General features: G+C 41.7%; 5 protein-coding genes across 7 annotated transcripts in view; 2 read left to right on the top strand and 3 right to left on the bottom strand.

The window, feature by feature from the left end:
- LOC115824655 (gap junction beta-3 protein-like) overlaps positions 1 to 7,171 on the top strand; it is an 8,147-nt gene extending 976 nt beyond the window's left edge. Inside the window, exon 2 of the mRNA XM_030788411.1 lies at positions 6,885 to 7,171. Coding sequence (XP_030644271.1) covers positions 6,885 to 6,947 — 63 coding nt within the window. The 3' untranslated portion in view covers positions 6,948 to 7,171. The remainder of the gene's footprint in view (positions 1 to 6,884) is intronic.
- tmem54b (transmembrane protein 54b) lies at positions 324 to 7,171 on the top strand. 2 transcript variants are annotated; one of them, XM_030788409.1, is made up of 6 exons: positions 324 to 428; positions 1,671 to 1,870; positions 2,197 to 2,256; positions 3,559 to 3,750; positions 5,263 to 5,412; positions 5,709 to 7,171. In XM_030788409.1, exons 1-6 carry the CDS (start codon positions 416 to 418, stop codon positions 5,937 to 5,939), a joined length of 846 nt encoding a protein of 281 aa, XP_030644269.1. In that variant the 5' UTR covers positions 324 to 415; the 3' UTR covers positions 5,940 to 7,171. The 2 variants fall into 2 exon arrangements, with proteins under 2 accessions (XP_030644269.1, XP_030644270.1); XM_030788410.1 differs by lacking the exon at positions 2,197 to 2,256.
- A 1,286-nt stretch (positions 7,172 to 8,457) lies between these two features.
- Positions 8,458 to 11,583, bottom strand: hpca (hippocalcin). Its single transcript, XM_030788719.1, has 4 exons — positions 11,488 to 11,583; positions 10,437 to 10,718; positions 8,680 to 8,785; positions 8,458 to 8,555 (listed from the first exon to the last, which is right to left on the bottom strand). Exons 1-4 carry the CDS (start codon positions 11,581 to 11,583, stop codon positions 8,458 to 8,460), a joined length of 582 nt encoding a protein of 193 aa, XP_030644579.1.
- A 35,398-nt stretch (positions 11,584 to 46,981) lies between these two features.
- Positions 46,982 to 57,046, bottom strand: nt5c1aa (5'-nucleotidase, cytosolic IAa). The gene is made up of 6 exons (XM_030789415.1): positions 56,906 to 57,046; positions 51,584 to 51,751; positions 51,274 to 51,403; positions 48,831 to 48,953; positions 47,799 to 47,983; positions 46,982 to 47,338 (listed from the first exon to the last, which is right to left on the bottom strand). Exons 1-6 carry the CDS (start codon positions 57,044 to 57,046, stop codon positions 46,982 to 46,984), a joined length of 1,104 nt encoding a protein of 367 aa, XP_030645275.1.
- Positions 57,047 to 62,864: 5,818 nt separating this feature from the next.
- hpcal4 (hippocalcin like 4) lies at positions 62,865 to 64,044 on the bottom strand. 2 transcript variants are annotated; one of them, XM_030789023.1, is made up of 3 exons: positions 63,883 to 64,044; positions 63,331 to 63,546; positions 62,865 to 63,062 (listed from the first exon to the last, which is right to left on the bottom strand). In XM_030789023.1, the coding sequence occupies exons 1-3, from the start codon at positions 64,042 to 64,044 to the stop codon at positions 62,865 to 62,867; spliced, it is 576 nt and encodes a 191-aa protein (XP_030644883.1). The 2 variants fall into 2 exon arrangements, with proteins under 2 accessions (XP_030644883.1, XP_030644884.1); XM_030789024.1 differs by lacking the exon at positions 63,331 to 63,546.
- Between the last annotated feature and the right edge of the window lie 7,581 nt (positions 64,045 to 71,625).

Here is a 71,625-nt window from a genome sequence, read left to right on the forward strand (position 1 = left end):
GTGAAATGTATGTATTTTTTCTACTCAAAATTAAAGACGTGGCTCCACCTTGTGGACTGTTTATTAAGCAAGTAAGCAAATCAATAAATCTCTGTTGGAAAATTAAAGAATTTGGTGATATTCTTGAAGTTAAAAGAGACAAATAATCTTCCTGTTACTATGTTTACATTCTCTCGGCAACTTTTTGCAAGAATTGTTTTGAGAGGCTCGAGCCTAAACCAGCCGTTTGAATTTTTCACAAAATACTCATGTTTCTTTAAATGAAAATTTGGGTGTTGCCCTTTTCTGTGAACAGATGCACCTGCCTAATAGACACCGAGGCAAAAGGTGCGTGTCGAGGGTTAGAAACATGACACAACCCGTATCAGAAGAAGTTTCAAAGTAAGGAGTTTGTAATACAATTTAAGGAGACAAAATGGTTTGTTCGGGTGAGTATGCTGTAAATAGATTTTGCCAAAAGCTCAACGTGATCGGCAAAGTTAACCTATCGCTTCTAACCTGCGAAAGCTAAATTGGAAAACTTTGCCACTATTGTGTAAACGTCTTATGTTGATTAAATGTAACACACGTAAACACACACAGGCAGTGAATACACTAATTGTAAACTGTATGTTGCATTGAAAATGAATCAAAGATGAAATGGACTAATTACCAAGTCTGAATCTGAACTGCAGTTTTGTTAGTTACTTCATTTTCTGTCTCCCAGACACCAGATATACTTTGTGAGACAATGTTGTGGGCTCTTCAGTGTTGATATAATCGTACTGTTCCATATAGCACAGGATCAGATGAAGCTGATTTTTTTTTAAAAGGAAAGCTTTGAAAGTAGTATTACTGTACTTGGCGATGGCGTTTGCTTGGGTCACATTTAAACATATCAGGGATTATTTAGGCGATATTGTCCATATTTTTCCCCCTCAAAACATTTGAAGAGCTCAAGAGGTTGGTGGCCACGTGAAAAAAAAAAAGCATATTTGTTTGTTCAAATACATGGTTAATTTAGAGGATGCCATTTTAAGTTTTCGTGCTCGAGTTACTTAATAGATATGAACTGTTGAGAGGGTCTCTTAATGGACTTTGCAGATAAGTGAAAACAGCGGGGTTCTTTTGAATATGTGCGCGTAATTAAAATTAATTCTGTGAATTTGTCGGCCTATTTCTTTCTTTCTTTTTTCTTTCTTTCTCCTGGGTCTGTGCGTAGCTGTGTATTCGGTAGGCAATGATTAATTGAAATGACATCTTTTTTTTGTTGTTTTAACCCTGGCTCCTGTGAAAGAAATCAATACCTTGGGGACAGAGAGCCTCTACGATTTGAGTTTGAACAGACAATGTGATCACCCATATCAATCTGTTGTACCTCTGCCGATACACTGGTGGTACTGTAGCTGCTTTCACCTATATTTAGCAGCACAGCGGAATCTAATGGAAAACCAAAGTGAAGGATTCCGAAATATTTTAATTTCACAGTAGCGCACAGCTGTTTTGTGATTACAACCCTTGTCAATCACGCGGAAACTTGCACCAGAATGTTTGCGCTTTAGAGAGACCCAGGTCATGGAACAGAGCTGGCAGTTAGGTTGTTTGTTTCATAACTCATTGACATGAAAGCGTAACTTGCCAAAATATGCAAGCTTTAATGGTGTAAACTAAACCAGATTTGTCAAATTCAGGGAACATGTGCTGTACCAGCCTGGAGGAGGCTAAGGCCCTAATGAAGATGGGCTTGAGCATGGTGCTGGTAGGACATGTGAATTTTCTTCTGGGGGCTCTGGTGCATGGAGCAGTATTGCGACACATCAGTCTACATAAACAAGCACGTGCTATGGAATATGCCATCTCCAACGTCATCGCCCTAACTGCCGGCCTTGCGGTAAGAGCAAACATGCCAGGGCTATTGAAGAAATCTTGAACCAAGTGTACCTCTGTAACCACACATCCCTGATGCCTTCATGTCTTTGGATTGACACATTGTGAAGGCCACTGATTTGGGAAGCACGGAGGGTGTCAGTCTGCTGTGGCTCTTTGCTATGATTCCTTGGTGTGTACACTAACAAAGGATATGGATTTACGGATAATATGTTCCACTTTAAGCAATGAAAACAGGAATGGTGACAGCAGTAGTAAAAGAGGTAGCTTCTCGCCATTTCTGTCTCTCCTCTTTTCCTGACCTTTTGTATCCGATGTCTGTTTTGATAGGGGGTTATTGTTGGGATTGTGACCATTGTCCTGTCTAAAAACAAGAGGAACAGAGTACTAGTAAGTGTGCATAGAAATTTTTCGATGTTGTTGTTGTCTTCATTCCTCTCTGTGCACCCTGATGCTATTACATTTCGGTTTTCCTCTTTACATGCCAAGGAAAGTATGTCATGAGTCATCCATTTTTCTTTTCTTCTGAGTGACCATTCAAGATTTTCAGAAGTTTGTCTTTTTTTACAAGTGCCTTGTCATTGTGATATTTGTGAAACTGGTTTAATCTCTGTGGTTTTTTTTTTCTTTTAATTTGTTCAGATACATGTCCTGAATTGTTTGATACTGATTTCCTCTCTTTTTCACACATATGTCCCATCTGTCTTTTGCTCTCTGTCTGTGTTTGTGCTGCCCTGTTTTGTTAGCATATACAACCTCTCTTTCTTCCACACATTTCATCTCGGGTCTTACCATCGTTTACTGTTAAGTCTTGCACACACAGATTGCTTTGAGGTTTTTCAACTCCCCCGTCTAGTGAATAGAATTTGATTACTGGTGTCTCACAGAGCTTAAAACTAACCTGGGCCTGTTGCTTTTTCTGTCTTGTTTACTTTGACATCAGAAAACCAGGTCTTGCTGCTCAGCGAGTTAAAGCTGCTGGCATGTAGAAATGAATGCAAAAGGTTCCACCGGCTCAGGCGTGAATTACAGCTTTTTCCGCCGGGCGCTGATCCTACCCCTCAGGGTTTAGTGGAGTTGTGTTTGGTGCAGTCTCTTGTTACTCGAAGCCTTTTAGGGCATTTTCAAAGTTTGACTCTCATTTAGACTACAGTTTCATTATGTCTAACAACAACAACATTAGCATCAGGAGTTTTTGGAATCTTAGCCTTTTTAAAACTAAATGCTCTTTTCAGTCTTAGTAACCGGCGGTGGAGGACTTATCAACACCTGAGAAAACCTGTGCTTTTTGCCTTGTCCATTTGCTCAATATACTGCTCTCTCACCCCACCCATAATTTCAGGTTAGGTTAGTGTTTCTCACATTTGAAGATGATTCATTAGTTTCTAGGCACTGATTTGGTGTGTAGACTTTTTTTTTTAAACCACTCTAAACACAAACACTTTTTCTTTGACACTGCTACAGTACATATATTCTTCATATATATATATATGTGTGTGTGTGTGTGTGTGTGTGTGTATATATATATATATATATATATATATATATATATATATATTTTTTTTTTTTTTTTTGATTAAAGTTGTCTCCCTCTTGTGGTCAAAAGCCTCTCTCTGTCCCTTTGAGAGTGTGTTAATGTCACCAACCCAGAGTCAAATGTTTGAGTAAAAAGGCTGTTTGCATTTTGTTCAGACATGGACGCTGTTTGCGTTCAGCGGGGTGACCAGTCTCCTTGCTGCAGCCTCTGCTGTTGGACTAACCGTCTCCCTCGTGAGAACGATTGCCAATGGTGGCCGAAGTCTCCTTACTCACTGTCGGTTTCCTGACGCCGTGGGATACTCCAGCATCACCAACGAGTGCCCTTTTGACCCCACGCGCATATATGTGAGTGACTGAGGCACGGAGGAGAATGTGTTCTTTAAATATGTATTGGAGAAATACCTTACGTTTTGCGTGATTAAATATATCTTGGAGATATTTCCATTAGTAACTGACAAGTATATGGTCATATTCTATCACTTCAGGAAGCTATGAGCTGTACTTTTTAAATGCTTTTTTGTGTGTGTTTTGGTGATGAACTGATTTCACTTAAACACTTTTCAGACAAAGAATCCAAAAATGTATATGTATCACAGTTTCTTGAGGCGCTGTTATTCAAATCTTTAAGCTGTCTCTTGATGTCTGTCACTCCAAATTTTAATTACGTGACTTAATTATTAAGCTGTAGTCTTTGGGGGGGGTGGTATGTAAGGGCTTGGACTCCAGTGACAGCATAAGTTTAATGATGATGATAATGTATAGGGAGGGTGCTAAGGTTATCAGTGATTAGGAGGAAGGTGAGTTTGACTGTGGAGTCATACTGGAGCCAGATGCTGGTGTAACTGTCAGACAGGGGCTCCTTGGCCCTGGAGTCGGGTAGTGACAGAATGACTGATCTTAAGAAATGATTGCCTCTGTCGTAACTTAACCACTGGGGAAGGACAGCATGTCCCTGCCTTTCCAGAGCCGTCGAATAAAATGCCTTGGTATGGCTTTGATTTTCAGTTATGTTCCACGAGGGAACGGCAACGTGTAGTTACAACTTTTCCAATTAATCTTCTCATCACCGATAATTGAAAAGAACTGCTTGCAGGGACTCGTAATGGCTGTTTATTTAGGCTTATCTTTGTCATGTAGTTGGTAGCCATTCACTGGAACTGTTGTTTCACTGCTCTCGTTTTTATCGCTAATCACTTGGCATGTTTTATTTTGTTTTGTTTTTCGCACTTTAAACTCAATGTGCATGAGTAATTCAACCCTAATATTTTATGCCTCCTCCTCCTCCTCTTCCTTCTCTTCCTCCGCAGGACCCTGGCAGAAATACTGATATTGAAGGCAAATTGATGATTATGTAACCGCGTATTATGCATCTCTTTCCTTGGGATTTCATCATGTCTGTCAGACAGAGCTCATGTTCTCCTTCACGCAAAAAACATCAGACTGCACCATGGAGAGAGAATAAACGGGCTACTCTCTCACCTCTCGTTTCTCATAAAAGACCGTTTTATTATTATCCCAGTGAATGCAGTGGGGAAATATCCTCCCCCCCCCCCCCGCCATTCTCTATGAGAACAGGCTGTCTCTTAGTAACCTCTGTTAGTGGTCCCTTTTGATTACTCTTAAATAGCTGCTTGTAACTGCTCTGAAACTCGACTGCTGAAAACACAATAGGTCAGCCGTGGTTGGGGGGGGCTCAGTCATTTTTCGCAAATTGTTTCAGAGAAACTAGAGGATACATGGGCAAAGAGGTCGTTACCCGAGTACTTGAGCGGTTCTCCGTCTCTTTCTTAGGAACACGCACACAGACACACAGCGGCATGCCCAACTGATGAGTGAGTCTTCCCTCTCTGTCCTCAGAGTACTACTATTATCCTATGGGTTCCACTGATAGTGATGAGTGTGGTGGAGACTGTGTTTTCCGGGCGCTGTTTTGACGTCTGCATCTTATTTCTTGGCCTGCCATGCTGTTGCCACGCGAAACACAGACCAGAAGGCCGCGGCATACCGGTAAGGGCCCTACCAATCCAACATACGGCTGAAAAAAAAAAAAAAAAGGTAATATCAAAGACGCTAACAGTAGGATAAAATCGAACTGACCACATTGGAATGGTTATGCACTTATAGGTCTATGGGTGAATGAGAGACCAGTGTGCTGATTTTGATGACTCATATGCAGTGTTCTATCTATACATGTGTTCGTGATGGGGGGGGGAGAGCGAGAGAGGGTACAGTGTGTCCTGCAGCATAAGCGGTGAGTCATTCGACTGCAATGTGTGACGGAGCATCTGTGTGTTGTCTTTCAGGTGAAGACCACGCAAGCCTCTGGGGCACCCGCCCTCCCTCGCTACGCCCCTCCACCGCGACATCAGCAAGGACGCAATGAGAAGAGGCCCCCCGAGCGACCTCCGGAGCAGCACGAACTGCTCCGTACCTCCAAACCCCACCATTCCCATCGCTCCGCCCGCTCCGCCCAGGTCCAGCAGTCTCCCCCGTTCAACCGCGCCTCCCTAAATCGATCCAGTTTCTGGATCTGAAAGCCCTGCCCCAGGACCTCAGTGTATGTGGGTTATACTGACCTGGAGGTTATTTTATCTTGAAACTGCTCATACTTGAATGTAAATGCGAACAATTGAAACTTGTACAGTTTACCATTTACGTGCGGCTCTCAGGTGTTTATGTACCTACGTGTGGCACACCGATGTGTTTTAAATGTCTGATGTTTTCTCTGTCCGAGGCCTTGAGGGTCACATGAAGCTGCCTGTTTTCATAGTTTTAATTTTTAACAGTTGTGAGTCGTGGACGTGCGTGTGGGCCAGAGGTGTTCATATGGATTAAGGGTGCTTAAGCGTAATATTTACGAAACCTGGAAGGCAGTGGAGCATGACTTCAATTGGCAGGGTTAAGGACTAAAGTGACAATGCAATAAATGACTGCAGAGTACGCAAGGATTACATATAGCTTTATATAAATAATGTGGTATTTATTTTCTCCCCCATAAATAAATGAAACCCTTCAGCTGAACCTTTTTTTTTTTACCTTTCCCTCATTTTAATGTTCTGTAACATATTTGCCACATTAGTATTCTGAGTAATGCCTTCCTCAGCTGTGTACAAGCGGAGCCACCTATCCAACGGAAAATTACCTTCCGAAGTGATTTCGTCACACAGACACTGAGCAGGACCGACAGGTTACTGCCTTGACAGTGCTGTTTTTCAAACTGTTATGCAAGTATGAGGGATGGGGTGGGGGGGGGTGGGAAAGAAAACAAAGACCAGAATGCACTGTTTCAAACACATAGGTATATTTGCCATCAGGTTTCAGTGAAAGGGGACAATCATGACATCCTCGCATGAGGTCTTCATGCAACATAAAAGTAGTGCGGTTGTCAAGGGTGCCGTGTCAGATATGGTCCCTCAGTACAAACGTGGAAGTAATGAGGTGCAGCTCGCTTCAGATGTGGGACTTTTGTTAAGATGGAGACGAAAGCTCCCTCGCAGTACACAAAAAAGGCAGGAGAAGCTACACTGGGATGCTTTAAGTGAAGCAGAGCAGAGTGTGAAGTCTTTTCTCTTCTTTTTCTTCTTCTTCTGTCACGAATACCACAAAAGAAGATCAAAGCAGTGAAAATTTCTGCACTCCCTCATTCAAGAGTGTAAAGAAGCCCTTGGTGTTGGCTCGCAGAGTGATACCTCTCTTTTGGATGAAAGAAGAGATTTGACTTTGATAAAGATACTCACATTGATGAATTAAACTAATAAAAAAAGTACATTCTTTTTTGTGTGTGTATGATGTTGGATGAAGTGCTTGGAACTACAAACAGAAATTTTCAGGCTGCCTTGATGTATGTTTGGTTTGATTATCAAATGGTTCAGTACACTGATGCAACTATATCATGCTTAATATTGGGGGTCAGAAATTTACTAAAACCTACAAACATACTGTTTTTTGTTTTTTTTTAACAACACAAAGTCAGAATACTGTAAAGTTAGCACACCCACACAAAACATGCACACAAACTCTTACTCTCTCATACGCACATGCACACACATACAAATACACGCAGTACCTCAAAATGATATGTGCTACATTTGTCTCTGATCCAAAACTCGGTGGAATGTTTCCCCTGATTCACATATTTGCTTTGCAAAACCTTGCACTCAAAACATTCTGCCAAGGAGATATATATGTATATATATATGTAGGACTGGTCCCAAGTCTCTCTCATATTTCTACTCAGCAGTAAACAAAATCATTATCCATGATAAAATAACACCACAACAAATTGCAAAAATAAATAAAGAACAGGCGGAAAAAAATATATATATACAATAACAACGAAAATGAAATCAACAAATGAACGACAGGAACTTCGGGCACTCTCTTTCAGAGAAAGATCATCGGCGCCATTAGCAGAAAAATTTCAACTTTCAGTTCTTCCCAGTCCACTCTGTCTAGAAGAGGCTACAGATTCGGATATTGACGAGAGCTACATAATACTGCCTTCAAATGCAAGTCGTGTGAAAAGACACGTATAATTGCCTTTTTGATTCAGTAATATTAATCTGCGTGTGATATATATATTTACACATGTAATTATGGATATAAAAAGTGGTAAGAGATCTGTACGTTCTGAAAGGAAAAAAAAAAAAAAGAAAAAGATTGGGTTTGGGGAGGGGACGCAGGGAAGGGCCAGGCAGGGTGGGGTGGGGTGGGGCAGGGGTGCGCATGCACAATTTCCAGAAAAAAAACCAAAACGTTCGCTTCCAAATCTCTGGACTCAGGAAAAGTGTTGGCTGCTTCACGTTTTTGAACCGAAAAGCTCGACTGACCTCCGTGGAGAGACAGACAGAATGATTTGCAGCAGACAAAACAATGTCTTGGCAGGTGTTTTCTTTGTTCTTCAAATGTATCGCGTGTCCTTCCTTTTTTTCTTGATAGATTCAAAGTAAAAGTATTCAGCATTTTCTTCTTCCTTAAAACCTTCCATCTGGAACACAGACAAGAATGAAAGACGAGAACCTTCATGCACTGAGCGCCTGTTTCTGGAGGGACTCAAAACTGCGAGGCACTGCTGGGGTCACACTGCAGTAGCCTCACGATGGAGGGGTCGCTTTTGGCACCTTTGATGAACTCTTCCAGGGAGAGCTTGCCTGCGTGAGGAAAACGAGAAAAGGAAGCACTGGAAAAACCCACGAAAACGGCAGAATAACAACAACCAAAAAAAAAAAAAAAAGAAGAGAAAAGAAAGAAAAGACAGACTGCACAAAGTCTTACCGTCATTGTTCAAGTCCATTTGTCTGAAGATCTTATCTGTTCTCTTCTCAGGTGTGGACTCATCCTCTGGCATTTTCATTACTGATGAAACCATCTTATAAATAGCCTGAGAAAAAAACATGATAAAGAAAGGAAAAAGAGAGCTTGATGTTCTCATTTAGGGAAAAGCTGCTAACCCTCCAATACACCGGATGAAATATCAGATTGCTTAATTGACTTTTACTGAGACTCAACACATGGCAGATGCTGCTCGCTGAATTATTGTCACTGTTCTAACACTGGAAGAGATTAACTGTATATGTGTACTGTTTTATATGAGGTAAGTTCATAAAAAGAATTTGGATGTGTTGGGTGTATCGTATTGGTGGTAAAGCAATTGACAGCTCCTCTTTCTAAGGGCTTTGGTCATGTAGAGACATACAATGGCCTGGCAATCCCAGAGTGCCACTGAACCGTAACCTCAATGGCCCGCAGATAATCCCACCGTTCTGCACACTCAGGGATAAATCCCAGTTAAATTTAACTCGCTAATCCGAGAGCAGGAGAGAGAGAGAGAGGGAGAGAGAGAGAGAGAGAGAGAGAGAGAGACCAAGCTCACAGTCTCTCACCATCCCCCCATTTCATCTCCACCGATATCCCCACGGCACTGCTGGTTAGAGCGTCTTACATGCGGTGGAGAACTGCCTAGCCTTGCTCCAGCAGACTGGTCCCCGCTGAGCACGCTAAGGACATGGTAATGATGATCCACCCCCCGGAGCGCGGCAGAAGCATCTGGGCAGTTCTAAAGTTATACAACTGTGCTGACTTTAACCACCAGGGGACAGTGTTTTCTCCCCTTTTTTTGTTCAAGAATAAAGCCTGAGTGAGATAAACTCATGATGCCTTGAGGCAACTGGTCTAGAGTCAGTTTTTAAGGTGAATTATTAGGATAAAGGTTTAGGTTGAACTTTAGAGAGCAGGTCCTAGACAGGCTATGTATTTACAGGCTCTTTGAAGAGAATGGCATTAGCAGTAGTTAACTGAGGTGGTAGTGTTTAGGGACTAATTGGCCAACACTTCATAGTGCATGCGTTCCACTAAAAACCATTTTCATTCAGCGTGTTGGTTGAGAGTGACATGTATGAATGGCAAACTTGCGCATAAACATTTCTTGGATACAATCGATTTCTAATCATTTTGAATCTCATGAAATTCAATAAAGAACTGGATGTGTGCATGATGTATAAGGACTCAATTTAGAAAGTTCATATTTCATCTTACTTGCTTTAATCACAGACCATATGGCTCCAGGTCGAGCAACATAACCAAACCAGACTCGCCAATCTAATTTACCTAACGATGTAATGATATAATGGCTACCTCAGGGTCTTAACATACACTATTGTGTGTGTGTGTGTGTGTGTGTGTGTGTATGTGTGTGTGTGTGTGTGTGTGTGTGTGTGTGTGTGTGCTTGTGTGTGTGTGTGTGTGTGTGTGTGCGTGAGACTGCATACCCAGAGAGATGTACCATATGTTAAGCTTATGCAGATGTTTTCTGAACCACAATGAATTCTGAGAATTAGTTCGAATTGTCACCACACACTCGCATTTATAGTTAAGTGACAAAGATTTCTAAGACAGAAAATACAGTTGAGCTGTTGTAACACATATCTGAGATCTTTCCGGTGGACCGATTAAACCCATCAACACAACAACCTAAAAAGATGACACAGAGTGTTATGTAGTTCTTGGATACATAATACTGTATGTTCTCTGACCTGTACAATCTCCAGCATTTCCTCACGGCTGATGTAACCGTTACCGTCCAGGTCATACATGCTGAACGCCCACTTAAGCTTCTGCTCCAGCTTCCCACGTGATGTCACGCTAAGCGCAATGATGAACTCCCGGAAGTCGATGGTGCCGTCGTTGTTGGTGTCGAAAGTGCGAAAGACGTGCTCGGCAAACTTTGAGGCATCACCATACGGGAAGAAGTTAGCATAGATCTTCTTGAACTCTTCCACATTAAGATGTCCACTAGGGCAGTCTTTAAGGAACCCCTTTGAGGAAGAGAAGAAAATTACATTACTGTTGAAGTGGGTTTTAGTGGCATCAATATATAAAGCCAAGCATAACTGAATGGAAACATTTTAGAAACCCTAAATGTCTGTTATGTGAACGTTGGAGGATTAAGTAAGAGTATTACACCACAACAAGAAGACATAATAATCCCTTGAAATCTCTTACAAAAAAAAAAAAAATGTAGCTTTGCCTGCCAAGTGTTCATCACACTGCAGTAGTTCTGATTCCTGACCTGTAGTAATGAGGTTGTGGGGTTAAAATTAAGGTCAGAATCGAGAAGCTGAGCCCTCCTGAAGCAGCGTGACTCACAAGGCTTATATTTCAATATCTGAGACTAATCCATTCATATAGCTTTGTGTTTGGTGCAGTCGTCTGTGTCCCTCCTCAGGGGTATCACAGCTAACGCCAGAGCCATGGATACGGATCCTCTTACTCCAGATCTTTTCCCATGATCACTTCTAGCAGAGATATAAGTGCAGCAAACTATATCTGGCTACCACCCCAGGGGGGGTGGGGGGTTACTGTTTTGTAATTCAGTATGCTTTGGGTCCTGGCGCATCTATAAATGCCATCATATGACGGGAAGGCCGTACTTGTTCTCAGCTAAAGTTAGAGTTCTTTTTTTTTTTTTTTTTTTTTGTGGTTGCGGTATAATCAGGAGTTTGTGAAAGGACACTGTGAAATACGCTCAGGCTGCGAAAATGATTCGTCATGTCCTCCGCAAGAGAAAAAGGGGTGTGGACTCACCTTGTACCACTCCTGCAGCTCGTGGTCAGAGAACTCCGTGTTCTCCCTCAGGTCCTGAAGCATCTCAGGCCTCAGTTTACTGTTCTGCTTTCCCATGTCGATGAGTGTCTGCGTTCGCCGCGTCAACACCGAGGCCCCGGTTAACACCTGCTGCGGAAGATTAAAAGAGTCAGTTACAATTTATACTCTCTTTTTGAAAACACAAAAGCAAATCACCGACAGACTTTAACTCCAATCTGCTAAGAGGACTGTTTGAAATCTTTTTTTTTTTTTTTAGATAACTTCCGGCATCTTTTTTTCGAAAGGCATGAAACCAATTACAGACCAAAATCAAATGAATTGTATTAGTATTAAAAGTCCTATTTTAACAGCTTGGCCAAAGACCTTGAGAGGACTTCATAAAAAAGAGGCTTGATTAAAATTTATGTAAATAAATGCAAGGTAACTCATAAAAGTTAAAAAGTCCTCAGTGAAAGGTACGCCGATTTGTAAAAACAAGCCAACGCTACATCAACTTTCAGTACAAATTAATCACTCCTGATAAAAAGCAAAAAACAAACCAACCAAACAGCTTGCGTTTTTTGCACATTCTGCTTTGAAAGAAAAAACATGAGTTAGAAGCCAAGTACTTGATATAATTAATTAACTGTTGCCCACACCGCCTCTGAGATGGACAGTAATCCAAGCAGCACAACAGAAAAAAAAGTTTTAGATGTGGCTCAGTACACACACACACACACACACGCACACACACTCAGAGCTCTGGAACCTTCTGCCATGCTTTCTCTCTCCATTTTTCTTGTCGACAGATGACGGATGTGAACAATGGAATAAGCCTGGTTTGAATTTGAGCTAAATTACCTTACATAACTGAGTGGAACCAAAAATAAAGTACATGTATCAAAGCTAACGACAGTATCAGCTTCAGGTATGGTCACTTCTTATGATTACGTAGCCATGCTGTTAGCCCTTCCGATTTGAGTTTACGAAATCCTGTCGTTAAAGGGTTTTTATTATTAAAATGTTCCTCTCGAAAATATTAACCTCGCCCAAAAGGACAGGCCAGGAGGAAACATCATTAAGAGTCCATCTGGACTTGCACTTATACAACTGACACAACTCTTAGCTCATTTATGAATTAACATATGTGCTCTCTCCCATCAATGCATCTCAGGTTTGATGTGCGCTCTCTCTCCCGTGTACGGAATTAAAGCTATCACTTTAATGCTTTAACTCTGTCTTTGATTCAGATCCAGTGCTACGCTCTCCTCACTTTCTCCTAGGGCCGGAGCGAGCGAGGCCAAAACCAACACTTAAAAGCAACAGATCTCTGGACTAAGTCATTCAGGGCCCAGGCTGTTGTGATTGATTTAAGACAGGGATCAGAGCTAAGCTAACAGAGGGAGAGGATGAGAGGGGAAAAAAAAAAAAAAAAGACTGCAACAGCAAATGAAGAACAGAGTCGGCTCACGCTGGCAAGGGGCCCGGCAGTAGTGTTAGAGTGTGTGAGATCTGGCCCGCTTAACAGCCGTGCTGGCATCTTGTTTTTCTTTTCTTTTCTCTCGTTTTTTATTCCTTTTTTTTCTTTGCTCCATCTGATATGTTTTGCCATTTTGACCATCACTCCTACGTGACGTATCATTTTATCCAATTTGCACCATATGGTAAAGTAACTTTAAACTTGGTGATGATGGTAAATGTAAGATATGAGTACCCAGCAACCCCCAAGGGGGGGGGGGGCGGTGTCTGTTATCATCAGAAAAGAGGTTATCAAACTGTCTCTGATCTACGACTGAGACACAGACCCAGCTGTTTTTAGAGCACAGCACTTGTCTTTAATGGATGAGGCTTGGTGTGGAGTGATGTCACCGTTACCAAATTGGATTCATTTCAACAATCAGGATTCTGCTAGAGATTTTCCTAACTATACTAAACCTGTCTGAGACGAGATATAAGCAGAGACACACACTGGGCCCTAATTATCCCCTAAGTGTAGCTTTAAGCCAGCTTTCTCTCTGACTATGAATTTAATTAGACTTATAAAGAGCTGAGTATCTGAGTAAAAAGGCAAGAAGCAAGGAAGGAAATGGTGATGAATTAGATTTTCTCCACAAAGAATTATTCATCCTTTACTCACTGATGCTTCACTTTGTGTCGCAAGAAAAATGCTCTCAGGTTTAAAAAAGCCGGCATACGACAACGCAACAAATTCTGCTTAAGAACGAACCATCTCTTTCTGACAGGATACAGGGTCTACAACCGCTAAAACCATCCTTGAAGATGATTTAAAGCAAGGGAGCAGGAGGGAAAATGGAAAATGTCATGTCAGTCTCTGCGCGAACATCTTTCTTTTCTTCGTTCTCCCGCTCTCGGTCCAGACGCTCGCTGCTCCTCCGCACGTTCGCTCGACGTGAGGAATAATCCATACTTTGCTCGATGTTGTCAGAATGTTTTGCCTCGTCAAAATCCGGGACAAGCTTCCCACTCTGTCCCCAAGACAGCTGTTCCACTCTTTTCTGTGGGTCAGCAACATCTGGCCTGCTAATCCAGCCATGGAAGAGTAGATGGATGGAAGGATGGCGGGGCAGGGGGGTGGGGGTGGGGGTGGGGATGGGGGGTGAAGTGAGGAGGGAGGGTGTAGGGAGGAGGGGGCAGGCTTACGCTCTTGGGGTGGGGGTGGGGGAAAGATGCAGTCTTGTGTGGGAAAAACACACAAAATGCCTGGGGACCCTGGCCTGACAAGCTGTGATATGAGAAGCTCATTAGGCCTGTGCCTGCATAAGGGCCAAGAACAAGTACCCTACACTACACAGCATGAGTGTGTGTATATATATGTACATATATGTATAATATATGCTGATAGCGGGAAGGGAGAGAGGAAACTGAGACGGTGAGAAATGGAGAGGAATAGAGATGAAAATATATTTTGCATTGAGAGTATCTCCTTCCAGGATCTAAAAAAAAGAAGACAGGAATCGATTTTTTTTTTTCTTTTTGGCTCCTGAATTTTTATGGCTGCATGTCTCATCCATTTTTTTTTTTTTTTTGTGAAACAGGAGTAATCAGAAGCAATCTGACACCACATAGCATCCCACTTTTGATCTCTCTCTCTCTCTCTCTCTCTCTCCCTTTTCACTCTATCCCTTTCTTTTTTTATTTTCCCTCCTCTTTCAATCTCTCAGAATTCTACCTTAATTATCCTAGCTTTACATCCTCTCTTTCTCTTTTTCTCTCTGCTCTGTTGCTCTTTCTTTGTGTCTCTCGTTTTATTGCCACTTGTCTTTTCTTTCCCCTCGGGATGAAGAAAAAACATCCTCCCTCCTTACCCCCAATGTTCTCTTCTGTTTTCAAAAGCAGCATTTCAAGAACATTTGATCCCTTAGTAGCCAAAGGCACAAAACAGTCTGCTGACTGCATCCAAGTAAGAACTCAGTTCAAGGCAGAAAAAAGCAGATCACTATCAAATACCCCACTGACATTTCAGCCCTGTTACAATAACATCTGACAACGCCACAGCTGCAGGCAGATCTATTCCATACCCTCAAATCCCACGGAGCATGCGCTCCTCAAAACATTAGCATAATGTTAAAATGCCTTCCCCAAACGTTAGCGTAACGTTGAAGTTGACTTGAGCACTCCCTAAAGCATTGCTCTAATGTTTGAGGCCGCTGTAGCACTGCGCCATGCTGTTTGGATCACTTCATAGCTGGCAGGTATGGTTTTTAATGAAGACAGCATGGGTCGAGCCCCGACCCAAATCAATGAACAGTCTATTTAATACACTCCACGAAAAAGGGTAGTGTAGGAGAAAGGAGGGGCAGGAGATGATAGAATAATACCAGAAAGACAGAGGAAGAGGAGAGAAAGGGAGGGAGGGAGGGAGAGAGAGAGGGGGAGAGAAGGAGAGGGAGAGAGAAAGAGAGAGAGATGAACGCTAATGAAGGAGGTAAAAATAAGAATGAGGCTGTGTCCTCAGTGGGAGAAGTCCCTCCAGCCCGGGCGAGAATAAAAGCTCCCGTTGCAGCCTTTATTTGATCACGCTTTCCAACAGGGACCGCTGCCAATCCTAGCCGTCCGTCCGTCGACAGCGGGAAGGCTTGGGAATGGAGGTGTGTTAACGTACATGTGTGATAATGCGTCTGAGTACAGGAAAATGTGGAGCTGTTTTTGTGGAGAAATGGGGGCTGACCCATTCAGTCATGAAAAGCCCCAGTCTAATTACAGCAGGATCAAAATGATGGGCTATAGGAATGAAGGGACATTATGGAACGAGAGAGAGAGAGAGAGAGAGAGAGAGAGAGAAATGTGCCAACAGTGACAGATGGACGAAAGTGCAGCTGTTTATAAGAGCAGCAAATACATCAGTCATAGAGCACTGTTATCTGGTCAGCGTGGTGTAACTCTCAAAGGCCACAGGCCCTCACTGGGCACTCTATTCACAACCCAGTGAGCCCAGTTCATAGGTGAATTTATCATTATGAATGATGGAGGTGAAGGTTACTGAGCCCCGTGCTACATGTGAGCCTGATAATCAGACTCAGCCCTCACAAGAAACTGAATGACCTCTGTGATGCACAGCCTGTGTGTGTGTGTACGTGCGTGTGTGTGTGTGTGTATGCGTGCGGGTGTGGGTCGGCTGTAAGCTGGTAGGAGATTTGCAGATGGTGCTGTGAATGTGTGATTGCTTGTCAGCCAGTAATCACTTGGGAGAATATTTCCAGGGCCTGGCTGTTGGCAAGGCTTTCTTCATTCTTCTATCATAAACATAAAATCTCAACCATAAATTAGAAATGGCATATGAGTCTGGAAATTCTGCGTCGTGGGCTAGAGCCTAAGGTCGTCAGAGAACAGTCTGCACTTATTAGAGCAACAAAAGAGTTGCACAATCGAGTTTCTTTTTGCTTTTCACCATTTACCTGCCCTTTGTGTAGAAATAGATTTTTAAACCTTTTAGCTGACTTAGTTGACCATAAAGCTAGCTAAGATGGACTAGAATAGAAATAACTGTAGGAAACAGTTGTGACTTTGGTCTAGGACTAACAATTTCATTTATTTTTTTGTTTGTTTGTTTATAGCCCAGACAGGGCCAGTACCAGAGTGTTTGAAGAAAACGGTACAATGGGGTCAGCCCCGAGCATGTCTCCTTTGAGGAACCTGGGCTTTTAAAGGCACGTCTATTTCTTATGTGGGTCACACAGACAGGGAACGATGTGGCCTCCATTCACACTGGCAACGCACTGGCAACGCACTGGCAATGCAGCAAGTAAGTGAACAACAGTGAACCTTCAAAGAACAGTTTTAACGACCCCGATGTTTCGATGAATATGCATTCATTAGGCATCATTAGGCAATGGTACAGCCTTAATGCTACGTGCTCTAGTACGTGCTCCGACAACGTTAACGTTTGGCTCTGATACGAGCATAATCAGATACATCGGCAATGCATGTCCATTAACTTGAAGGGGAAGAAAGATTCATCCACTGTGTTCAGACAGGAGAGACAGAATAACTAATTACTTAGCGCTCAAACTCACAGTTTTATCATTGTGTAGAATGCCAAGTGATTTCACACTGGGTTTGATTTATGTGAGAAAATGATCAAAGACAAATCCCTGCATACTGCATATAGGTCCGTGCGAATAAACAAAAAAAAAAATCTCAACAACCAATAACAGAGGTTTTTTTTTTCTCTCTTCTTTTTTTTTTCCTTTCAGCACACCTGTTATGCCTCAGGGATGAAACTTAGAAAGACTCGGAAAAACAGAACAAAGTTTTCGCTTAAATGTTTAATGCATACAATTTCAAAGAAGTTAAGGACACACAGGAGCGCTGCCGAAATTCTGTCCATGAAAAATTCATTGTTAGGGACCAATCAAAGTCCCCTCCTCCGGGTTAGTAATAGTAATTCTGGGGATAACAACAGTATTTCTTTTGAAACTTGCATAGCTATGCTGACATAAGTTTATTGTTTTCCTGTCTCTTTCCTGATACGCTAATTTGGGTGAGACGGTTTATTGCTGTGTTTCTTGTGTTGAGGCTGCCGCCGCCAACTCCCTGTCTCATTCATCAGTCGTGCACACGCGCCAAGACATAATATATCTGACAAAGTTCAGCAGAGCCACTTCCAGACAACTTCATAAAGCTAGCACATCCACAGAGTCAAAATACACAAAGCAGTAGTCAAAGAACCCTTAACTAAGAGAGAGAGAGAGAGAGAGAGAGAGAGAACGAGAGCTCAAAGGAATACTACTGAGAGAGAGAAAGAGAGAGAGAGAGAGAGAAAGAGAGAAAGAGAAAGAGAAGAGAGACCTCAAAGTAATTCTACTGAGTGAGAGTGAGAGAGAGAGGGAGAGAGAGAGAGAGAGAGTGCACAGTGACACAACAAAAGTAAAAGAAACATCGTCTGTCTGTTTATTTGACTGACTCTCTTTTGGGCACAAAAAAAGACTGCTTCGGAGTGAACTACGTAAAAATACATGAAATTTTAATACATTATCTTGAAATATTGAAATAGTGCAAAACACATGTCTTTCATTTTAGAGAGAGAGACAGGGCATGATGCATTAAAAAAACAAAACAAAACAATTTCAGCCTTTCACGGACAGAGTAAAAGGGTGAAAAGAACAGGCAGAAATGTGTTGGAGAGGGAGGCAGACAGAGAGTGTTAGATCTGGGCCTGAGCTTGTAGCCTCTTGTTCTGTCTTCCAGCCTGTGCCAAATGGAAGTTGTCTAGTCTCTCATGCGTCTGGCCTTTAATGTTGAGTTCACCATTCAACAATGCCAGTAAAACGATGAAAATCTATACTAATTCACATATAAGAAATAACGTATTCTACTTAACCCACACAACTTATCTCAGCCATCAGCCAGAAAAAAATGGACTTATTTCTCAATGACAGAGCACAGATATTAAGTATGCATATTTCACATACTAAAGGGAAAGTTATCATATCATATAACTATCGTATAACTGCAGCATAAAGTGTACTGCTCTACAGAAAATCCCTTTTCTCATTTCTTTAAATCTTTGTAAGAGCTGAGATGTGCAGAGCTGTAATCTCACCTGTAACATTGATTTTTTTTTTAATAACAATACGACACAGACTCTATAGCACTTGGATAATCTTCCTGTTGTACAAGCACAGATTAAATTTGTCCCTCTCCTTTTTTCTCCATGAACACACTGCTTACACACACACACACACACACACAAAGCTTTGACGTCAGTTCTGAGAGAGAAAAATGACAATCGTTTAACAATTTTTAAACCCCACACTCCCTTTATGATGCAACATATATAAACCAAAAAGAAAAAAAAAATGGTTTACATTACAATATACCTGTCACAGTTCAAATGCCTCTTCTCCCCTGTGCCTGTTTTTCTTTAGGCTGTCACTGATCTTTGAAAAGTGCCCTATGCTTCCATATTCACCTAACTACCACTCTAAAACTCCCTGGGTATCTGTGCCCGAGATCTCTCTGCCAGCCTCCTGCCTATGCTGGCACCGCTCCAGTGCTCCAGCAGGAGACGCAAACAGATCCATCATGTCGTGGAGCTGTGGAGCCTCTGCTGCTCCCAACGACCATCATCTACAGCCTCTCCTCAAATTAAATGTGGAGGTCATTAATCAGCACGGGAGAGGTGGTATGTTCTGGATAGAACTACCTTTTATTCACTGAGATGACCATGTTAAAATGGATATTAGAGATAACTTGAAAAAGAACGTGGTTTCCACGGCAAAGAACATGTGGTGCAAACCATCTTAACCCTCTTATAAACAATTCAACGTTAAAAAACACTACGAGTAAAATGAGTCATATCTAAACCACTCCATCAAATGCACATCTCAAACAAATCTGTTTGACTATTTACGACAGTTAAGACTTCAACTGAATGCGTAACGTGCATGAGGGGTCATCTTCAAGAGATAATCATAAAGCAATTCATTCATCTATCAGAGTCTCACTTCAGTCCACAAATCAGCACCTCTTTCACAACCAGGGGGAGGGTTACAGAACATCGTGTCTTAATACTCCTGCCTGGTGGGCTTGGGGAGGCAGATAAGCGTGTAACGGCATACAGGCGAGTCTGATCTTATTAGTGAAACAGCTGATTGTGGCTGGGAACAGTCTGCATTCACAATTATCAGGCAATCAATACTGCAATAAGGGTAACCTTTAGCTTTAAGCGGTGTTTGTAATGCCAACCCAATGTTACTTCGAGTGTAAAAGAGGCATGGTGACGTTTTAAAAAACAAAAGGAAGGGTTGCTAAGCGCCGAGAGAGACATGCATAGTCACGTCATCAGACTCGTTTAATGTTCCTGAAGTGTTTATGCCCATGACAGTACATCAGTCATGTGCATTATGATGGCTGTTACGTCACATTATGGCATGTTGGTCATATCTGTCCTTACATCTAAATCACAGATGTCTCTCTGCTTTGCCCTGGGCCCTGAGCAAGGTAATTTAACCCCCAGACTGCACCACGGCTATCTGTGCTCTGCTGTACACAGTAATATCTGTAGGTCGCCCTAATTATCACGCCTGGTCCTGAAGGTAATTATTCTCATTGCACCTCTGACTGGTGGGGCCGACGTGGTATTCAGGTCAAGGTGAATCGACCCCTGGGCTTTCTCCTGATGGAGGAAGGGAGGAGATGGTGGAAAGACAAGCGCTGTAACCGGATGGCATTGCCAGGGGTTGAAAAATCAATATTGACTGCCGTGTTGCGCCAGCAGCAGGTGGATGAGCCAATCTCACCTGCCCCATTACAAGACACTCACAAATACCGATCTTCGCACATCTGAGACACACAGATGTTTCATTGATTCGGCAAGAACACAGGGACAGCGTTCCGTCAAGCTGCTCAGCCTTCTGCTGGAGAAGCCAGTTTTAAGTGAGTAGTGTAGCTGATTCTCACAGAGGCTTCCCTATTCACCGGAGGACTGGGAAACTTCTCCATATTTGCTTTTGGTCACACTTCATCGTATTGTTCAATACTTCTGTAGTTTCCTTAGTCTCTCAAAATCCTCTCTGTTATCTCTCCTTTGTGAATGTGATAGCACTGTGTGTGTGTGTGTGTGTGTGTAGATGAATGGTTGTGTGTGAAAGCTTCATATAAAACCAAAATTGTCTCTGTGTGGTGAGGAATGGCGGTAATGCTTTTCCGAATGGCAGTGAAAATGAGACAGGGCAGAGTACAAAAGCAGAGGAGATGTAATAGTCTGCTAGTCTTCCAAAACACTTACATAAGGGAAATTTGCCTCAGTCCCTGTGTTGTGGTTTTTCTTTTTTTTTCTTCGCATAAAATCATATTTCTTGTCCTACTTCAGTTGTTATACGTGATGTGATAACTGGATATTTTCCAGGTTTTGCAAATAAACAGACAGCATTTATCAAGCTACTGTGGCCTCCTGAAGCAAAACCAACAGACATCTTGAGGCAAAAGCTTCCCTGCCGTGAGAATATTAAAACATACAGTTTTCCCAAATAAGGCTGAACCATCCAGTCTAGTGTAGAGGACTTGGGAAAGTGTGTGAAGACTGGAGTCAAGAAAACATGCTGAAGAACTTGGAGAATGTATGCTATTTGATACATTATGCACCCCCACTATCCCATTTCCTGTCTCGATGAGGGCAGCGCTAAAAATATACATCGCACGTCGTCAGGATGCAAATCGCTCTCTCAGCAAGATTTTCACCCTTTCCTTCACCTGCTATCATGTGGCACAAAAGCAGGAAGCCGACCCCGCGGCACCGAAACCTTGGATCAAATGTGCAATACTATACGTTTGCTTTGATCGAGTCCTTCACAATGGACCTAAGATGCTGAGATGCTTGTCCTTCTCTTCCTCTTTCCCTGCATGTACCACTATTTCTGTTTGGCCAACTTTGTCTTGTCCTCTTTTGCTTAACAGCCAATCGTGCGCTACTTAAGGAACAGGCTGTCGATACGAGTCAATGCATTAACTTGAGGATATTTGTATGTAATCGCAGGACAATGAGGTCTCAGTACAGAAGTAAAATGAACTAAGTGTATTAACATAAGCATCTATTCATCTTCAGTACGCTGCCCACATACCTATTGTGACGGTTAACAAACATTTAGCGTGTGTTTAATATTCCCTATGGGAATAGAGTCTATTCCAGAAGCTAAATAGTTATTAAAACATTTTTAAGCCCAATTAGCTGTTCTAATGGGCTACAGCTGTGTATGGTGTAACTGCTGTGATCAACAGTTCTGTTTCTGATTGGACTTCATCAGTCTGGAAGAGCAATATCAACTTGTACGAATCCCAGGGGTGCCGTTAATTAATAACATCTCCAAATGGAGAAAAGATCTTGAACTGATTTTTGTTCTAAGAATCCACATCAGCCACTTCTTGGAATGCCTCATGAATCATCCTTATCTCCCAGCTAGTCACCATTAACACAACCCCAATGAGGAGATCCAAGTGAGGCATCTCATTTTAAAATGTGCCTCATGTTTGCTCTACTCTTCCTCTCTCCATTCGTCTCTTCTCCTCTGTTTTGTTATCCCTTCCAGCTGTTAAATCAGCCCTGATCCTCAATATCCTAATTCTGCTCAGCCATTAAAGGCTCAGTTAATTTACAAAGCCACAGAAAGGCCATGCGTGAGATGCCAAGCAGATGAACAAATTCACTCCCTAGAACCCACCACTCCCTTCAAATCAAAGTCAGGACCTCACAATGTAAAACAGAAGCACTGTGGTTATGTCCTGGGACTGATGTCACAGAGAAACAGGGCATGACACATTCAAGGGTATGAGAGCATCACAGCACTGAGGTACAGAGACGACATTCTGAACTGACATTGACAATATGGACCTGTAAGATGGGGCAGAAGTGTGAGATAGGGACAATGAAAAAAAAGAGTATCAAACAAGGTTTCTTGTTTGCCCCCCACAGCATCTAACTGAGTCGAAGCCTGACAATCGATGCATCACGCTATGGTATAGCATTTTATGCAGCCATTCATTTGTTTGCAAGACCAAACACCACACTGCTACTGAATATCTGATCTGTGCAAATCACAACACTGTTCTTGGTTATGTGAAAACAGACACACACAAACACACACAGACACACACACACATACACACACACACACACACACACACAGATGCACAAACTCGTAGCATAAAGCACAAACACACAAATACGAGCTTGAACGGTGCAGAGACGCACTCACAGAGGAAGCTCATTAGAGTGTACCACAGTGCGGGCAGTGGGAGTAATTGGACGCCCTTTCAGCTGCCTAATGGAAGGCATAGGGGCGAGGCTGAGGTCCAGGACTCTTTGGAGAGGGCTCTCATTGGGTGGTAAAGGCCACATCCTCCCCTGAGCACATTCTCGGACACACAATCAAATCATATCATGGTATCGTAATCAGCACTAAGGAGGCTACAACAGTCGGGTGAGTAGGTTGAGCCACAGAACTCTGACTCCTGATTACTTGAAAAGGGATTCTAAATGCAGGGAGCTATGGTACAGGCCAGAAGTCTCTCTTATTGCACAGTGCTTTAAACCGGATGATACTATATGCAGACCATCATAAAATCAGACCATATTTCCTTTTGTGTTTTGTGTCAAGTGTCTAATTTGGAAATTCACTGGAGGAATAGATAGTATCTAATTAATTTTTATTAGTGAACACGCGGAAATTGCTTGTCACATTATTCAGTCAAAGATTGTGATATAACAGGTTGTAATTAGAAAAACTGTTTGCTCAGTAGCTGTGAGCTCTTTCTGGGAATCTCTTTAGGAATTCTAATATGTTTCCTAGGGATGCTAAAATCTTCAATGTAAACCATGAAGAAGCTCAAAACAGCATGAGTCACTTTTGAATTTTTCTGAGTGTGCTTCCCACTGGCACCATAAGTGTCTTGGATACTCCATGGAGTTTATCTTGGCTCCAATCTGAAACTCCAAAATACAATTTATCACTAAATGCAAGCTAAAATGCAAGCCTCACACGACGTACAGAACAGAGCAGAACAAACGCAAGTCTATTTAAATAGACACAGTCCTGGTCAAACAAGTGTCTAGGTGATTTTTAGAATGATTTGTTGTTGAACATTAGCTTACATATGAAACGAACCCCCCCCCCCCCCCCCCCCCCCCCACCTCAGATGGAGTCATTTCATAAGCACCAATCCATCACTACATCACTACAATAACAACATTAGCTCCCATTCCAGCTCAGATTAGTTCTCCTGACTCCAGTCTCTAACCTGAACTCTACTGAAAGAAACCTCTTGGCTGACCCTTAGCCAGCGGCAAGGAGCATAATGTGCCTACGCCCCAGGATTCAAACGAGCTGAGTGATAATTAATGAGGCTGCTAATGGAAGCGTTTTGGATTGGACTGTTTTGTATCAAAGAAAATTCCCCATGCAGAGATTCATGCCTATGGAAGCAAAGCATCATATTTCCCAAGAGCTGATCCAGTCATTTGAAATGGTTTCATTAATGGGATGCCTAGTCTTGTACACTGCCCCTCAGTTATTGTCATGTCCCTTTTATCCGGCATCGACGCTGACGTAAAGTGACATTTGAGGAAATCATTTGTATACGTTCAACACAGGCAACGATTATAACCGCTCGACCATGGAGCATCCCCGTACTCTTCATCTATAAATGCATGTGGTCGAATGTAATCCTCAAATTGCGCATACACACACAAATACAAATATACATACACACACACACACATACATACATACACACCCACAAACACAAAAATTGAATGCAGCCATCTCAGACTCATGCGTGAGTGTCAACCACACCCTTGACCTCATGTACAACTGTAACCCCACCCCCCTCCCTCCCTCCCTCCTCCAACCCGGTTAGGCTCTTTTCTCAGAATGGTGTGTGTCCTAAAGGGATTCAGTGTCAACACAAGCCTGCTTACACTGAGACCGTTACTGCTGGATCCTCAGCTGTACCCTCTCTCTTTATCTCCTTACATAACAACCCGGTTTTCACCAACACCAGTATCCAGCAAAAACAGAAAGGTAGTGCTTCCGAGATACACATGCCACATAAATTACAGTCACCCCCTTGCCCACGAGCATGGTTTTCTTCTTGAGAAGAAACGCATGCCATCTTGACAGTGTTACCACATAATGAACAGTGAGTGCTTCTACATCCTCACTTTGTCACTGGGTACACAGTATTTCTGCCACTATAAATATAAGATCTATCAGTGATGCTCTCAGCTGGTACTGTAATCTTGTGGAATGAAAACCAATGTCAATATGTTGTGTGCTGTTAACAAACAAACAATTAAATATTAATTCAGCACATTAAACTAACTGTTGTTATGAGCTCGAGCGAATCGAATCAACTCACAGTGATTACTGGTAAACTCATATGTCTATCTTAATCTTAAAGTGAAGTATACGGGAATGATTATGTGTGCGATCAGAAAGACTTTTCATTCTGGAATAACTGGCACAATGATTGGTTTATTCGTTATCCCTGTCAGTTGTCTACCCGCTCTCTTTTTAACAACGTGTGTAAGAGCAGCCAAGAGACGCAAAATGTGCTGCCGTTTGTCGATAGTGACGGCACAGTAAACTGAGACTCTCAGCTGTATCAGTCTGTTTACTTGACATTCATTATTTCATTTTAGAAAAATATTGGTATATGTGTCGAAGCAATTTTAAAGTATTTAACAAACGTGCATAATACGAAATAAAACTAACTAGAAGGAATAAATAAGGACTCGTGTTTTGAAATGATGCGGTCGTGACACGAGCAAGTGAAGCCAGTTTCATTACTGGAGATAAATTCACTCAGCTGAATCAAGCAAATTATTTGAAACGCGATAACGACAGGGCTGTTTGTTTTCACCTCTTCTGCCACACTGAAATAGACAAAATGCTTCTGATCCTTCCTATGGACCTTGATATAGAGACAACATCAGCACGCATTGCATCGCAACACAGAGTTCCAGGAAGCACATTGTGCGCATCTATCGACTGTAGCTCCGTACCATCTAAAGCGACATTCATTCTGTTTCACTTCTGGAAATCACATCTATTGTGAGGTGGTCTTCATTCATAAAACTGATCGCTGGCTCCTGTTATCAGGTAAAATATTTGGTGTGTGACAGTCCGACGACAAAGTGGCTATTGTATGGTAGTCATCTTATTACATGCAAAATGGCACACGACATCCCAACATACACTGAAAGTAAAACACGACATATTTTCATTTGCGAGTCATAATTTTCTGTTAATTCAGTATTTTCCCCTTCGTTTAAATGGTCAATACTTTACTATTCGGGAAGCGGTTCTTTGTTAGCTATAGAGAGGAGACAATGCCATATTAAAACCCCATCTGAGCAACGTGGACTGAAACCTCAACTGTATAACCTTAACGTCGTAATTAAGAATTAAATGACTATCTAAATATTTTAACCAAAGGTAAGATGTTATTTTAGGATCATTCATTCTTACCGTAAGCAAAAAATCGGACTTAGCCTCGTTTTGTGGATTTGCAAAGGGAGAGCTTAAGATGCGGGCTTTGCGCCTCCTCTTGAGATCCTTCTACACTGACTAGTGCTGCCGTGTTCTGCAAACCATGTTACCGTCAGATGCCCCGCGAGAGAACGAGCCGCGGCGTGTCTTTCCACGGTGCTCTGAGCAGCGGTGTAGTGAGCCGTTCCTGACAAACGGATTTAAAGGAGGGGAGGGTGTTGGTGGAATTACGTGGTGCAATTTTAATTAGATGTCACAACGCCGATTGGCATCTCCGTCTATGTGTTAGATTCCCATTCCAACGGTCAGTTCCCTCCGTTCCAACACAGACTTAGCCTAAGTATTTCAGGTTGCTATGGATGCTGATGCGTTTGTAGCACACGGATAATGACCGACATATGTTTAATGAAATTCTCCACAACGTTTCCATTTTCATTAAGATGTTTGAAAACAGATCGTTTGTTCACAATGACTTCAAAAAAGGACCTCCTAAAATTCTACGATAAACTAATGTGAAACATTTAAAGTAAAATAAAGGCAGAGGCATTTTCTCATCACTTCAAAAGGCAGATTTAAGTTGAATTCAAAGGCTTAGAATGGAGTGAGCAATATCTCACACAAAAAAAACCTTTACTAAATTAAACTGAATGATTTTGGGGCCAAGACATAGAATCCACAAAGTGTTACTGTGATAGTGACTCTGTGCCAGTGGTACTTCACATATTGTGACACTTCACATAAACAGGAGACATAGCACACTCTAAAGCTGAGGAATTTTGGACTGGGAAACAGCAAGTAATGTATATAACAGTTCGTGAGTGATGCTACCTGAATGTAGCTCTCATATCAACGAACTCCAGGACTGCAGGATCAGGTTGTTTGGTCAAGAATGAGTCAAAGTATTAGTCATACTGCAGCTTGACTTAATATTACAACAGTGTAATTTTAGTGTACAACTTGTAAAAAAAAAAAAGAAAAAAAAGTGCAGCACGATTACAGAATATAACGGTCTGAGTCCAGGACAGTGTGCTTTGAACGCGCTTGATTCTGGACGATGCATCGATTCTCCTTGATGCATTATGGCTCTATACTTTTTTTCCATTCAGAGTGTTTCAGCACCAATCTTCCACTCTATTTTGAAGTAATGAGGCAGTGGTGAAAACCTCAAATGCCCTTACCGAGTCAGAAAGAGAAGCATAGTACATGAGTATGAAATGGAATGTATGACTCAGCATAGAACTGGGAATAAGTTCTTGTATGGAATGCTATGGAATGGAATGGATGCTGCACTGATAAAGCAGTTAGGTAGAGGGAACAGCAGTATCAGAAATGAAAATAATGAACCTGGGAGGATACTCTGATTCTCTGTGCCTCCTCTTTTAGGGAAGGATGCAAGAACAGCGTCAGTGTAATTGTCTGTTAAACACTTACATAATGATGAAGCCAGGAAAGGCCAGCAAATCCACCAGATTGGTTTTCTTCTCCTCTGTGGTTATCTTCGCTCGTGGAGGCCCATTACGGTGGCAGAAATAGAGGTATTAAATTTCACTCCTCTTATTAGTCAACAGTTTATAGGGACGACATGTTCAAGTTTCAAATTTCTGCTAGACAGAATTTCCATTGAAATTTTGGTACAATTCACCTACCACAACAAAGCCTTTCCCTCGATCAAGTACCTTAAATCTCTTGTAGAAATACACACAGCCTTCAGGCCTCTTGGAGACAACAGTGATTGGTGGTCTAACTATTTTTAAGGATTTTGTTTTAGGAAACGTCAGTCAGAGATTTAAGCGATGAACGGAGTCACGGTGCTCTGTCACAGGGTCTGACAAAAGCCGCACGGGGAAAGCACGACCGCAATTAGCCACTCTCTGTGTGCAAAACAACTAGAAACTTCCGACTATAAGTTAGTGACTTTGTGACTTTGCTCACTTCTCAGAATATATCCACTGGGACGGTCTAGGGGAAAACATTTCAAACTGAGCTTAGTTTAATCTCTCCGCTGGTGGAGTAACCACAGCTCCTTACATCATGTTAGGACCCAGCCGAGTCTCTGGAGGCTTCATGGTGCTCGGGAAAGCGTGGCTAAGAACTTTTCCCGCAGGAGAAATCACAAAGGACTGGACACGACGTGAAGAAAAGCCTAGAAGTTGGAACCTGAGGCTGTCTCAAGCAAAGGAGCAAATGTGTGTGAATGTGTGTGTGTGTGTGTGTGTGTCTGCCATGCTTGACTTCAAGAGATGGCAGAGCAACTGGGAGTTAGGAGATGACTAGTGAGAAAGATCCAAGTCCTCTGACTCAGCTGTTACTGATTCCATTAGCTGTCTATGAATCTCCATCTCGTCTCCCCGCTCGTGGCTGGCTGACTGACTTTCTCTGCTGTGTGAACAGTAGGCTGATGTGATTGAATTACTCCCCTCCTCCTCATCAGATTCCATCTCTTCGTCCTCTCTCTCGACGGACAGCGAGTGCTTTTTTTTTTTTTTTTCTATCCCAGGCAGGGTTCAAGCGCTGGGGTTGCACTTTCTAACATGTTACATAATGTGTGTGTTTGTGTCTTGGATTCCCCTCTCACCTCTGTGGGTATCTCTGTCACTTTGACTTCACAGCAAAGTGAACGCAAGAGCCTAAGAGCGTTCATCTTTTTCACATAGGGATATACTGCTATACTTAAAATAATCTCTCAGATTATATAAAAAAAAAATGACAGCACATATATAAAAAAATGACAGTGTACAGAATAAGCATGAGGAAATATGTTTCCCCCAAAACAGAGGGTATACAATCTGGTCCAATCCCCAGACTTTCTGTACCCCAGAAATTTCGGCTGAATTGGGAGGTGATTGACTAAAATGCCGTAGCATGGTCTTCAGATTACAGACAGTCAAAACAAAAGTGTTTGAAGGGCTAAGTGCTTAGTCCATTGTTTTGTGTCTGGTTGCCCCAGTGATACCTTTGAGCCCGAAGCCACTTTCACCTGGGCTGCTGGCTTTCACAGTGACGGCTAATCCTTACGCAGCTGATGTCACCTGTGCTCAGTTAGGGGATTAGTGGACTGAGCTATTTCTGGGCAAACAGGACATGCTGCCCCATAATCCTGCTTGGAGCTTTGACCATCTCCATGATGGCGGGCGGCGAGGACGGACAGACAGGTCTTGGCCTGTTGCCTCTTTGAACGGGCGGGGGTTGGGGGGGGGGGGGGTGGTGGTGGTGATTGGTTTAATGGGCTTTTTACAGTCATAGTGCTTTGACTGGGTGCACAAACACCTCGGAGTAATCGCTTTTAAACTTGTAAGGAGGAGATGTTCTCACTTAAGACCAAGACCACTGAAGATTACAACCGGGTCAGAGGAGTGATTGAATGAGCCAACTGATGAATGGTAGAGTAATTTCAATTCCGACATGGAGAATTTATGAATTTATTTTTGTCTTTTTACACAAAAATACCAATTACTACTATCACACAGCTCTAACACATTTCTTTTATCCGGCTTTAACAATTTAACATCATTTTTTATTTTTTCAATCTTACTGGAACCATCGCAAACCGCAGAGCCGCTCTTAGCTTGGCCCTACCTCAGTAATGACAGACATCTCTTTGAATCTAACACGCGTGATAAAAGCAGGTCATCACAGTAGGGGTTATTAGGTCATGTCATTCACGCTGCCTGCTTGCTCTCCAGGAGTGCGTAGGGAGCTTCAAATGATGTTACTACCCTGTACAAATACTTCCTGCTACTGTCACTTGTTACTGGTCGCTAAGCTTTAGCAGAATAAATACTATTGTCTGTGACACTACCCTTTTCTCATTACACTGACCTTGACTCTGCTTGGTCTGACTGTAGCTCATTTCAGGGCATGCTGTGTAGTGGAAAGCTCACTGGCACCAGGCGCTCTGATATCTAACGCCCTTGAGTGAAAGTCAATTTTGAAGATGCGACCACGTTCGGAGGAAGCTAATACAATTATGAAATTGGCAGTGGCGGGTAAGTTCAAAAGGACAAGCTGACAGTCTATAGGAAGAGGACAGGGACGAGGAAACACCTTGATAAATAAACAGACCCATTTAAAGGACTGTAGAGTGAGCGTCGAAAGCACCCAGAGGAAAAGTGCCAGTCAGAAAAGCAGCTCAAAGCAGCAAATCAATTCTTCTGAGGGTACTTTAAACACAATATGATCTAAGATAGCAGGAGTCTCAGTCAGGGTTCTTTAGAGAACAGGTTGTTCAAGCCTCTGGCTGTCAAATCTCTCTCTCTCTCTCTCCACTGAAGCTAAGGGTTATCCAAACACCAGGATTACCAACAGCATCCTTGTTCTCAAGGGCTATCTATCTATTCAACTTCATCTACAGCTATCGCAGCGTCTCTACCCTATGCAGAGGTGAACTTGCATACCTGAGAGTTCACATAAGGATTTGTCTACTGTCCTAACCACTGACTTTATGCAGTACTTCGATGATCAAACTCATTTTATGCTCTGAAGAAAACAAACAAACAAACAGAAACAACAATCCACACACACATGCACAGAGACACACACACACAGAGAAACTCTTTTCTATATAAAAAAGTTAAATAGAGAAAAAAACTCTTCTATATAAAAGAGAAAAGAGGAAGTACTCTATATATTGTATTGACTGTAAGCCAATCTGTCTACAGCATCAAACCATTCTCATCATTCAGATGTCTTAAAATAGATATGCCAATGTCAATTCGTACCTGTAAACACATGAACAAAACAATCAGGGCCCCGATAAAATCATCGCGATAACCTGCATGCACAAAATTCTTCACTTAATTTATGGACCTGGATCAATATCCAACATTTTCGATTTAGACTTTCTCAATACCCTGACAAAGGAATGCATACCAATGAACAATTCACTCCTGATTTACCATGCACATGCACACCACACACAATGCTGACCTGAGTCAATATCCAATATCAACAAGGCAACGTCAATTCAAAAGCAGTGCCCCTTCAGCTAGTTAGCAGCACACAGTGTTAAATCATTGGATGCTTTTCCACACATCAGGAAAGGCATTTAGGGACAGACAACAGAAAAATCCAGCTTTTGTTAGTTTGGCTGTTCACTTGGCACCTCACTGTACCACTCGGAACCGGTTCGATCTCAGGAGTTTATGCAAAATCTCTGAGATTACAATCTCTACGTATTATCGCGACGAACATGGTCGGCACATCCGAACGTGTCAGCTAGCCCAACTTTTGTATTCCCAAACATTAGATTTAGATTATGAGAAATTATTAGATGATACGTTTTTAGCTTTTGTTTTCGGCAATGCGGGCTCCAGGCTTGTGCTACAGACTGGAGCAGCAGCCGAGCTGCTGTAGATGGAAAAATGAAAAAAATAAAAACAAAGCTAAATTAATAATGACAGCGGAGCCCACCAGCAGAAGGAGAGTAATGCTGCAATATTGATGAGAATGAAACAAGCGCAGGGCCTGAATTCTGGGTCTGACTACACAGAGACTCATACTTAGACGAGGTACTTGAATTAATGTGCATGCTAACTGGAAAACTAGGCCTTTGACAGAAGAGGGGTTTTTTTTCACTGTGCAGATGAATTCTCAGATTTTGTTTAGTGGGTAGGTTACTATGCCTTGTCAGTGAGAGATCATCGAAAGTCTGGGTATTTGTGTGTAAAGAGTTTGTTTTTTTTTCATTTTAACAATGGACTGCTTGTGGTATTTAATGGGATTTCAGTGTTCAGACTCAAGCTGTTTTGGTGTGCGTATCTGGTAGTATGTGATGGAGAGGAAATCTATATGATACGTTTTTGATGACTATTTTGCATTTTAATTGCTTTACTATCGACAGTTTTTAAATCAATATCTTTTGCTGTGTATCTGTGCTATCAGTCAGACAAACAGACAGACAGACACACACACACACACAGGATTAGGGAATGATAAACAGGTACCTAATAACAGAATAAAACAAACAGGCCTAAGAGGAAAGCAGAAAAGCCCAGTCATAAACATATGTGTAGAACAAAACAGTTTCCCTAAAAACATAAAAAAAAAAAAAAAAGTCAATGAATAAATGAATAAATAATTCATGCAGCAGAAAATGATATCACAGGACACATTAATCGGAGTGAAATCCTTGGGCTGGTTTGATCTGATTTATGCTGCTTCGTTTTTTCTCTGATGTTTTTCAGCTACGTAAAATAAGAAGCCTGCTCTCCAGTGTGCTCAGTATGGATCCAGCACGCCCTCCGAAAAATTCGTGTCTCACTTCATTTGCATGCAAGTGCATGGCAACCATTTTATCCAATACTGTGAAGTGTTTGTCAAAGGACCAAAATAGTGTAAGTTAAGAAATGGACATTTAGTGAAAATGTCGATGGTAATGAGTAAACTTTTATAGTTAATATTCTCTTTTTATGACTCTCTTCCTCTCACTGCCTCTGTTTCTCTCTCCTACACACACACACACACACACACACAGACTCTCAAAGAAATTCAATTAATTGGGCACCCAGAAAGTGAGGATAAAGTAATTGTGCTCTGTGGGTTGGTATCAGAACATACCCGCTTTGGCGAGCACTTAAAAAGGATGCCAAAAAGTATCTCTGCCAGACACATCAGTGACCTTCTACCATATTAATTGACTGACCAGAGGATTCATCATTGGGATGTGCATTTGGGCTCAAGAGGAGCACATCAGCAGCTGGCAACCTAGATTTCATCTCCAGAGTCTGCCAAATCTCTCTCCCTAAGCTCATGAAGGAGTTTACTTAGCACATGGAAGTCATTATGTCAGCTCTGTTCCCGGGCATCAGCGCTTCGCTTAATGAAGACCAGTGGAATTCTCAAAACACATCAAACATTATGACTTAGAAGAATCAACTAAAGCCTGTAACATGTTATTCAATCATAAAATATCCTTTCAAATTCGTTCAAAGATAAAATTGGATGTTGTTACCGAAAAATTGTCTGGTGTTCCGCGTCTGGTTACACACAAAACCGACGAGGAATGCATCTGAATTGTTATAAATGATGTCTTAAAAATGACAACAGAACTTTCCCAAAAGAGTTTGACACTTGCATTTTGTGTTTGGATTGGATTCTCTGTTCGCACCACCTACGCTAACAGTAGCTTTTAAAAAAAAATGGGCATGCTGATCCAAACTGTGTCATCACTCAACAAATGATTCAGAAACTGCCAATCTTCCTCGCAAATGTGTTGTGGTCAGATGGAAAATTCTGGAAGACAAAATGTTAATCAATGTAATCACCTTGAGAATTGCAGCTATGTTTTTTGCTGCACCTCTGAAAACTGTTTACGCTAATAAATCTTTAAAATTTATTGGCTCAAAAGATTGAGCTGCTTGGTTGACTCCCTCTGCATAATTAGTTAAAAAAAGAAAAACAACAACAACAACAACAAAAAACTTGATGTTCCTGGAATGGCTATATTTTCCTACAGCATTGTTGCACAGGACATATTCAAATACATCCCAGTGAACAGTTCCAAGTCTGGATTCTAACTTTTAGTGCAACAGAAAATGTTAGTAAAAATGACAGCCCATGCATTTGCTCATCTCTCGACAATTTTTCTTTCTTTTCTTTTTTTTTTTTTACATAGTACCAGGAAGTGGCTCATAAATGTGTACAGTTGGGACTAATAAATGTAGCTATCTCTATGATGTCACAGTGTGCAATACAGATGAGAAATCTGCTGATAGTAACGTGGTATTCTGTGTTCTTATGCTGCACTATAAGAACACAGCCAACAGTCTACATATGAGGACAGTCAGTGATGCAGTAAATCCTCATATGATCACTTGACTTGAGTGTATGATTTTGAGTGCAAACATTAATGCCAGTCTGTGGCCTGTAAGCGTGCCAAGGTGTGCGTCTGTGTTTGTGTGTCCATGCAGATTTGATAAGCTTAAAAATGGGTACATATCCCTTTACACACTCCTCTCAGCCAGTCAGCGAGTGGAACATCGCCAATTAATTATTTATGGGAAGTAATGCACACTTTGCCCACGCGGTTGAGAGAGACTATTAAAAATGAAAACACTTTTGGGGATTCTCTCGACGCCTTGAGAGAGTACAGAGATTTTTGATTCTCATTTCTTGGTGCCATTTTTCTCCATTCTCAGCCTCCCCTCAAAAACATCAAGGAAAGCCTTCAGCAAACAAGCTACAAGTCAGTCAATGATGCTGTTGGTTGCCGCTCGTTAATCAAAACCCCACTGGCTTTTCACAGCATGCCATCCTGGGTCAGACAACATCCGACACTCCGTTCTGCAGAACTGCAGCACTTCAGCTGTCTTAAACCAGAGTGAGGCTTTCAAAAACAGTCTGTGCGGTCATACCTACTGTCTTGAAACGCACCCCCCCCCCCCCCCATCCTTTCTCATTTCCTTATTCAACCGTCACATTTAATTAGTGTTATTAGCAACTCATTCATTGTTTATATTTTTATTTGTCTTTCTAGGCAACCCTCTACCTGTGTTGCCTCTCATTTTCTGTCATTTTGTTACCTGTAATCACTGTCATCGTCATTTTGCTTTTCTGTCAGTCCCTGTTCAAAATGACGAAGCTAATCTCATGAAAGAAACAAACAAATCAAGTCAAGGTACCCAGTGGGAAGCTCTAGTCCCGGTAGACATCTTAAATAATACATATTGGGATCATCTATCTAAAATAGAATATAGAAGAAAGACTATATTTAGGACTGAAGAAGATGGGGGGGGGGGGGCAACTTTGTCTGTGCAAACATCTACCAAATTCGTGCAGATCCTTCGATTTCAGTCCAATTTGAGACCGGCTTCACATGGGAACAATTTTAATTAATCTGGATTGGCCCAATTAGCCTCTTTGTGAGTGTCTTAATTACCAGGACAAAAATCGGGACATCCCAGTCTGAATTAGCATCGTGCTGGTGGATTCTAAGCCTTATTTTTATTCACAAAGGTCAAATGTTTCCGTACCTCTCCCCCTGCATTAATGAGAATACATTTGCATGTGCATTGAATTAGATTTGACAGATTATGGTTTCTTTTCTAATCTGTGACACTGGTCTCTAAGGGGGATATTCTGTGAAACAAAACTCCATAAAAACTGCCACCATTAGCATATTATCACACAGACAGGAATCTATCAGCTCAAGAAAACACCAAAGTGTTTAAACTGAAAGAGAGAGAGAGAGAGAGAAAGGGAGAGAGAGAGAGAGAGAGAGAGGTAAAGGTGAAATGGACAGATCTTATTTGCTTTTCCAGGTACAGTAAAATACTTTTCAACCCTCTTAGAACCAGAGGCTCTCTTGGAGAGGAACGTGTGTGTATGATGACACCTCATCAGATCTGAGAAACCCTGTGAAGTACTGTGCTAAGGTACAGTGCCCTGAGTTAGGCAAAAAAGCCAGAGATGAGACAGGATGGGAGAGAACGAGAGATCGAGAAAAAAAAAAAATCAATGCAAACATGACTAGACAGAGCTGGTGCGCAAAGTCTTGCACTGAACGGCCTTTGGCAGCTCAGGTGCTTTAATTAAAAGAGATTGAAGAACAAGAGGGGATGGATAAGAGAGGGGGTTTCCATAGCAACAAAGTTGGTATGGTTTATTTTATGATTTTTTTTTTTTTTACCATCTACTTTTGAGGGAATTTCAATCAAGGTGTCTTTTCAATAATTACAACAGTATTGTTCTCAGTAGCAGGTCTGTCATTTAAGACTATTCACAAGTGTGAAAACGCTACTCGTCAGGATCGCTGGGTCTATTATAGTAAGGGTCTAAATATAGAGCTGGTGCCATTACAGGATGAAAGAGGACGACTAGCTCCAGGGTGAAAGGAAACTATGAGGATCATTCAAACAGTAGATGTCTGGAGAATCTGAAGTGGGTGAGTGAAGGATGCTGGTGATTATGTAGGATCTGGATTGGATGGGTTCTTGGCTTAGCATGGTTCCTGAAGCGGTTGCAATATTAGCTCTATGCGTGTAACTGGTAAGCTACAGACTAGACCTATGGAAACTAGGCTTGTGATATTTGTCACAGTCACCTTATATATAAAAATCTTTGGTCTATCTGCAATACAGAGAAAGAACATATGTCGTTTTTCTATAACACTCGTGTTCATATCTTCTCTTTAATGAAGAGCATACTCCGCAAAAAAAAAAAAGTTATGCCACATTTCCCTACCACTGAGTCACCATGAATCAGTCTGGAAACTTGATGTGTTCTGGTTGATTCAGTTCATTTATATGATATATCTTTATTAAACCAGTAACGTTCATGGTCTTTCAGCCATAATAATCTCTGATCAAACTCCATTAATACTGGTTGTACATTAATCTAAAAGCCAACATTTCCCTCAACTGCTAGAACAATCTTTCGATCATTCAGCAGCTCATGGTGGCATGGTATTCCATTCAGGGTGGACATCTGCCAATGTACATCAACCCCAGGAGAAATTCTTGGCACATGAATGAAGCATCTTTGTGTTCTCTTTGCCTTTTACAGGAAAACAAAAACACACAAGACAGAGCAGACAACCACACCAATTCTGTGAATGAAACCTGCACCACATGAACTGGAAGCTACCCAAATCCTTCAGCAGGTTACCATGGTGAACTGTAGAAGGGTTCACTCCCACAGTGACTGACTCAGAGATATTAAAAGGGGGGGACAAAATCTATTATTGGCTCAGTGATTACTACGTCTGAGAGACTCAAGACGTCTTGTAGGCACCAAAAAACAGTAAAACATGCTACTGTTCTCAAGAGGAGACCATTTCCTTAGTCTCTCCTCTTATGAATTCACAAAAAAATTGAAAAAAAAAAAAAAAATCAAGATAATCCGAAGAACACATTGAAGGTACTAAGGAATAAGAAGGTACCGAGGCAAGGTTAGATTTTAGCCGCATTGCTAGCACAGGACAAAGAGAAGACAAAGTGCATTTACATAACCACGTGAGAGGATACCATCCAGAGTCGTCTGCCTTCATTCATCTATTCTCTCACTGGAAACTCAGCGTAAATGTCCCCTTTTCGTAAGCCTCTCTGTTTCTGACAAACATGGTATTTTCCTCGTTCCAAGGAGCGGCCTCAGGGTTACCGTATTGATCCCTGTACGGATGATAGGGTTGTGAATGTATGGGTGCCAGAGCTCAGCAACACACCGTAAGCATGCCATTGCTAACGACAAGGAATTCATACTGTAAAGAATTTTGTGTACCACGATAAATGCCCCTACTCTCTATCTATGTAAGGTGCTTGAACAATAAATACATGGCAATTTGCAAACTAGAATTTTCAAAAGTTGAATGAATTTGCATATCAAATAGAAATGTGCTGTTCACGTTAATGCTAAAAGCCGCGTTAATTACATCTCTCTGAATAGCTAGCATCTTTCACATCATTATCGCATCATAATGCGTATCATTTACCAGTGGATATGAGGAAGTACTTGGTAAGAGTGTGTCAGCACATGGATATTTCCAGAGAATGCAGTGAGTTTAGGTCTGTTGCTGATGCTGGGAGGGTGGGGGGTTTGGGGGCGGGGGGGGGGGGGGGGGGGGGGCGTGGAGGCTAAGGACTGCTGTCAATGCATTACTCACCGTGAAAAGGCACAGGAAGGAGGACTGAATGGCTCGGTATGTAGCTAGGGGTGAGGTCCACAGGGGTTTGTAGATAAATTGACAACATAAGAGGTGGATGCCCAAGGCTGAGAATAAATTGACAGAGACGTCAAACCGTTACCAGGGAGGGGGGGTGAGGGGGTGTGTGTGTGTGGGGGGGGGGGGGGGCATTCATAAACAGAGCAGGATGTGAGTCAGCCAGAAAAAAAAACAACAATAGGAGGTAAACATGTGACCTTTACAGCGCCTTTTTTTTTTTTTTGCTTAATTTTAATGAAAAAGCAGTTAAACCCCATCGACCTATTTGGTACAATATAAATGTTCTTTGGAAATGAACATATTTCACTGGTTTAAGACCACACGTTATTAGGCCACAGAGACGGAGACACGTTTAGCTCCAGGCAGAGCTGGTGACTCATCCAAAGGAGTAATACTTATTTCAATATTTATGCTGCAATCTCTCCCCTGGGCAGAATGGTATTGCTTCATCACCCCTAGGAACCAAAAGCAAGTGTTCAGGGTTCGACATTTCCCATTAAACCAATCAGGGCTGAGTTAATCAGATACGTTACACTAGGTTCCTGCCTGATGATTGAAATAAATAAATAAATAATAAACAAATAAAGGGCTCTGTGTATTTAAAACAGGTAAATATTTTTGATTTCAAAATGAATTGCTATAAAAAAAAAAAAAAAAACAAAACAAAAAAACTAAGGGAATATTTATCCTGGCCACACTAGACGTGGAGAAATAGTAAATTAGAAAACGTGTTTTGCCAATTCAGTTCAGATCCCATGAGGAGACGTGAAATCATGGGATGCTCAGCCAGCCGCATAAAAAAAAGTTACATCTGGAGAAACTGATAGAAAGTCCTGAGAGGATTGGATGTGTGCAGTGAACTGCGCTGTATTTTCGGAGTGCTTCTAATCCTAACAGAAACAGACTAGGTGAGCTTTAATTGACAAGGAAAAAAAAAAAAAAATAAAGACACAAGAAAAGTTTTAGAAGAAATAATGACTACGTATGGATTCAACAATACTGGTTAAAGCAAATACACGTTTCCCAAGCAACAAACTGCTGCTGTTATGAAACATTTCAGGAAGTTACATTTTATTGGAGTGTGCAGCTCTTCACAGCAGTGTGAAATGTGTTCTGAGTTCTCTGTTTATCTATTTGACTCACGCTGATTGAGGGAAAATCACCGCTGTGGAACTGATGTACACCGGGTAGCCAAAACTTCGATGTAAGCCACCCACCACTTCACTGTCCACCCACAGCCTGACCTGACTCCCGTCTCTTCCCATTATTTCAGGCGTTACGTTGTCGTGTCAAGAACGCGTGCGAGCTTGTCTAAACGTTTAGTAGAGTTCCTCCTTACTTTTCAACCTTCCAATCCTCCCATGAAAAAAAAAAAGGGTTTTTTTTTAAGGCTTGCATTAATCTAGAGCATTCTCCCGGTCTCAGCTTTGTTTTAAATATATCTGACTCAGAAAGACCTTTCTTGCAAAAGCCTTAAGACGTTCACAAGCCATAAGATGCCAGTGCTCCAAGATCCGATTGATTGCACCGAGTCTTACGTGGGTTATGGTTACTATGGATACAGAGAGAAGGTGTTTCCAATCTAATAAATACTGTAAAGATTGGCAATGGATTCCCCACCCCAACTACTCACCCTGAGGGACAGCCGCAACTTGTTACCATGGATACTGTGCTGTAGAACATTCCAGGCAGGGTCTTAGCTAGCTTTGTATTTAAGATATACAAGTTCAAAGGGAAAAAAGAAACACCTACATGTGTGAATTCACTACATCTACAAGAAATACATGGCAAAAATATCTAAACATCTTTAGAAATGTGCACTTAGTAAAACACCATTTCAATGTTTTCACTACTTTTTAAACAAGTTTTGCTATAGTTTCAAATAGTATCAAAGCCTGCTGTGAGAGATTTTTTGCATCTATTGCCTGTATCTATTCTAATTCCCTCATCATTGCCTTATAGGTAATAGCACAGAGTGGAAATCAAGTAGTGAGGTAATTGCAGTGCACGATGCAGTGGACTGGGTCTGCATGCTCGCTTAAGCACGCATTTATGTCGGGTCACCTCTGAGAGAGGTCTCTCGACGGAAAACCTGATACTCTGTCCTAGATACACCTTCATTTCTTCCACCAGCATCCCAGGTTCAAAACTAGCAGCTGGAACTGATGTATTAAGCCTTTGAGTAAGTGAGTATCAGTGCAGTATGAGGAGCCTGTCAAAGCCTGTTCCCTTCACAAAAGGCCAAACTCTCTCTCTGACTGTGAGGGTACTGATGCAGAAATACCAGCAGGGTTGGCAGGCATGGGTGATGGAGCAGTTAGAGGAAGGCTGATCTTTAACAGCATAATTAATTGTTCATAACTCACATATACGTTACAGAATTGTAATTTTATTAAACAAAGACCTCCCCACACTCCATTCTCTGTATCTCCTTCTGACAGTTTCAAACAGCTGCTCAGACAAACTAATTATCATTATTAGTTTAAAGTCTAGCATTCTCCTCATTGTGACTTCATCAGGACGTAGGCAAATTTTTATCCCTAAAGCCAAAGGGCCACATGGCTATCGATTTCAGACAGGATATTAAACGTTAAGACCGCACAGAGTTTGATGACGCAAGTTTTGATGAGAGACAGTATTTGTTAGGGAGTATAGGCTATCTGTTAAACCTCAGGCCTGAACACACACACACATACACACACACACACAAATTGTGCGGCCTGTGTGATTAAGTTTGTGGAGCCCCTGCTGGGGCTGGCGCTGACCTTCGCCGTGTCACAGCGACAGTGTGATTCTCACAACTTCTCTCAATCTGTCTGGGCTGGGCTGGGCTGGGCTGGGCTGGGCTGCGGCTCTGGGGAGATCTATGACTCAGCCCTAATCCTCACACAGTTCTCCAACTCATCACATCTGGACTGCTCTAACACACAAACAACTAACATTCCTAACACTGCTTTGGCATGTGCATTTACATGGCCACAGAGATCTGCCTGTGATCATGAAATGACAAGATGGGTTTTTTTTTTTTGTCAACCACAAATGTCTTCATAAGAATGTTTACAATGATCCACAGACAGAAACTGAAGGAAACTTGAATTAGGCTGATGCGTGATGACAGTGCTCTTATTGCACTTCATAAGGCAAGTAATATGAAACCACATCGTTATGTCTAAACTATGCAAAACTACACATAAAGTGCAGTTCACTGTTTATTTGTTCCGATGGTCTGTTTTCAGGATCTGACATTCTTGGGCTCATTTCTCTGATAAAATATTCATAGCTGTACTCAGTATTAGTTAATGTTAGCAATAAAGTGCAAACCTTGGAAAATTTACCCATAAAGGCCAAATATTCTGCACTGATTCCTTTATAATAGCAATATTCAGTGTGTTTAAAGGAACATTATATAATTATGTGGTGAGAAGCAAGCTAAAATGAAAGATAATGACATGTACCTCATTTTCGCATAGGCAAAGTGACTGTTGATGCACATATGGAGGTGCTGAAATAGTTATATAACCAATTCTATCATTAGCATTATATAGTTGCTGTCAAATTCTAAGATGGTTATGTCACAAAGACTCAAACTGTTACCCCCAGTTTCTTTTTTAACTTTTGAAGTTAACTTGAGTAGTCTAACTAAACCTATAATCCTTCATAACCATTGTACTAAAAGAAACATACAAACCAGACAGCTGAGTAGATTTTTACATTTGAAAAGTTCAAAGTTCATTTTTAAATTGTACAGTGGCTGTTACTCCCCCAATTATTAAGGAAGACCTAAGTTCCTCCAAAAGCATTCTATGAAAATACTCTGTTCATAATGTTAATTTTAGATACGCTGTGAAAATCTCTCTCCCTCTCACCTTATCTGATATTGTAATTTTCATATTTTACGTGTGTATTGCGTTTGCTGGAAATTCCCAGAGCTTGAGATGGCATTATAAGGATTGAAAGAAAGCCCATTTATAATGAGCCCCTGTATCTGTTCCATCATGTGATTACTACAAACAGTAAGAGTATGAGTAAAACCAGAGGGTGCTGCTCTCATTGGTCTGTATTTCCACATTTCTGACCACTTCCATTTCCACTACAGAGTCATACCACACAATAAACCTTCCCACATTCAGTAATAAAATATATTCAGACCATTCTCAGCTATTCAATTAAATAGAGGAGGAATTTCTGATTAATGAATTTAAAATGCGTATTTATCTCCATTCATACTGAAGTATTAATGTGGCTGTATTGGTTTAACGTGTTTGTTTAATGTCGACTTCTGCTCTGTGTTTTTATGGAGTGTGCCAGCTGGCAGTGGTCCCTATTGAACATTTCATTTGTTACGTCTCCGGTTATAAAACGGAAACGATCCCTAATCAGTCACCAAGCATGAGGTGGAACCCCGACGGTTTCATTACCGCCGTGGCGCCGGCGATGCACAGTTGGTTGATATTGCTTGGTTTATCACTGAAAATGGCCAGCCAACATGGGTGCATTGGACATAGGAAAATACTCTGGAATATGACCACACATGAATCTATCGTGACTTTTCTTTACAGACATTCACTGAGACGAAAACTTTTTGATTTCGTTTTTTTTTTTTCTTGGCAGGGAAATATTATTTGAAAAACTCTTCTTTCATGCGTATGATTATTCTTTTTTTTTTGTGGGAGGGGTTACTATTCAAGTGCACTCAACTGCAGGATTCTACAGTGTCTTGGAAATGACTGAATTCTAATATGCAGTACTTTAGTCTATTTTCTTGGTGACATTTGAGACTATTGATATGGATATTACACATTCTCTGTTGTCATGAGAGAATGGTAGAGAAACCCCATGAGTGTGCGGATGTGGCAACCTTCACTTACTTTATTTCGACAATGGGTTATTTCACAGCTAATTTTAGTTTGAAAGTAGGCATGTCTGCACGGCTGTAACTAAGGCCACTACTGCCATCTAACGTGGTAGAGAGGAAGTACAGGTCAGTGAAGCCACGGCTAAATGTTCACTATTTCCACAGTACCCACTGTGCAAACAACTGTGCAAGCAACATGTAAATCAGATTTTCAGATTTCAGTCTATAGGAGAAAAGCACTTTTTTCCCTCTTTGGACAGAACAGCGCTTGTTTAAAAATTTGATAGGGTTCTTTTTTTTGCAGCTTGCAATTATGCATTGGATTTCTTGAGCTTGGCAGACATGCAATACTTTTGAATTGTCTTACATCAATCTTTTGATAAAACTAGACTTCTCAAGAAAAGCCAATATACAAAAACAAATTGCTGAACTCTGGGTAAAACATAATAGTATCAAATGCAAAATCTGTCTATGGGCACTAATATTGGGGACCAGGGTGAATACTAAAATCTTAAACTAGACACTACTGATTATGACTATGTTGTTACCCTTATATGGTCATAATCAAAAAGCAGTTTCTACAACAGACAACAGTTGTCCACTAAAATACATTACACTGTAGAGCATCAAGCCAATGTTTTATAATGTGAAACTGCATGTGATAATGCTACTGATATTGTACATTTTTATATGTGGACCAGAAGTAAAATTTTTGATGATGACGATGTTGATATCAACAAGCACACTGCGATACCGCCCATGAACTATAGGTGGCAGTCAACTACCATCGTGTGCAGCGCGTTTGTGACAAGCTGTTGCAAAAGGTTCCTCGATGAGAATTACCTCATGTATTTTTTTTCCTTGAATGTTAACTTTGGCAATGCATTACCAAGTCAAATCTCTTGTTAATGCGCTCTTATCTTATCGCAGAAAACAACTCGAAGCTATTATCAACCATCGAGTCAGATCAATACCAGCAGGTTCTATGAGTCGGCATGACTGCGTCACTAAATTGAGTCTGCCTGGCACAAATCCAGAACACAGGTCCAAGTGGTGAGGATGGTCTAAAATGCAAATATACGATCCGATGTTTCAGTTTTGTTTTTTTGTTGTTTTTTTTTTAATATAAACGAAAACCCAGGCAAAATACGTAACTTACCTGAGAATAACAGGCTGAAGTGAGCGGGATTACGTTGACTCGAGTGCAGATCAATAGGACGCTCAGCGGGTCAACTGTTAAGTTATTCACTTTTAAAACACTTTTTTACTTTAAATTATGGACTGTCAACAACAGAACCACGGGAAGATATGTTTACACACTGCATTCCAAAAAGGCGCCATCGTTCACGGTGCAACGTCCGCACACCTACTGGTGGTGCTACGCGGTGACGTTTTAGAATGCGTGTATGTTCTGTTCTTTAAAATACCGTCAAATATCGAATGACAAATGCCTCGTTGTTTTAAGTTTCTCTCTCTCTCTCTCTCTCTCAAGAAAAACTGCAGTTTTATTTCAAATGATCTCTTATATTATAGGCCATGCATGGAATCACTCAAGAAACAAGCAAAACGTTCCGGCGTTCCAAACACTCTAGCTGCGGTATGATTACCTCCGAGGAGCGTATCTTATTATGCAAGTGTTTCATCAACAAGCCGCTAAACTCTACGGCATAACACAGTATGATGGGTTCACATGTAACTAAACAACACTGAACAATTACACTGATGTATTTTTGCCTAAAATCTAACACATGGTCATTGTGAAATGTGAAAAAAAAAAAAGAAAAGTAAGGAAATAATATATATATATTACTAGATTACTAGTTGGTCTACCGTCCCATCAGGCCAGGGCTGCACAACATAGCCTACTGCTCGGCAATGCTCTCCATCCGGCCGTGCCAAAATGAAAACACTTTGATAAATACAACAGCCACGTCTAATTATTCAGTTGGATAAATTTGTTAAATGTGATACACTGCCACGTAGTTACTGTTTCCCAATAGTGCAATCGTTATTACAATGTATGAAGTTCATATATTCATTATCCTAACTGGTTATGCCAGTTAAGATAATGAATATCAGGCAGCATACAACAACCAACACTGTGACAGTGAACTATAAAATTCTCTACATTCTTTCAGTGCTAACGCGTCTTTGTCAGAAACGAATAGTGGGCCTATAAAAAACCAAAGCTCTCTCTTGCGCATAAGGGATTTAACACAGAATAGACATCCACGTATTTTCTTTATGATCAGGTCCTGGCAACTACCTCACGGGACTCAGACGTTAACTAGTTGACGTCAGAGAAGCCCTGTGATATATCTCATACTGACAAAGACATTTTTGCATGTGACTGACATCAGTGTAAGAGGAATAGTGGGATATAACAAACTGATCATGGTAAGTTTGTGTATAAAAATGTCATGTCATAAAATAAAGAGATGAATGCCAAACTTCTGTGGCTCTTTGCTGGAGGTGTCTTCATGAAATTGGCCCTTGTTAAAAACAAGTTGTGTTCCCCTTCATTACGCCAATCCGAGATAAATTAGACTTCAAAGTCAATAATAACAGCATAGAGGCAAGATTTTAAAACTGTTGTTTGACAAAATTCTTCTTTTTGGTTTAGACAGAATAATGTCTTGAGCTTATGTCTGACAGGAGGACAAAAGTTTTGATGCATTAAATAAGCATAGGAGAGCAGATTAAAAAAAAAAACAAAACAATGTAACCATATCTGAATCAATACTGATGTCGTCTTACAGACACCTGATAGAAACTTTAGTATTACTCTTTCATTCTTTGAGAGCTCTTTTTCCCTTTTGAGCCAATCAGGAGTATTCAAATAGGATCTAGTATCTCTGTCTCCCTCTGGTTATAATGGGGCTACTCAAAAGGATTAGCCAAGCAGAAAATGTGAATTTTAGCCCTTACTAGTTAAAAGAGCATGTACAGTATGTCTAAAACCATTCGGTCGTCTCATGGTCTGAACTATTACCCTATATGCACAATATATTTCTCAACCAAAGACACATTTCTGTTGATGGTCATTTTAGGCATACATTACATTTTTATTGTTAGACAAAGGAAACAATCAGTTACAATTGATGGATTCATAAAGCTTGTATTTGGTATCAACACAGAGTGTCTTACCACATTAAAGACATATAACATACAGTTACTGTCCCACTTCACATCAGCTGTCCCTATAAGTTTGTGTACAAACTCATGTGTAACTGTGTTGATACAAACAGTTATATTGCACATATGTATGTTCTGCATCTGTTGCTACTGACTTACCAATATATTATTACATATAATATGGGATACAACAATTTGGACAAGACCTGTAGTGAAAATACACTGTAACTACACAGTCAATACAGAAAAAACTTTGCCCTTTCAGTTCATCTGTAACGTCTATTCTATTAACTAAATAATGTCTTTGATGTTAGGGTTCAATGTAATGTCTCTCAGTGAACCCTGGTTTCTTGGGTGAAAAATTATAAATCTGTCCAATAATTGACAGACAAAAAAAACTTTAAAACTTGAAAAATGTGTGAGTACTGGAGAGGACTATCAATGGGACGTAGAGAGGCCAGTTTACTGGAGAAAATGTCACTGAGACGTGTCTGTTTGCCTTTCTTCTTCGTGAAGTCTTTTTCTGCTTGAGTCATGCAGTTCTACGGACAGCAAAGACATCACTCATATTGCTCAGACATACTCTACAAAAAAACCCATACACATTACTGTTAATCACTTTACACTGATAAATGGTTACATGTTTTTTATGCTGATGGCTTATTATTATTATTATTTGTGGCCTTACCGGCTATGTGAGATTGTTGTTCATGCAAGCAGAAAATTCTTTTTTTGACATGTTTCATGACATATGGGTCTGACATATGGGGCAAATTATTGCAAATAAATACAAACATAAACACGGTATATTTATGGTGCACAATGTTTTGGACTACACCTGTTCCACTATAGATCTACGGTATGCATTAGAATTGCGATTTTCTTGATGTTTGCGACATTAAGACGAGATGTACACAGACTCACAGACTCGCTGACGAATAGACACCATTGCAATATTTGGTTCTATTCCTCTGTGTTCTAATTGCTCTTATAATAATGAAAAAAAAAAGATTGTATGAGTTCTTTTTTCTTCATTGCTTCTCCAGCAGAAATGGAAGTACTTAAACAAGGATTAATATAGCAGTAAGGGGCCAGGTGAAAACAATTCATTTCAAAAACAAAAGAAACAAAGGAGGTGATTCCTCTGAAATTCAGAGGAAGATGAAATGTCATACGAAGCCTTGTGTAGCTCCTGTGGAAAACAAAACCTTGACAAGATTGGACTGACAAACTGAAAATGTTCACTGTGTAACAATCTAACAAAACAATAACAACAAAAGTCTTTAGCCTGAGTCTTTCCGATGATAACACACAGGACCATTCAATCTTGAATCTCCTGGATTACTTAGCTGTCTTGTTGCTCTTTTTGTGTTGGTGTTTCTGAGCAATCCCGTACGGCACATGGGCTGCGATGGTACCCATCTCTGCTGCGCCTTCCACGTGGAACATCTGATCGTCAAAATAGATGTGGGGCCGGATCTTCTCCAACATGGGGCCCTTTGGGGCTCCAGCGAGAAAGAGAGCCTCATCCATTTCAAGTCCCCAGGCCCGCAGCGTCTTAAGGGCACGGATGCCCGAACTGGCCGCACTGCGGGCTGTCACCAGGTAGGTGCGGATGGGGCAGTCCAGACGGTGGCCCTTGGCGTAGAATTTCTTCTGGAGCTTTCCCAGAGCCTCTAAAAAACCCTTCAAAGGTCCCTGATAGAAAGAGGAAAAGGCAGTGGAGAATCAGAGATGAGATATGAAGTAGACAAATCACAGAGCAGGTAGAACCTTGATGGCACTCGATACCAAATTAAAGCCTACAGGAGAGAATAATATCTGAAACAACAGCCTTGCTGGAATCGTTAAAGGTTTTCTCCTTCCGTGCGAACTCAAAAACACTTCAGTCAAATCATAATTAAGGGGTTCTGAGATATTTTAAAAATACTCTTTGTGACATTGATGCAACCTTCAAACAAAGAATCATCAGTATTAGCTCATGAACTCTGAGGAACTGTTGGATCCTTGCCAGCTGTTATATAACAGTCATTCAGTGTAGAGAATGGACACATTATTCTAACTAAGTACCCTATAGGGGGGCTCTTATGGAGAATCACTCAAGCATATGTTTTGGACGTTACTGTAAATCAATGATCAGACGTGCTCTAGTGCGTACATGATCCAGGAGTGTGTTCTCGTGTTCCCTTTCGTGTTCAAAGAACTTGTCTAGTCCGTGAGCTTTGAAAATACGCTCTGACTCATCGGAGAAGAGAACAGCATCGCCGTCAAAGGCTACCCTCAGCTGAGTCTCTGATACCTCAGTCAACTTCTCTGGCATGAACATGGTGGCTGCCGCAATGCCTGAAAGAAACACACACACAGACGCACAGAAACACACACACACAGACACACACACAGACTTAAATTTAAATTTGTGCTTTTGAAATTTAAAAGGTCTCCACTGAATGGTTCAATGTATTAGCATTATTAGCACTGGCAAATTGGCCATTAGCAAACTAGATTGGCGGTAGCAGTAGAAAACTGTATTAGCAGCGACCTTGATTTTACGTTGACCCCAAAGATATGTCAACCTTTCATTTTAAAATCCTTGACAGGTTACTTCTCAGATTTCTGTCTATCCCACTAAATATATCTCTGTGCCTTCACTGTACCTAAATGTCAATGAGTTTTTAATCTAATTTTTAAAATGTTGGTCTGAAATGGTACATTCCCTGTGGTAGACTCAAGTGTTGGGACACTGGCTATAAAGTGTTACTGATATTATTAGAGTTGGTGTGTGGTACAAATTGAACTCAAACGGATTACGAGAGCATAGTATGTGCCAGTAACAGTAACAGAGGTTCAGTTTCGTCTTGAGAGAATTTCAGTAACATTACACTACGACCGTCTGGAATAAATCACACATATGGTCAGGTTCCATGAATCTGTACTCCGTGACTTGTTTACTAAGCAATGTATCAGCATTAATTTATCAAAGTCAGCTTATATAGTGTGATGTCGGCTGATTCTATCGCGGGCAGTCTCTCTGTTAAGATTATTAAGTCATACAAGCACTGACCTGCTTGTATACAAGTCGTTCTTCTATCACATTCATGTGGTTTTATAGCCAATGCAACTCGGATAACTAACACAAGATGTGAAATACAGTGTCTTTTTTGTGATGTGAATGTTTACTTTGCACTCGTACCTTCAGCCAATGCTTCTTGTACCTTCTCTTCATCTGCAGAAAGGTAGAGGTCAGTGTGCCACGCCTTCAGATAACCAATCGGACTGCTGCCCCCTGTCATGCAGAACCGCTCGATAAACAGATCTAAAGACAAGACAAGAACAGGATCAAAAGGAAGTTGCCCAAAAGATGTGTCTGGCTGTTCTGTGCTCATGAAAATATGATTAAGGTAATATACATGAAGATGACAGAGAGATTTTGTACATTTACCTAATAAACGTTTTCTGGAAAAAAAAAATTTTTTTATGTCCAGCATTAGATTAAAAGAGGTGGCTCTAAAACGGTGTGCATTTCTTAATTGACAGAACTCAGACCAAGAACATCAGTGGAATATGGCATTGAAGTAGTGAGCAGGAGCTTTATCAAAGGGTCCAGATAATGTGATCAGAGCATGTGTTTCTTGGCAGCAGTGAGGCTCAGACTGATGAGAATGTCTGGCTTATGTTCCTGCTCTAATCTCTGATGCAACACTATATGTTCTGAACCAGCCAAAGCTACTTAAGGAAAAGTCATGAGCAGGTATCACAGGCTCTAGACGAGGGAATGTGAGGTGTGCTTTACATTCAGTATCAAGCAAGGTCGGGGGAGGGGGGGTGTTAAGGAAAGCTGAGTGGAGTGTGTTACAAGGAGTACGACTGTGAGATGGAGAGAGGGATACGGGGTGGAATGATTTTTGACAGAGGGAGAGAGAGCAAGAGAGAGTGAGAGAGAGAGAGAGAGAGAGAGAGAGAGAGAAGTCAAGAGTTGTGGAGTCAAGGATGTGAAAGCATTCACTGTAAACAGGGAAACAGCACCGAACTGTCATGCAACTGGAAAAGGGTTCGAGAGCGTGATGAAAGCAGACAGAAAAAAAATACGACGACAGACGTAAAAGAAAAAAAAAAAGAAAGAGATACTTAAAATCACGACACGGAGGAGTGTGAAGACACGCTATGACAGGTAGAGGGAGTGGTGGAGAGGAATGAGAGAGGAGAGTGTGAGAGTTCACAGAAGAGGTTTACTCAGTTGTTCAGTCATTTCTCCTGGTTTTCACAGGCTGGTCTATTTTGAGGAGAGCAGTGGTACAGGAAGACAGCTCAGGCACCACACGTTCCCCCCTTGAGATGAACAGCGGAGCGTGGGAGACCCCTTTAAGGTTCCCTTCATGTTTCAGATCAAATATTCATTTGTTTGGTATGGGCAGCACATCAAGGCCACGATCATATCATACTGGTTTACGAACGGGTAGAATGAGAAACCGAAATTAATTCTTTGGCCTAAGATGAAAGACAACATGTTCTATGGTTTTGATTCTCACAACTTTGATTCAAACAGTGTTTGCTTTTTCTTGCATGGAACAGTGTGTCATTTGAGGCTTGTATGATATTACTGAGGAAATAAACATATTGTAAATAAACACTGAACAGACATGGACAATCACAAAGATAGTCTTCATGTCTGAACTGTCTGTTCATCCCAAGTCACCATCCAAAAGTCTGCATTGTAATGTCCGTTTGCTCACAGTTACTCTAATTACCAACACAACTTTTGACGTCAGACGGCATGTTCAAATGTCCGACTGCATCCTCTTATTTATTTCTTTGTTGGAAGAGAAGTCAGAGAACGCTGTATGTGGCTTGTTTTCATAAAAGGAGCCACCGCTTCGATCAAAATAAGTCCAGCTGGGGCACTGTTGGGAACAAAGCAGGAAGTGGCTGCTTTGTGACATAAGGTTCAGAGGTTATATGCATCTCTGTGGGAAGAGATGTGATTGGCCAGCTGAATTTGTGACCCCAAACAAAACAAATGTCATGAAAACAAGGCATAGATTACCATCGTGTAGTCTGCACAGAGGCTGCTTTAGCCCAAAAGAGCCATGCAGCTGTGTCATGAAGTCAATATCAATTAATATTTCATATTGGCCCGCTAATCAACCCATTTAAGCAGGAAAATGTGACCAGAGCACAAAAAAGGTTAGTGAACAGGGATATCAGATATCCTAACAATCAGTGGACATTCTATACTATGCTATCATGTGTCTCTCTGTGTGCCAGAAGTGGTCCACATTGTTTACGCAGTATATTGAGTGGTAACCTCCATATTTCCACGCCTGTGGTTTGTGTGTGTAGGAAAGCGTGTATACGCATTTTAAACTCTGGTTTAAACCCTTTGTCAAGAAACAGAGTTAACCATTGATGTTTATGCAGAAGGTGCACTTTGCTTCTAAGCTGATGTAGCATTTTCAGTGACCTGCGTTTTGAAGCACCTCAAAAGCAGGAGAGTGGGAGTCTACGGTGACCTCTGACCTATTGCCCGCAGGACGCCCTGGTACATGATGGTGGCCGTATTTATGCTTACATAGAGGTGAACCTGCTTATGTGCTGTGAGGGCAGATGTCAAAGGGCAGGTCAGTGCTAGTACTCACTATGGTGGTTGATGGTGTTGATAAGTCGTATTCCGACAGTGGCGTGGTTGTAGGTCACCAGGACAATATCGAAGAGCTCCTCGCTTTCGGGATAAAGCTCCCGCAACCGTGTGTTTACTGACTCCAGAGCCTATAGGGACATTCAACATATTAGATATTTACAGCTCACCTATACGCATGTGAATAATGTAGCCAAAACTGACATGGTTGATGTTTAAACACTGAGTAAGGTGAGCCCATTGTTACGGTAAGCATTTTAGTGTATGCAAGTGTGTGTGTGTATGTGTGTGTGTGTGTGTGTGTGTGTTACCTTAACAAATGCGAAAGCTGGGCCAGGGGCAAATGGCTCATTCTCGTGCTCCACCTGATACCTGAGGTACTCCTCCACCCCCTTCTGTTCAAACACCTTCTGTTCTTTCTCCGTGCGGAACAAAACCCTCGACGACACAGCGATGGTAACGGCGTTTTCTGGTTTTGGCTGAATGGACACGGTAATAGTTTGGCTGTGAGACACATATCCATTCGTGAAAAGCAGCTGGGACACAAAACATTACAATGACCAGACAAATGACACCCCCCCCACCCCACCCTCACCCCCCAAGCCTGTTCATAAATAACATGCCACTTTACTCCCAGGTGTCTTCATTTATATGACCTGCACTTAATGGAAAGGTGCTGAGCAGATTAAAAGCAGTTAAGGGCACAGTGCTAAATTTTGAACTTAAAAACCAGATCGTAGTGCAGTAATAAAATAGGTCTGGTCAGTGTGGCAATAATGTAAGATACAGGCAGCACTCATGTGTCTCCACCAGTTATAGAAGAAAAGTCTTCGACTATTCCGAAGACATTACATGCTTGTCATGCAACACAACTCATTTGACTATCTCAGTAGGCTACATTTTACTGCATCATCAGCTCTGCCATCCATATAATGATTTTTTAAAGGATCTATATTATAACTATTATGCAATATAACTATTTTTTAGGCAAGCAATTCACATCACCAAAGACAGTAGGTTAGAGAAGCTACACTTTAGTACGTAAACCATAGGTAGGCTTTTCTAACTCCCTTTATTTAGATCCGACAAGCGTTGCCTATCACACACTGAATTGTTCTTTGCTCCAGACGGACAAGATCTGACAATGAAAGCCCCTCTCTGTGTAACGTCTAACATTTTAACGTAACGCACTTCAGTTTGTGTCAGCGTTGAAGAGACCCTTAAGGACAGCGTATTAGCTGGTGTTAGTGGTGAATGAATGGGTTTCCCAGCTGTAGGTAATCTGACCTACAGTCAGTGGATGTGCCATGCGGTGAGTCACACCTCAGCTGACACGTATGTCATGGGAAATGACTAAGAGACGTGGTGGGGGGTTGGGGAGGGGGGGGGGGGGGGGGGTGAGGTCGGGTGATGCAAAGAATGGTCAACTGCATGACGCAGACATGCTACTCTGCGTGCAGCACTACACGACCCTAAGCTAAGAGAAGGCCCCCCTCCTCAGCCCGAGTTGGACGTGCGCTCTTCCCAAAGATGCGACGTGTGAAGTTGACGGGCGACGGCATATGGGAAAACCCCCCGTGAGAAGGTGACAAACCACCGCTCTTCACATTAGAATCCTTCTCAGAACATGAGAAAATATGTATCGTTCTCAACCTGTGAGGACCTGAGCGATGGTGGATGAGTTGGTTGGTTGAAGGGGTAGGAGGGATGGAAACTGATATTTTCGGGTTGTTTCAGCAGTTGGGTGGGCGAGGTGAGGGTGGGGTGGGGGTGGGGGGGGCAAGGGTAGGAGTAAATTTAGAGCTGTGGACGCTGTGGAAAGGCTGACATGATAAAGTCATTAAACAAAGTACCTCAGGGCTAGTTTAAAATAAAAGCTCTTCGCAAACTGTGTGTGTGAGCGAGAGAGAGAGAGAGAGACAGAGAGAGAGAGAGAGAGAAAGAGGACCAATATGTTGGCCAGGATTTGTGCTGAAATGCAGTGGCGTTGTCATGTTCACTGGCCTGCTGCCTATGTGGACTGGCCTACTTTACTCCTGTTTGACATTTCACCCATTTATCTTCACATTCACGCGTAAACATAAACAAAAACAAAAACACTCATACACGTACACATAATTGAGCGTGTCCTGGTACTAAATATGTGCTTAACATGTCAGTAAGTTAAAGAGACCAGACCATAGACTGACCAAACTAAAATTCAATAGTTTCCCCCATTAAGGCAAATGACAGGCCAATTTAGACACATTGAGTGATACTAACAATGGTCAGCTCTTCTGGGCTGCAGTTTATTTTCAGTATTCGAAAATTGCAAAAATGCATAAAGCAAAACTTTAAGGGACATATGCCTTCAGTATGCCATGCCGTGACAGTTTTTTCTTCAGTACAAGAAACATGAAATATTTTGACAAAATGATATTAGAAAACAGCCTTCATTTTACCCACAGTGCATTATTAAGGCATGAGATGACACTGGTGGTTTAATTTTAGTAGTATATACTAACAAACCACCATGCAACGTATATTATTTTCTCAAATATACACGAAGAGGAATTACACCTTTAATGCATTGATAAGATACAGTGCTGTAAGTTTCCAGCTAGAATACAGCGGGATATCTTTGATTAGCAGCAGTGTCAACAAAACACTACGTCTGGACACTCGGAGCATTTACTTTGCTTCTCTTCTACTCAGACGAACAACTCTCAAAAGACACACATCTGCATTTTGAAACAAAACATCTCACAAGAAGCAACTTCCGTCCATATCATATTATCAAAACCCTGCAGAATGAAATGGAAACCCGTGTAGATAATCATCGTTCTTAGGAATGCATTAAAATACCCATTGTTAGTGTGATTCCGTGTTATGAGTGGCAGGCCATGCTTCTAGGACACAGATCCATACAAAGATCCATACAGGAGCAACAATGTTAATTAAAGGCACAGAGACTGAAGTCATCAGAATCTCTGAGCCTCATCCTGGGATACTTACAAAGAAAATGCCTCCCTCCACCTTCCTGGCTCGTCTCACGGTTCCCTTCATAAGAGGACATGTCACATCAATCTCTGTTTGAGAAAACGGTTTGTATCTGGCTAGTCTCTCATCATGTAACTTTATTTAACTCAGTAATGCAAAAAAAAAAACAACAACTCCAGCTTCCGCTTCAAGTGAGGTTATTTTTATCACTTCAAAGTCTTTCAGAAGATAAAGGTAGCAAGAGTAGAAATATTTACTGTGATTTAAAAAAAATGTCACTGGATTACTAATGAAAAAGAATTGTATTTCTGCATGTCTGTTATTTTTTTAATATGCAAAGGCTTTCATAATCATTAAGAGGATTTGCACAATCTGTGTGTATTCTACATAATCCACATTACATTTAAGAGCTGTGTTTGACTTGAAGTGCTGAGTGGTATAAGAGCAAGGGTAAATCAGACAGATTGAAAATGACAGGAAAGAAATGATACCCTCTGGGTAGGACAGGTCCTTGTGGAAAATTTTGAGACATTATCACATCTGTGCCTAGAAATGTATCCATGGTAGTGACATCACTTGCGTGGACTCCCTGTTCTTTCCTCTAAGCCACAGTAATTAAACTTAACATTTACACCTCTGGGTACAATAATTTGCCCGCATTAGTGATAGCAGCTAATCCTACAATACGTCACGAGAGAAATAAACAACCATCTCGGGACTTGAATGGTAGTGTCAGACACACTCAAAGATATTCATAGAGAGATATAAAAAAAGAGAAAGCATCTCTGGACAGTGTCGGTCGAACAAACTGGAGAGGTCCAAAGATATACTGACATTACTGAACTGAAGTTAAAAGACAAAGTCCTCCACAACTCTCCCAAAATCTAAGGAGCTAGAGACATTAACACAGCATCCAAACAGGGGTTGTACAATCTTATCCGTAATTACAAATACTCATGCTAAATGCAGTCTGGTTTCTTGGCCCTCTATCCGGTCTTGACATTTGTGATAATTGCTCACAATTTACAACTTGTTCGGCTTTGCTTGGAGTGATTATTCGTGTACTTATATTACTGTCTGTACATTACTGTACTTTCATTACTTCTGTCAGTTACTCCTGAGGGTAAATCCCAGTGCAGTGAGTCCTACCAGGAGGCAAAGTGTTGACTTTTGCAAATAGAGCATTGCTTATGTTGTGAGATAGGTCACTGAGGTAGTGGGGAATGAGAAGATAGAAAAACAGGGGAGGGCGGGAGGGGGGCGGTTGGGTTTATTATTAGAATGGGAAAAGGCCAGCCACACTTCAGATTGAGCACAGAGCAGAATGCGGGAAGGGGTGGGGGGTGAATATGGCAGAAGGGTTGCATAGACCGCATGGTGTTGACCAGTTTCTTCTTGTGCGCTATTCTCATCACAGCGTTTCACTTCTGCCCATTCAGAAACCTTCTCTATCTCACACAGTCAGTCATATCCCTAATCAAGTAAAGTCCTGGAGTTCACCAGACACCATCAGGGACACAGAGGCCCTGAGTCACCACAACATTTGTCTCTGCTTCTCATACCAAACCCAAATGAAAGACTGCCACTGCTAATCTGTCAGAATCTATTCTCGTTTGTGCTAAAGTTTATAATGACTTATTTAGCGGTTATACTTAGCGTGTATACATGACTGTCCAAAAGAAGTCTGTTTTCTGGTTTACGACATCAGTGAATATACTAGAAACATATGAAATGAGAGAGACAGAACACTTTCCCGTACTTCAGCTGTACGCCAGCGAGCGGTGTGAAAATGATTTATTTATTTATCTGTTTTATTGCCGTAGTATTTGTTTGCCGGGGTTGCATTATCTCGGTACCCTGGTCTGCAGCATTAACACAGACGAAATAAGTAATGGCAGAGTTCAAGCCAGAGCTGTTGAGCTGCACCTGCTGTAGCTCATGTGGAATTATCCGCTCACATTTAGCACTGTTACCTAACAATCGTCTCTCTCTCTCTCTCTCTGTCTGTCTCAGTGCTCAGTGTTTCTCTCTCTCACTCTCTGCCCCCCCCCCCCCCCCCCCCCCCTCCACTTTCCCTGGAATTCTGCTCTGTCCTATATCATTTAGACCTGTCCTGACAGCTCTAAACAGCTTTGAAAGTCAGACATCAGAAAACGAAGAGGAAAGCTAAGCACTAGCAACTATCAATGGGTTTATTACAAAAATCTATCGTGCAATAACAGAACATTATAATACAAATTTCAGTCTCCTCATAGCATGAATTTCTCATGCAGTTCTGTATGAGAGAACGGGTGAATGAGATGATCTGAAATGTCTGTTGGAGTTAAATAGAGGAGACAAGTTGCTAGTATTTCATACTGCTCTCCAAGATTGCTCTGATGAACCACGTGTGAAATGTAAACATTTGACGTACTGTACAAGGAGTGCCCCTCAGACCCCCACCCCCCACCCCCATCCCCGGTCCAGCACGAACTCACCGGCAGAGACAGACGAGAGAGGCGGCAGTGCAGTGGAAAAATCATGTCACAATGTGTCAGGTTGAAAAGGTAGCATAATTGGTGGTACATTGATAGAAGTGGTACACTGATAGGAGAGAGAGAGGGAAAAGAGAGGAATCGTTGAAAGGAAATAAAAAAAAAAAAAGACAGACTCACTGATTTGGGTTTCGTGGTGGTGCCCATGTTCTCATACAATTCCTTGCTGTCGTCCCAGGAGCCTTTGCTTTCCCCGTTGGCGGCGGGTGAAGAGGTCACGGGGTCTTGCCCCTTCATGACCTGTACGGGGTCAAAACTCATTCTACTTTTCTCTGTTCATGAACAATCCCTTTGGTCCAGAGTTATTCTTACTCAAACACGTTCAGTTTCTCTTAACACATGCACACACACACACACACACACACACACACAGACACACACACACTCCCTCACACATACACGCACTCCCTCCGTCACCCAGTCTCTCTCTCACGCACACGCACACGCACACACACGTTGTCCGCTCAGTGAGTCCAGTCCAGTGTACTGCTGTTCTAGAGGTGTGAGTTTGGTTCTTGCTTGGACAGCCCTTGCTTGTCTGGCTAATGGCTGTCTTGGCAGTACTCCTGCTCTGGTGCTTGTGTTGTGTCCTGTTGCTGGATGTTCTCTGTGACGCTCTGCCTGCAATCTGCAGCTCTCTGACGCGGTGTTGTTATCCGCCTCCTCCTCAATCTCTCTCCCTCCCTCCCTCCCTCCCTCCCTCTCTCCCCTGTCACGCTCAATCTCTCCTCCCCCCACTCTATAATCCTCCTGTACACTTTCTTCTATCTTCCTTGGTCCCTCTATTTCTCTTTCTTCCTTTCTTTCTCTTACACTCTTTTTCTCTGTATAGGAACAGCCAGCTATGACGTGACCCATTCAACCGCATCCCATGCAGTGTTAACCCTTTCCCCGACCTTCAGTGAGCGCCAGATGAACAGAGCTCATTTTGACCAATGGCACTAGTACTTCCTCATTTGGTAGTCCTTCCCTTTCTCCCTCTCCTCCAATTACTTCAAAGCATGCATTGGTCATGTGTTACATTATTCAGGAGTAGTGACAAAAGCAGGGGTCTGTTACTCTACATATGGTGCACACAATCAATAAACTAGTAATTGCAGTCCTCTCTTCAGTACAGCTTTTACTTACCTACTTATTTTAGGTTTTGTGATACTGTCTCTGCCAGATGATTTGAACAATGGCAATAATGAGTATACTTGTTAAAATGGAAAGCTATTGATTCAAGAGGAAAAATGTATAGTGGAACATGCCTAATCTTTGAAAACATGGAGAATATGGTATCTGTGCAGGTGTCATACTAGTCTGTCTCTTCTCTCTTCCACCTCTTTATCACTCATTCACAAATATTCTTTCTGTTTCCATGCTTTCTCTCTCTCCCTCTCTCTCTCTCTCTCTCTCTCTCTCGCTCTCTCCCTCACCCCCCGACACTCACACTTACCCCCTGTTTTCCCCAGAGTGTTTCTCATGGCATTGCAGAGGGGCAAGACACCACACAGCATAATGATCAGTTGCTAAGCAGCGCCCAACTCCCTCCTGCATCTCGCTAATGATTGGCTGCTCAGTCTCAGCTTTGACAATTGCCTTGGGAACTGACAGAGTAGTGGGTGAAAATGACATGTTACTCTGTCAGCTCCCCCTTCTGACAGTCCGTGGAAGTGCATCACGTGACCTCTGAGTGATTTCGAGTTGTGGTTGGAGATTTTGATTTTACCAGACCACTCAGTGTCGTTGAGTCCTGAGTGACACTGTTAACTGTCATTCACAAATATTATGTTCAGTGTGAAGTCTTTATTTCATCTTTAAATATCTCCAGCAGCTTACACACACACACACACACACACACACACACATATACTATACACACATGGGTGTGTGTGTGTGTCTGTGTGTAAAGATAAGGAGAAATGATATATAAATATGTCAAAAACCTTTGACGAGGCTTTTGATGAATGTTACAATTGCAGTTTTTTCGGAAGAAATGTAAGAAATTAAATCTACGTCGAGTTCTCAGGAAAAACAGTGGCATAAGCAAATGGTGCCTCCTCTACTACTGGGCATTAGAAGAGGACAGCTTAAGAGAATACTGGACTTGGGAGAGTCGACTCTGTCTGTGATGGTGAAAAGAAAGAAAACCTGTCATCTATGACAAGGACCCTTGAGTCCAAAGACACAGAGCAGCCAGAGGAGAGGGGGGGGAATGTCCTTCTGTTTATTTGTGGCCCAGGATGAAATTCCTGCATGTTTAAAGCTCTGGCATCAGTCTAGACCATTGTCCCAGTCATGGCCCAGTTACCATGAGAACCAGCAGAATCATGACATCACCTTCTAAATGTGACTCATACTGCGCAGGTCTGTGTGTGTGTTTGTGTGTGTGTGTGCAGAAGAGAGAGAGAAAGAAAGAGAGAGAGAGAGAGAGAGAGAGAGAGAGAGACAGTGTTTGTGTAATCTTAGCAGTTGTCTGTTTTAAGAAATACATCACACACAAACTGCACACAAAGATACTGTTCTTTTGACATCAACGTGTTTCATTTTCTATGTAACAAAAATAATTACACATCTTTGTTCTAGTAGCTTTACGATATCGAAAAAAAGAGAAAAAACAGGTTAACAACAGAAATATGAAATCAGACACACAGAGCACACAGTACACTAACAGTATAGCTTATCATTGTATTGCAGAACTGGGCATCTCCTGTGTCACTCATATAATGGGGATTTAATTCTTTTCAGTGTAGTGTAGATCTTTCATTCAACATATCATATCCATATAACTTAGACATCTCTTAAAGTGTCACTGCAGCTTAAGTATTCAATATCGTTTCAAACACACATAGCTTAATAATTACACATCTGTTATTTCAGGTCAAATATTGGAGGCCTAAACTGACAAATTGGTAAATTAGTTTTACTCTCTTTGGATTGAAAATTTTTGGCATATGAGGTGTCATCCCAATACAGATTTTATTCACCTGTAATCTCTGTTTAGAAGGTCAGTGTGCCAACAGCCCTGCTAATGGTGAGCATACACACACATACAAACACTCATTTACGCACACGCGCACACACACACACACACACACACACACACACATACGAGCACACATGCAAGCACACAGCTTGTCTCGTCCCACCTATTGTTCAAAGGGCAATCTTTAAGGAGATAATGTGATTTAAAAGTGCTGACTATTACAGAGCAGAATGCTGCATGTGTGAGCAGTGAGACCCTCACAAGAGCTCAGGACTCTGCCATCACATACTAATCATTTGCCTCAAGGGGGCGCCACCAGAACCAGAAGAGATAAAACCACATACTCTGCCTCAGTTTAGCTTCTTTTTACACATTTAATTTTGCGTGTGGTATTTATTTTGAATAAATAAAAAAACAACACTAGGTTTAAACAGCACTACATTTTCAACTTGCCACTTTTAGATGATTCAGATTAAATGAAAGTTTTTTTTTTTATTCTATATTTCTTTTTTTTTCATCAAAAAATATCTGGATGATAAGTCACATTAAATCATGACTGAATGCTAATAATCAATACTACCATGTTAACAAAATCAAAAAGTGTGCTGTGTTTCACAGGAAATTCTCCAGACAGATAAATTCACCAATATCACACAAAGTCGTGAACTGTGACATAGCAATGACACTGTAAGTTTAAAAAACGTATTTAGGGTTCATTTGAGACTTGTTACTTTAGATGTGATGGTATTAGAATTAGCTGCAGCATGAAGCAACAAGACTATGGCTATTCTTCTGTATTGCAACTACTTCTTATTTATATTTATAGGCAATTAGCTTAATGACATCATAAGATTAACCCCAACTTTAGCATCTCTCCTGTTTGTGGCTGTCTCAACATTTTTCTTTGTGACGTTAGTATAAGATCTAAGATACAACAATGATGGATTAATCATCACTGATTGTTGTCACCTAGTTCACAACAGTTAGGAGCTTGGGGTGGTAGCAAGGTTTTTGTTTGTCTGATCTCGCACAGTCTCAAAGAAATTGAAATATTGGTTAAATAATAGGCTATTTGGCCAGTGCTTGCTCACTTCCACCTCTAGGTGGCAGTATAAATCAAGCTGTTCTCTACCTTCATCACAAGAAACTCGGTTAAGTTAAGCAAGTGCATTGTATTTTAGTTGTACTGCAAGAGAGAGAGAGGAAAGGCAAAATGCATTTTGACACTGACACGGCACATTTTTCTACTTCCAGCAGTAGAACATGCTAAGCTTTGTCATTTGAGGCAAGTGAGAGTAAAAATGAGGACTGAACAAAGCAGCAGTGCTCGTTACAAAAACAGTGAGATCGGTGGACAATGCATCAACTGACGATAAACGCAACACTTCAATACTTTGTTTAGCTGTAGACAATTCCTACAATTGTATAAATTTTAAGACCGAGGCATTTCTGTTTACACACACACACACACACACACAAACGCACGCACGCAAACACACACACACACACACACACACACACACACATGCAATCAGATGGACACACATGACCATATTCTCTCTCTGCCATTCTCTCTCTGTTCGTCTGTCTCTCTCTCTCTCTCTCTCTCTCTCACACACACACACACACACACAGATGACACACACATGAGCCGGGCCAAGCATTCAGCGCGCACAACAGACAGACTCATGTGCAGAACAGACTCTCAAACATTCTCACACGTTCAAAGTCTCACGTCACACATCTCACAACACGTACATATCATTTTCAGTTTATACACAAACAGTTGCAGCTGTGTTGTTTATGAAAGCAGTTCTAAAGTAGTGTAACATTTACATGTACAGTACATATTATGTGTATGTATATATTCATATTTACGAATAGTACCATGTACATTATTCTCACTGTAATATTTATCAAAAGATACCACGGCTTTCTCTCTCTCCTACTCTCCCTTTCAAGGTGGGCGCGATCTGAAACAGAGCATCTAATGTTAATTATTACTGAATGTCCTGTTCTAATTTATACCCTTGAACAGGTGGTAAAAGACTAGATTACAGGATTTTTCAGTGGACTATTAAATGTGTTCCTCAAATATGTAGCGGTTGACAGCATTTGTACATACTGTGTTTGTGTGAGTATGTGGTTGCAGCGTTAGTGCCAGGAATCTACGTAATATAGGATATTTATGATTTGATTAAAACCACAAAACCTACTTCATACAATTCATCGTTAAAAATACTTTTTCTTCGGTGATGTTCTTTTTGTTCCATCTGCTGTCAGAGGGTTAGATAGGAGGTGATGGATTTTGCCTGTCTGGCACTTAGCCTCAGAGGACAGAAATACTTCTTTTTAAAATAACCCTTTCAAAATATCAGTATGACCGTGTCTTACTCGTACGTTTAGCATTTTCATAAAATGTTCTTTAGCGTAGAACTTGAATTACGTTCACTTATGGCCAGCAGTTCGATTTTATTCAATTACATGTTTATAAATAAATTAAATAACATTTGTCTGATTGATCTGCCCTTTGCAAAACTGCGACGAATACGATTTTTTAAAAAGCAGGGGAGCTCAAAATATGCATTAAATTCTGTAGCGTCGTATTTGTGCACTGAATTGGAGATGGAGTTGTATAAGATAGGATGCAAACGTCCTAAGTCCCAAAAAATGCCCTCTTTTAATAATTCAGGCGTTTGAACCGGGCTCCGCGCTTTGGGCTCGGGTCTGGACGGGAGCCAGAGAAGCATGGCAGATCTGTTTCATCACCGACACAATTCCCGGGCTGACAGCGGACGGAAAAAAAAAAAAAAAAGAAAAGTTTGTCATCACTCATCTCCTTACACTCGTTTTTTGTTTCTTTGTCATCCTTTCATCTCCGCCCATCCACCCTCACTGTTTTTTTTTTTTTCTCTCATATAAAGCTTCATCGAATGTAATATGTACAAGTTTTGTAACTCCGCCCCCCCCCCCACTGCTCCCCTTGCTCTAACTAACTGTACATCCTGCCTCTCCCCCCACCCACACCTCCCCACTCGCCCTCCTCTCATCTCTCTATACATTTTATCTCTCTCTCCCCCACCTCCTTCACCCTTGACCCTCTCGTCTCTTTTACTTCTGCATGTCGCACTGCAGCAGAAGGACGATAGAGGGGTCGCTTTTGGCCGCTTCTTTGAATTCCTCCAGTGTGATCTCGTCGTTGTGGTCTTTGTCCATCTTGCTGAAGATCTTGTCCACTCGCTGCTGAGGGGTCAGGCCGTCCTCGTTCATACGCATCATGATCACCGTGCCGACCATCTTGTAGATGGCCTGGGAGATGGGAAGGGAGGAAGGTAGAGAACAGAGGTGAGAAGAGGAAAGCAGCAATGGGAAAAGAAATAGAGTAGACGGATGGAGAGAAAGTGGAGTAAGGAGTGAGACTAAACGGAGCTTTATTAGACAGTACTTTAACTATATTTTATACAGTGATACTTTACACACACACTTATTGTCACAAACACACACACACACACACACACACACACACGCACACACACACACACATACACACACACATATAAATACAAAAGCGTCTCACTTCTATGATCTCCAGCATTTCCATTCGTGTGATCTTGCCATCTCCATCCAGGTCATACATGTTAAAGGCCCAGTTGAGTTTCTGCTCAAAGCTTCCTCTGGACGTGATGGACAGGGCACAGATGAACTCTCGGAAGTCGATGGTTCCGTCGCCGTTCTTGTCGAACGTGCGGAAGGCGTGCTGAGCAAATTTGGAGGCATCGCCATAGGGAAAGAACTGAAGCAGAGGGAACAACAACAGCAATCACAGGGTTTAGTGATACTAAGCAATCAAATCGGGTCGGTCTTTGGAGTGAATCTGCTTCATCCACAACATACATTTTGTGATATGCGCTGTCAGAAGGCAAAGATGAATGAAAGATGAAAGCAGCTACTTCAGGGGGCTTTATTTCTGACCCTACACTACAGCAACAACCTTTAAAATGTCTTCTCTGTAACCATCATAAATTAAAACAGGCTGAAATGATCATAACAATGTTCTTGCCACCTAACCATCCATTTTTTTTGTTTTTTTTTTTGATGGATGATGGATGTCCTCCTATGGCTCTCTCACCTTCACATAAAGCTGCTGGAACTCCTCCAGGTTGAGGATCCCAGAAGGGCAGTCCTTTAAAAAGCCTTTATACCACTGTTTCAGCTCAGCCTCATTGAACTCCGTACTCTTCGTCAGGTCGTCCAGGACCTCCGGTGACAGCTTGCTGTTGTGTTTTCCCATCCTTCTTTGTGGTGCTGCAGACAATAAAGACCCGTTAAAAGACCGGCGAAACTCACAATGCACCCGTTGCCTTTAACAATGATACGGAAAAAAAATAAAATTGAAAGTCGTTCTGCATATCAAGGCTTATTATCACGGTTGTGAGTCACGCCAGAGGCCTTTTTAAAGAGACTTGCGTAATTCTCTGTCTAAACCAATGTCCTTTTCATTCAGCACAGTTCAATTACAATTAGACTGTGCGATAAAGGCTGATTTGAGCCATGAGTCACTGCCGACAGTTTTGCTCTTTTGGTTTGTGTTCAGGGTGGCTCAAAGACTATCACGAGGGACCTGTCCAAAAAAAAACGATACCTTGTCCCAACAGGATTCGCAAATGAGGGGGGACCTCACATTGCAGTCTCTCTATTCCAGATGCTAATAATGCAGACAAGCCGGCTTCCTACTCGTCTGCTCTCTGGACCGCAACGCGTTTCATCTCACTTTACGTCTACTTGTCGAAGTCACCTATATATATGACCTGAACCAAAATCCTTCTGGGCTTTCGAAACGGGGTATATTTGGGTGCGCATGAAAAATGAATCATTGCTCTAATGACTCATTATCCCAGCCCCCCAGACTATTAAAATTGATTAAATATTTAAGGGGTCTGAATACTTGACGAGGGGCCGTGACAGCTGGAGACAACAGTGGGCCTGAACAGGAACTCATCAGAGACTCATTCTGTGGCCGTGTAGCCCAAAGCACTCTTCTCTCCCCTTTTTTGGAAGGTCGTTTAGATGTGATCACAATGAGCAATCAGAGGTGTGCGTTCTCTCTCTCTCTCTCTCTCTCTCTCTCTCTCTATCTGTCTGCTCTTGCCTTTTGCAGATCTTTGACACAAGGTGAAATCTGGGAGAGACTTCCCATTGCAACAGTTGTGATTTGTTGACTACCTGACAGGGACAAGAAAAATATTGATTTTGTCAGGGACTGAAAGGTCCTCAGGTCGTTGGCATTTAATAAGGTGGTCTGATTACTCTTTAGCTGTCGAGGAAAGTAACTTGCAGTGCCACCCACTTTAACTGAGAGGACTTTTCCGGCATTCCAGTTATACTCTTGGTTACTGGTAAACCTGGTGAACCTGTCTTTAATGAGTGACACCTCCAAGGGCCTTCCTGGAATCATTAAACTTATATCCACTGCTACAAATCCTGCAGTTTTTTCATAGGTATAACAAAATGCTATATATGTGTTAGAACAACATGGGTTATAAGTAACTCCACCAACATCAAAAACATCGTAATATGAATGTTTATGCAACAGATTTGCATGCCTAATTAATGTCCATCTATCATTTGTCCAGAAAACAGGGATTTTCTCAGTGGGTGAACATCACACCCTTTCACTGGCATTCTACTGTATTGTTTATTTCCTCAGACATTTACAGCTGCTAAATTACTGCTTGTCTTCACTGGTGCCCTCAATTAATCAATCTTGAGCATAAAAATGACACAACCCACATCATGGAAAGTTCTCCTTCCCTCACCGCTCCATGCAATAACTTCGAAACGCAGCACCAGAGGAGGTCAAGTCTTCCCATCTCTCGCCCACTCCCGTACGCCTCTGCTCTGATGGACCCACAATTCAATTAAGCCCACGCTCATGGCCATGAGTGCAGGGAGACCCTGCCACGGGCTCTTAACGGGGGGGCGTGCCGCTGTGTTTCACGCTCCTGGCTTTGTGAAGCCCGCGGCGTGCGGCTGGCAGACAGTCTGCGGTTACATGTTGCATTACGAGGGCGTGAAGAGGCGTGCTGTGATGCCGGAGTGCCGAGAGTGGCAAGAGGTTTGTCAGAGATGGTTGTTAAATGGAAGGATGAAGAGAGAGTGAGTAAAGAATAAGAGGAGGAGGAGGAGAGGTGGGGAGAGAGAGAGAGAGAGAGAGAGAGAGAGAGAGAAGAGGTGGAAAACAGTTTGAGAAGTGAGAACAGTGGGAGAGAGAACAGGTAAAGAGCCTTGTGCTAACCTGCTGGGACAGGGATTTTCTGTGTAAACTGCCCACAGATTGGCCAATCCCACCTCTGCTTCAGAGGAAACCCTATTCACTACCCTATGGTCCAGGAGAGGGGAGAGTATCACACACTGCATCAAATATCACCAAATACAGAAACGAATTAATGGTAACCTAACTAACTAAGTAACCAGCTAACTAAGTACCAAACTAACCAACTAACGAAGACTTAAGCAGGGTAATGACAATGAGACCAAAGCCATGAATCCTAACTTGTATTTGTTCATGCCCCATAACAGGAAACTGGTCTTCTGTCTTCCAGTTGTTTCCCGTTGAGGGATAATCTCTTCGAAATGTTCATCCGACCAATCCCATCCTCGCTTATTTGGCAGCAGGAAACGCTGTTTCTACTTATCGATGAGCACTGGCAGTTTTCTTTATGGGATTAAGGCAGGCTCTCGAGAATTAGACCGGCACGGAGGCGGGAGTGTTCCTTAATGGGAAATAAAACACAAAGGAAAAAACGGGTGCCATCATGTTGTAATTTCCGTCGCCTGGCATGGAAGTGGTGATTATCAGTGTGTCAGTGCTGGAGGCCTGCGTACGATGGCCCAAGTCCAAGGGCCCAGGAGGGCCCCTGGCCACCAGAGGCAGGGTTCACGGGAGGCACTCTCAGGACAGAACCTGTCAAACTCGTTCCCGAATGCAGTAAAACGCCTATGTAAGGCAAATGGATTTCGTATAACTTTTTAAAAAGGACAGTGCATGCAAATGTCACTTTTAATGCAATGCTTGGTTACAAAATAACTTTAACTTCATTCAGTCCTTCATTTTGGAAGTTGGTAGCACACTGAAATTGTCTTTTCCAGAAAACTCTCGTTGCAAAACGAGGGGAGAAAAGCTGAAAACAGCTTCACTGGAATGAACTGGACGTTGACTTTAAATGTTCTGTAATCCATGGATATTTATTCTAATGTTATTGTTAGCTTTTTCATAACACAGCAGTGGTTAAACTCTGAAGCAGTTCATTTTGGTTCATCATTTTGCATGCATTCTGGTATTATTGTTCAAAAGATGGAATCGAACAATATCTTTAAAATGGTTTGGTCTGAAATGTAATAAATTAGCATTCATTTACAAAGATGCTATTTAGGCTACTCTGTATGGTGGAGGACATATCCAACAATCCAATACTAATGCACTGAAAACTGAATAGAAAATAACTGAGGTAAAAGAAAACTGATTGCTTCTAAAAAAGGCTCTTCTCGGTCCATCTCTCACTATGCTGTCTTGTTTGATTGTTTGTTTGTTTGTTTGTTTTCCTCACAGTCACTCCTAATTATGTTGTTGATAGCGATCTGTCACAGACTAAAGACCCTCTTTAGACTGGTTTTACCTCAGTGACCAGTAGAGTAAGTGCATCTCTCTGTCGCTGTAGATGTGTGGGGCTCTCTCTCTGTTTCTCTCTGACACAGTATCTCTCTCTCTCTCTTTCTTTGTCTTTCTCTCTCTCTCTCTATTGTCACTCAGACAGATCAATGGTTCATGGCCACCTAAGTGGTCACCGTTGACGTCTCTGGCATTCTGGTCACGTCAGTCGTATGATTGTTCCTTTTAAGAGCTGTGGAATGAAATGGTAGCTTGGGGAGATATGGTGTTGTAGACTCTGGGACATTGGAGCGGATTAATTCTGCCACACCGCTCACAAGCTGGAAAAATCACTGACCGACCAGTGTTAAAACAGAGGTGAAAAAAAGAAAAGAATTGAGGGGATTTTCTTTTCTCTCTCTGTCTCTCTCTCTCTCTCTCTCTCCTTCCTTTGTCATGGATAAAGGACATTGTGGTGGAGACTGTAGGAGATTGAGAGAGAAAAACTGCAATGACTCAATTTAAGAGTTGCTTATAGACTTTCAACGTCTGACTGACCTCCTTCTTCCTTTATAAAGACTGTGTGAGTGTGTGTGTGTGTGTGTATGTGTGAGAGAGAGAGCGAGAGAGAAAGAGAGAGAGAGATGAAAGAAACGCAGAAATGGTGCAAAAAAGAGAAGAGAGTGATCGATCCATCACAGCTGAAATAGACTTCTCCTTGACTTTTTTTGCACCACTGATTCAAGAAAGTCCTACAAGTTTAATTGGATGTAGCCTGAGAACTGAGCAAGGCAGGCCAAATTTACAGTAGTAAAGCTGACAGCTACTGTGCTTTGAGTCGTAATCTATGGTAGGTTCCTACAAATACTAAAATACAACCAGGGATGTGACCTGGCTACTACTAAGGCAGACAATGTTCTCTCTCTCCACTGGTGCAGCCCAACAGAGCAGCAGGTGATCTAAAGACCTCAGTCTCTTTATCTACTGCATTCTCTGTACTGGATACATGTAACAGCTGAGGTAGGACTTAAATTAGTAAACTGTGGTTGTGTGGCTCACATACAGGCAAAGCAACGATCTGTCGGGTGAGACTGATTCACTGTGTTACAGAGGAGGCAGTGTTAATCTGGCGTATTATGTAATTATGTAATTAATGTACATAGATTCTTCTGGAGAAAACAGTGAATTACTGAATAAAAAAAATAATGTCCGCGTTTTCACTTAGCAATTATCAAAATCTGTGCTTTACACACACACACATACACACACACACACACACACACACACACACTCAGGATTTAGAACATGAATGGAGAGAAGGTGATTTAAGTATCTCATAAGGACATCAGCCTTTTTTAAAAACAATGTTCAGAGCCTTTTTATAGTGGACAAAAGTGGCGTATTACATGCGTGCTTTATCAAAACCCTGGGATGGTATCAAAAGCACAGGGTGAATAATTAGTTGTCCTGGCAACAGGCCAAGAAGCTGTCAGAGTCCTTGTGTCACACAATTTCACATAAACAAGAGAAAAGCCAGATCAGGCTCTTCCACCGAAGTGCTTTTGTTTGCGCAGAACTAAAACCACTGGAAATGAGAGTTTATACAATCCCAAACAACCTGGGACCACATGCACTTTTTTAAAAAAAAACTTGACATAACTATTAGATGTATATATTTGTTACAGAACTCATTAATGTATACTTGTAATGTATAATGTATATTAATGTAATGTATAAAATATGATTGTGAAGTATCAAATAGGCACCTGCATCACAGACCCACTCTATTCTGTTCTGTTCTATTCTATTCTATTCTATTCTATTCTGAGTTCTAGAATAATCAGCAGATCTTTGGGAGATTAGCTTGGTGGTTCTACAGGATGAATGTGACCAGATGTGACCAGATGTGTACAGGATGAGATGTGACCAGCACTATAATGCTCACAGTGAAGGTCAATGTCACCAGACAGACACCCTGTATTCTTACAGGTTAGGCAATCAGAGAATGATCCGGAATCATCTTTACACACTCTCCCAAACCAACAGCACAAAGGAAAACAATCTCTCTCTGAGCTGAGGTGTACATACAAATGCAACTGCTTTAAACACAGCTGTTTCAAAATGGCCCTAATTCACAAATAAACAGGTAGTCTGCAAATTTAGTATCCTTGATGGAAGGCTAAAAAAAAAAAAAACAGGTAATGAGAGAATAAGTGCAGGCATATTGATTCCTGGGAAAACATTTGGTCGGTTACTGAAGACCCTTGGGTTTGGGATCCAGTGATGCCTATCTATTTTGAGACATTTGTAGCATATCCTGTTAAATGCAGTTCAATTACAGGTGAGTCATAAAATTCTCCAATGAGTCATATGGCATAACAGCCAATAGTGGCCATAAATAATGCAGGTAGTTGGGAGATATGAGAACTAAAGGTCAACTATGCTTAGCAAGAGTCACATAGGCTCATCCAAAACAGTCTGCAATAACTAAAATCTCCCAAATAGTCTTCCTGTGTTGTGCTTCAGAGAGACAGAGAATAATTAAAGTGATAGAGGCAAAGAATAGAGATACACACATTTCACTCTGCACTAGTTTTAATCCATGAATCCTCTTTTCTTCAATTGACTTTCCTATTAATTTTCTTTTTTTTTCTTTTCTTCTGTCTTTCTTTCTTACACACAGATACAGAAACACACACACACACACACACACACACACACACACACACACACACACACACACACACATATACTGTATATATAGACACTGCTGGAGTTCCCCCTTCTGTTTTTCCCCAGGTCCCACTGCATCATTTTAAATTAAAATCTTTGAACCGAAGCAAGTGTTGTCTCTATAGCAATACTCCTCCTCTGTGAGAGGGCAGGGTGGAAGAAACACATGTATTCCTCTCTGACACAGCACCTGTAGGAAGGTTATGTCACCTGCTCCCCTGGATCTCCGTACTTGTGCTAAATGTGGATGCACTAAACGCTATCATTTGTTACTAATGCAATGCTTCTCCCACTGAAACGGCCCCTGAATGTGAATGGCTGATACACGCTATCACAAACTACAGCATTGTGCCTACCGTTCCCATCTGTCTGCATTGAAATTTTCACCTTGTTTAAACCCATTTTCACCTTGTCTGCATTTCATTTGTTTTCTACTTGTCATACAAAATCACAAACACACACATGCTCACGCGCACACACACACACACACACACACACACACACACACACACACACATACACATGCTGCACCCGTTCGTTATTTGTTCGTGACAAAATAAAGGTGGAGGAGAGGAAAATATACCACTACAGACTTATCCCCCAAGGGTGGCAACTGACTGGGAGACAGACGTTGGCTCCACTAAACCCCAGAACATCCCAGAAGACCGGCCTTTGTCTACGACTGCATCTGTGACTGCTCAGCTCTTCCAAACAGGGAGGTTAATACCCACACCTGTGGATTACGTATGAATAAATGATTTTCAGGCCTGTTGGAGTTCATCAGGGTCACTGGAGTTTGAACTTATATGAGTCAGATCTGTACAGCAAAGAAATGTTAGAGAATTCACAGCCAGAGACTGTTAATGAACTTCATCTATGCCGTGTGTGGAACTGTGCAGAGATTGGTTTGAATGTGGTTAACAGCATGCCGCATTTGAGTACTGCAATCACAGTGACCAAGAAGACATATGTGCAACACACAGCTCACGGACGTGAATCCTAATGATACTATTGTCATTTGAATATGACAACGCAGTGTCTCTAAGAAATATCTGAGTTTGAAAATCCACTCGCTGAAACCGCTGATCATGAAATTAACAAAGCTCTTTGCGCACTGTAGAACGCTTTGCTCTCGGCACTGTGCAATGTCAAATCAAGTTGAGATCAATTTCTGCACATGGACCGTCAATGCAAACAGAGGTTTACTATCATCCTGTGGGAGAGCAGGGATTCCATGGGTTCTAGCAAAGGCAAACGCCATCGGTTGAATGCTATGTGAACCGTAAACGTGCCACCGTCATGGGACGGTCCCGTTTCTCCGTATTAGACCTATCATCTCTCGTTTTCCACGTTCTGTCTGATCCATGTACTGTAACATGTTGGGCGAGTGCATGGAACAATTTGCGTCTGATGTCCAAACATAGCCCCGGGTGCCATCTGATGACTCCAGCTGCTAAATGTATTTGACAGCATTTCCACCCCATTATGACA

This window comes from Chanos chanos, chromosome 12 (genome assembly GCF_902362185.1).
Source record: "Chanos chanos chromosome 12, fChaCha1.1, whole genome shotgun sequence".
Lineage (NCBI taxonomy): Eukaryota > Metazoa > Chordata > Actinopteri > Gonorynchiformes > Chanidae > Chanos > Chanos chanos.

Excerpts from the sequence above, each read along its gene's own strand:
- tmem54b (XM_030788409.1), top strand. Across the intron at positions 1,871-2,196 it reads CCCTAACTGCCGGCCTTGCG|GGGGTTATTGTTGGGATTGT; the intron begins GTAAGAGCAAAC and ends CTGTTTTGATAG. Across the intron at positions 5,413-5,708 it reads CAGAAGGCCGCGGCATACCG|GTGAAGACCACGCAAGCCTC; the intron begins GTAAGGGCCCTA and ends GTTGTCTTTCAG.
- hpca (XM_030788719.1), bottom strand. The coding sequence starts at position 11,583 with ATGGGAAAGCAGAACAGTAAACTGAGGCCTGAGATGCTTCAGGACCTG. Across the intron at positions 10,719-11,487 it reads AGCTGCAGGAGTGGTACAAG|GGGTTCCTTAAAGACTGCCC; the intron begins GTGAGTCCACAC and ends TCTTCCTCAAAG. Across the intron at positions 8,786-10,436 it reads AAATGCTGGAGATTGTACAG|GCTATTTATAAGATGGTTTC; the intron begins GTCAGAGAACAT and ends TTTTTTTCTCAG.
- nt5c1aa (XM_030789415.1), bottom strand. The coding sequence starts at position 57,046 with ATGAGTTTTGACCCCGTACAGGTCATGAAGGGGCAAGACCCCGTGACC. Across the intron at positions 48,954-51,273 it reads CAACACCATCAACCACCATA|ATCTGTTTATCGAGCGGTTC; the intron begins GTGAGTACTAGC and ends TCTTGTCTTTAG. Across the intron at positions 47,339-47,798 it reads AGAACACACTCCTGGATCAT|GGACCTTTGAAGGGTTTTTT; the intron begins GTACGCACTAGA and ends TCTTTCTATCAG.
- hpcal4 (XM_030789023.1), bottom strand. The coding sequence starts at position 64,044 with ATGGGAAAACACAACAGCAAGCTGTCACCGGAGGTCCTGGACGACCTG. Across the intron at positions 63,547-63,882 it reads TCCAGCAGCTTTATGTGAAG|TTCTTTCCCTATGGCGATGC; the intron begins GTGAGAGAGCCA and ends CCTCTGCTTCAG. Across the intron at positions 63,063-63,330 it reads AAATGCTGGAGATCATAGAA|GCCATCTACAAGATGGTCGG; the intron begins GTGAGACGCTTT and ends CCCATCTCCCAG.